Raw genomic sequence first — 72089 nt, forward strand, 5'->3', positions numbered from 1 at the left:
TTTTACTGAATCGAGTTTTAATGAATCACTCACCAAAGTGAATCGGATTTTTTGAGTCATTTGATTCACTGAGTCAGTTGACCAGAGAGTGCAAAAAATGTACATTTTCACTCAAACTTAATTTGTTTCTCTTTTCATGTATATCTTACTGCTAAGATGAGTGATTCTAAAAGAAAACAACTATTTTATAGAGCAAAAAACAGCAAAAAAATTCTAAAGGGAACATTTATTTTGTTTATTTTTATTTTATTAGTATTTTCCTTAAATGTGTCAAATATATATTTTCTCATCTAAATGTCCACTGAGCTGTGAGCCAGGGGGCGGTAATGCGCCTTAACATTGGTTGCCAACCAAGAAGAAGAAGAAGCTGTGAGCCAGGAGGGAGGGGGTTAGTGAGTGAGTGAGTGAGTGAGTGATTCGTTCGCTCTATGATTCAGCACAGGAGGGAGGGGGTGAGCGAGTCCTGAGTGATTCGCTTACGCTTACGATTCAGCACAGGAGGGAGGGGGTGAGCGAGTCCTGAGTGATTCGCTTACGCTTACGATTCAGCACAGGAGGGAGGGGGTTAGTGAGTCCTGAGTGATTCGCTTACCCTACGATTCAGCACAGGAAGGGAGGAGGAGAGTAGCTCAAATGTGCTGTTAGCATGTTAGCAGAGCGATGCTACTGTGAACCGAGGAGCTATTGTCTTGATGTGAGCTTCTACTCAAGGTTTTTTCTTCCAGTTCAGAGCAGAAATGTTTTTGTTAAGATACTGGATGTTGTGTTTTTCTCCACAATTTTAATTATAAGCTAGATATATTGCTGCTAACAGCAACAGGGATGAGTCAGTGAGTCAGTTGGGCTTGTGAATCATGATTCATGAGTCAGTAAAGTGATTCTCGAGTATTGAACGATTCGTTCATGATTCGCGCATCACTACTCCCCACTGCTGTCAGACTCCACAACAAAGACTTTAACTGATCAAACACACACATCCACACGTGCAATAACACTAATGTGCAATAATCTTTTCTGGCATCGTTGTATTTTTACTCAGTTGTATATAGCATTTGTATTCTATTTTTATCTTATTATATATTTTATTCTATTTTATTCTACTGTATATAGTATTTTATTTTATTCTATTCTGTACAGTTGTGTACTGTATTTATTCTTATTTTATTTTATTCTAATTTTTGCTTTATAACTTTTGCACTGTCCACTTCCTGCTGTGACAAAACAAATTTCCCACGTGTGGGACTAATAAAGGTTATCTTATTTTATCTTATCTTATCTTATCTTATCATCAGTGTGGTCACTGGTTTTGCTTGCCGGGTTGAGCTGTGTTTTAGCTCAGTGAGATGAGCAGCCATTCTCAGAACAGGGGGCCTGGGTTAAAATCCCGCTTATGGCAACAATTTTTTTCAGTTCACAGTTAAACTTTTTTTTAACTGTTTTCAATACGAATTTCAGCTTCTCACCTCTTTTCAGTAGAATTTTCAGCTGTTTTCAGCAGAAACCTCTTTTCAGCACAAATTCTGCTGATTAACCTCTTTTCAGAGCAACATTCTCCTTCTTTACCTCTTTTCTGCAGAAATTCTGCTGATACACCTCTTTTCAGCAGAATTTTCAGCTTTTTCACCGCTATTTAGCAGCATTTTTGGCTTTCACCTCTTTTCAGCAAAAATTCCAGATTCTTTAGCTGTTTTCGGCACAAACATCAGTTTCTTCAGCTCTTTTCAGCAGATTGTTCTCCTTCTTCTGCTGTTTTCAGATTCTACTACAAGGCATTCACACAGCATTTTCACAGGAAATGCAAATTTTTCTAGTTAGAATTAGTCGCTTATGGTAACCTATTTAAGATAAGATAAGATAAGATAACCTTTATTAGTCCCACACGTGGGAAATTTGCTTTGTCACAGCAGGAAGTGGACAGTGCAAAAGTTATGAAGCTAAAATTAGAATACAATAAGAATAAATACAGTACACAACTGTACAGAATAGAATAAAATAAAACATTATATACAGTAGAATAAAATAGAATAAAATATACAATAAGATAAAAATAGAATACAAATGCTATATACAACTGAGTAAAAATACAATGATGCCAGAAAAGATTATTGCACATTAGTGTTATTGCATATTTGTGGATATGTGTGTTTGATCAGTTAGTCTTTGTTGTTCATCCTTTGTTGTTAGTCTTTGTTGTGGAGTCTGACAGCAGTGCTGTCACAGTCTCATGCATGGGGTGGGAGATGTTGTCCAACAATGATGACAGCTTAGCCACCATTCTCCTGTCACTCAGCACCTCCACTGGGTCCAGAGGGCGTCCTAGAACAGAGCTGGCCCTTCGGATCAGCCTGTTCAGTCTCTTCCTGTCCCCAGCAGAGATGCTGCCTCCCCAGCAGACCACACCGTAAAAGATATCAGAGGCCACCACAGAGTCATAGAAGGTCTTCAGGAGTGGGCCCTCTACTCCAAACGACCTGAGTCTCCGCAGCAGGTACAGCCTGCTCTGCCCTTTGAGGTAGAGGGCGTCTGAGTTATGAGTCCAGTCCAGTCTCTTGTTCAGATGAACACCAAGGTACCTGTAGCTGTCCACAGCCTCAATGTCCATACCTTGGATGTTCAGTGGTTGCAGTGGAGAATGCTTGTGCCTGCGGAAGTCTACCACCAGCTCCTTGGTTTTACTGGCGTTGATCTGGAGGTAGTTCAGCTGGCACCAGTCCACAAAGTCCTGAGTCAGTCCTCTGTACTCCTTGTCGTCCCCATCAGTGATGAGGCCAACTATTGCAGAGTCATCAGAGAACTTCTGCAGGAAGCACTGGGTGGAATTGTGGGAGAAGTCTGCAGTGTAGATGGTGAAGAGGAACGGAGCCAGAACCGTTCCCTGTGGGGCCCCCATACTGCAGACGACCCTGTCCGACACACAGCCCTGAGTCCTCACATACTGTGGTCGGTCAGTGAGGTAGTCCAAAATCCAGGTAGTGAGGTGATGGTCCACTCCAGAGTTCTCCAGCTTGTCCTTCAGAACCGAGGGAAGAATAGTGTTGAAGGCACTGGAGAAATCAAAGAACATGATTCTCACAGTGCTTCCAGTGGTCTCCAGGTGAGCAAGGGAACGATGTAGGAGGTGAATGACGGCATCATCCGCTCCATTGCGCTTTAACTATCACATCGTTATAATGCAATGGAATCTCATTCCACTGTTACGCTGACGATTCTAAAATCTATTTTTCTGTTTAAAGTCGGTTGGAGTGGGCACGCTCCGTTTTGCGTAACTATTTTTAAACCTCTGAAGAACCGGAACCACTTAAGCTCGCACAATATTTTTTTTGCATATGAAACCGGAGAAGTTGTACTTACATCTTAGACTATCAGCTTGTCCTAGGTCACGGTTTCCTTCCACATAAAGCTTTGCAGAAATCGCAAAAAAGCGCTTGCTGCAACAAAAACATAATATTCCAGAAACAACTATGAAGACACTCTGTTTTCAACAATAGTTTACAACAATAACAACAATTTCCTGTTGTTGTAAACTTTTTTTGCAACGTTTTTATATTTATATAAATCGTTTTTATATTTATATATATTTTGAGGGATAAAGCTCTTAAATTTCTCTAAGTAGAAATATATGTAAAAAAACAAAAAACAAAAACGATTTTCAATTTTTTGTAGTTTATTGCACTTTTTTGCAATTTATGTAGTTACTATGGACTTAATGCATACATATTATTACGGAAATCGGAGATTCCTCACATTCTCACACGAGAAACAATTTACCATATTTTCTGCACTATAAGGTGCACTTAAAATCCTTTAATTTTCTCAAAAATCGACAGTGTACCTTATGTGTGAATTCTGGTTGTGCTTACTGATCTCGAAACGATTTTCTGTGGTACACGGCGCTCACAAATCTGTCAAAAAATGTTTTGGTACGACTTTGGTAAGCTATGAAGCCGCACCACTTGAGCATTACGGCTGCCATAGTCAGGAGCCTCGCAGAGTAATCTGGGTCCTAAACTCCGTCAGATTCAGGTCCCAAAGTCAAACGAACACTGCGGCATCACTGAGACTTAAAAACTGTCTAAATTCTTTCATCTTTAATACAATGATCAGTGTTGCTGCTTTACCAGGTGTAACAATTACGTTTAACATCCAGACATCCACAAAAACAGGATTTATTACATTTAACAGAGTTAGAAGTTACCAGGAAGTTAGCTCGCTAGCTTCCACCTAAACATGATATAGCTCAGTGATGAGAGCTCGGCGTGATATTATCTTGGAAAAAGCATTTAATAAACATTTTCAGCATTTCATCTGTGGCTGTAGAATAAGGTAATTACATGCATTAATATGACAATGTTGACTAATTAAGAGTTTTGCACATGTCCAGATCAATAAATGTCCTGTTACAGAATAACAACCACAGTTTTTTAATCCACAAATTACTGCAGTTTCCACCCAAAGCTATCTAACCACACGCAGACACATGCACCAAAGAGGAACCACTAACATCAGCTTTATTAAGAATACGGCAATCGGAGATTCCTCACATTCTCATACGAGAAACAATTTACTACTCGAATCAAAGGACGTCCACCAGTGGACAAGAGACACAAGAAACTGTTTCTCTAATCAGTGTTAGTTAAAAAAAAAAAAAAAGGTCAAACATATTGATATATTTCCTCAGCTCCATTGTTAGAGAGGTGGAAGCACACATGCCTGCAGCTAAAATGATAATGAACTTTATATGAGCATGCACAACAGCTCAGCTCTTTGTGCAACGCGAACAATGCGATTGTACACGTGAGCTTCAGACATCGATAAAACCCCATCTGAAAATGGGGTTTTATCGATGAAACAAAAATGTTTCAAGAACAAAACACAAGTGCTGATCACCAGTACGTGTACTTGTCTCCTATTCAAAACAAGTACCACATACCAGCCACAGTTGGATAGAATGTGGCCCCTTAAGGATTTTCTCAGACAGAAGTGCTTACAGTATCAATACTGTCCCTCCCTGGCCTGCAGTGCTGTGGTATCATATCTGGCCTCTTTGTGCGTGAGGGGATTTCCAGCCACTGAAACGGTGAGCCAGTTGGGAATGGGCATTTGTCCTCTGGGCCACGTTTCTTTAACTGTGGGAACGGTTCGCCCCGTGTAGGCTTGAATTCACGGTCATAAATGCGTCACGTGCATTGAAATGACATCAGGCCCTTGTGGTGTCCGTCTGAAATGTCAGATTTATCTTCAAAAGTAGGATTCGGAACTGGATTAAGGCCGACGGTGTCTGTCTCTGCTTTGACTGATTAAAAGGCTATTAGCTCAGTGGCGAGAGCTCGAGCTCGGACTGATAAGGCTATAACAGTTGTATTGATGTATAGAAACTTGAAATGCCCCCCCAAAATGGTACTACAGCATGTAAAAATATAAAGTAAGCTCTGGCGGACTTGGTTCTATGGTAGGACTTAAAGGGTTAAATGAGTCTGCAGAGTTCTTTTAAAGTTTTACTTGACTGTGTTGATGACATTAAGTCATGTTTTGCATAAAACGTTTTGCATATAAATGATCAAAAAGCGGAGATCATACTATTCGGCCCCTCTGACCCCTGTTGTTTCCTTGATGTTGACCTTCCCCATTGGAAAAGTTCAGAAATCTGTTTGCTAAAGATTTAGGAGTGTTTCTTGATAGCACTTTCTCATTTGAGAAACAAATAAATTCTGTTATTAAAACCTTCTTTTTCCAGCCTAGTGCCATTGCAAAAACCAAGACTGTGTTGTCATCGGCTGACTTTAAGAGAGTGATACATGCATTTATCTCTTCTAGGCTTGACTACTGCAATAGTGTTTATTTTGGAATTAACCAGGCCCTGCTCTGGCGTCTTCAGAATGCGGCGGCCCGACTCCTGACAGGCACTCGCAAATTTGATCATATCTCCTCAATCCTGGCACATTTACACTGGTTACCAGTACATCGTAGAATGAACTTCAAGATTTTGTTGTTTGTCTTTAAATCTCTGAATGGATTAGCTCCATCTTATCTCTCTGACCTTTTAACTAAAAATAATCCAAGTAGAGCCCTCAGGTCTGCAGATAAGTTGCTTACCCAGAACTAGACGGAAAAACAGAGGTAATGGAGCTTTTGCAATCTCTGCACCCAAACTCTGGAACAGTCGCCCCTTCACATTAGGTCTTCACCAACACTCGACATGTTTAAAACCTGGTTAAAAACAAATCAGAAGGAAAGGACACAATAACGACTGTGTATTTGGATACAATGATCAGTCCTGGAGTCTGTACTGCTCTGAGAGATTAGGTTACTCTGGTACAATAACAGAGAAACATCCCCCTCCTCCTCCTCCTCTGTCTCTAACAGAGTAGCAGTGTATGTGGACTGTCCTGCTGGCACTCTGTCCTTCTACAGAGTCTCCTCTGACACTCCGACCCACCTCCACACCTTCAACACCACATTCACTCAAACTCTTTATCCTGGGTTTTGGGTGGGTTGTGGTTCCTCAGTGTCCCTGTGCTGAGTGGAGTGTAAAGAGTGTCTCCTGTTAGAGAAACACTCTGACTGTTGAACAGATAGTTCAGTCTGTACATGTCTGTCTCTTTCACTCACAAACACGTTTTCACATTCATGGATTCAATCAGTTGATGTTTGAAACTCTTCTAAATGATTCCTTGTAAACTTCTTCCTCTTCAGTCCTTTAAAGACGGAAGCTCCCATTATTCCAGGGGTATATGGTACAATCTCGTGTACAGCTGTATGTGTAGGTTAAATAATTGTACCTCTGACCTGCATTAAGCTCAGACAGGTTTTAGTCAAAGTTGTGGAATTTTGTGGTGTTTTAGTTTTATTGTAAATTTGTAAGAATCTGGATTTTATTTAAGTTTTTCTTTCGCTAACTGTATTTAACAGAAGTGTGGTCATTGAAAGCATCACAGTCAATCCTGCTGTCTCCTGTCTCAGTACAGAGTTTTAACTCTTCCACAGTCTGCATCTGTTTCTCTGACTGCAACTGTGTTTGAACTGGAACGTTCCATCCTCCAACATCTTAACTTTGCTGATCCTCTTTGAATCCTTGATCAGGAAATTGAATATTTGGTCTTTAAGCTTCTGTCTTTGACTCAGTCTGACTTGGCGCTTAATATGTGCAGGTCCTGTTCAGAAAGGGACAGAGGACTCAGGTATTAATGACCTTCCTGTTCCATGTGTAAATGTGCACACTGCTGTTTGTGACATTTGACGCTGCAGGATCTGTTAACAATATGGCAACATCTGTTCTAACAGCAGCTGTCACAGAGTGTTTGACAAACGCCTCTCTGGGTGTTTCCTTTTCTTCAGTTTACTTTCAGTTCCTGAACTTCGTGTCTGTGACTGACGCTCATCGTTTCCGTGTGAAGCTCCGTGTTAAGGTAATGTTAACAGTTTGTAATGTTTTCCTAGTTAACATCAGCTGTGTGCAGCTTATTTCCAGCACAAACAGCACAAATCTGCCGCTTCATAGTTCACGGTATCATACTCACAGCTGGACCAACGAGGCTGAGTGTGTCCGCCATTTCCTGTTAGTATGTGATGATTCTGAATGAAAGCCAGCAGAGTTAGTTGATGGTCAGCAGCTGAGTCGTTGTCATTTCCTGATGACTGAAGGCAGCTTTTCCTGCCTCCATCAGTCTGTGGAGGAGGTGGAGAGGAGCCCCTTCTTTCCCTTCACTGACACACTGAATGTGGCCTGAGCTCGAGTGGCCACATTGCAGAGACTCTGAGCTCTGAGTCTTTCACAGAGGTCACAGCTAATTTTATAGATTATTATTTATCACAGGTGGAGTTTAGACGCAGATTAAACGATAAAAATCTGATTTTATAAAAACTGCATCACAAAGAGTTGTCTCCGTCCAACAGGAAGATGTTTCCACCACAGAAAGTCATGTCACTGTTTCCTCCAACAGACGGTTGGCTGATATCTGCAGCTGCTAACCAGTGTAGAAACACAGAGAGCTGTAATGTCACAGTGAGAGGACCGTTTGGTTTATGAGGACAGGTGCCGCATACAGAGGAGACTCAATACCAACAGAGCTGCTGTAACACTGAATCAGAGTTATTAAACATCTGTCTGTGAATCACTCAGATACTTAAAGATTATATTTCAGTAGAAGTCACGTGTTAACATTATTGATATTTCTGTCTCATTTAAAAGACAGACCATCTGCTGTTATGGCAGCAAAAACCAGTTTAAAACTGTTTATTTCTCCATGAGGTTAGTGTTTAGAAATATGAAAACTCTCATTTTTGTCCTCATGGTCTTATAATATATTTACTTATTTGCTATAAGCAGTAGTATAGATATACTTGACCATTGACTGGGTAATGATCTGAGCTCTACCTTTTATATTATCATTAGCCTGAGTTTTCTTGAGTCTGTGTAGCTAATCAGAGTTCAACATGAGGATGATGGCTCATCGTTTCCCCATCTGTCTGCTCTGTTAGATATAATCTATTCATACTGCAGTTATGTTACAATCCAAACTAGCAGCTGACATTTAACTAGAAAAGCTGTTAAAGAAAAAAGTCTTTATCAAACACATATTAAGAGAACATGAAAAATAAATCTCATAGTTTAGCATTTGTTGTGATGTATTTTCAATAAACTTAGGCAGTGCCATGAAATTCAATACATACGTATATCGACAAAACCATGTTTAATGTCCTGGATGTTTGTAGTTTGAAGAAAAAAAGTCTCCACTATAAGTCAGTCTGAATGTTTTCAGTGATGATCTGTAGAAAATTAACAGTGCAGATTGTTGTGTAAGTTTTAAATAAAGCCTGCAGATGAGCGGTAGCTAATATTCTTTAATCCAAGCACACAAAGAAATTTCTATACAAGATTTTTTTTCAGATCTCAGTACAGGGTGGAGTTTGTGGTTCAGCATGTAGGGCAGGGTGTAGATGGAGGCAGCAGCTCTGTAGGTAGACATTTTTGTTTTTGGACTGATGGAAAGATTCTTGCTGATATTTCTGTTTTACCTGTGTTGTTGTCGCCGGTGTGTCTGCTGCTGCTGACCTGAAATATTTGTAGTTGCATGTTTCACCACAGAGAGCACCACACAGACGTTCCTTTATGGAGTGTTAGTGCTATGATTAATTGTTATATTAAGCATTTCCATAACAGTGGCTTTCACTCATGGGTTACAGCTGATAGTCAGAGCCACAGTCGGCTTTTATTGTGACTAAATCTGCAGTTTGCTTATAGTTCAGTTTTTTAAATTTATTTAATGAAGTATGAATATTTAATCTTTGGGTTTGTTTAAACTAACTTCACAACAATCACTGCTGTGTTTTAGTGTCTCTGCTGAAACTGCACAAAACTCCTTCATTCACCATCCCAACACTAAGAGAATGTTAGACACACAGGGGCACCTTTTTTCAAACTTCAAACGTGTGTTTAAAAACAGGAATATTTCCAGTTTCAGAGTTTAATCTGTCTTTGTCTGCTTTTTATGGACACGTTATAAACATCACAGGAGCGAGAGATTAATGACAAGTATGATTCAGTGCAGAGAGGTGCATCATGGGAATGCCCCAGCAGTCTACACCTTTTTTTTTTTTCCTTTGCTTTTATTGTTTATTTTATTTTATTTTCACTTGCTAAATACAGGACAGACTTCACTGGGGGATAGAAAAGGGAGAAAGAAAGAGGGAAAGAAAAACAGCGGGAAAGAGGAACGGTGATAAAACAAAAACCAACAAAACAAAGAGACAGAATATACATATATATCAATCTCCAAAAGTTGATTCTGTTCATCTGGACGTAGCTTTTTGTCAGAGTAATTTCGTCACTCATCCAAGTGACTTCTTCAGTCTCAGCTGACTGCAGGTTTCCCCAATCTTATAAACAGTACATTTGCATAATGACTGAAACCAGCCCACTGAAGGAACAATGGGCTGTGAGGTCAGTTCCTTAATCATTATTATGCAAATTCCCATGACCATTGATCAACAATCCCTGACCAAAACCCACTGATCAAAGACCACTGATCAATGGCCATGAGTACCATTCACAGAGAGTTGGGGAATGGCTGCAATCACAGCATTGTAAGATGGCGAAAGATGTACCCTTAGGCCCCCTCCTCGATTCAGAGATGGTCTTTCCCTTTTCACGTAAATGGCCTCCTTGACTCCGCCCTCAAACCAGCGTTCCTCCCTGTCCAGGATGTGTACATCCTCATCATTGAAAGAGTGTCCACTGGCCTGTAGGTGTAAATAAACTGCAGAGTCCTGGCCTGACGAGGTAGCTCTTCTGTGTTGGTCCATCCGCTTCGCCAGAGGTTGTTTGGTTTCCCCGATGTATAAATCCTGGCAATCCTCCTGGCACTTAACAGCGTACACTATGTCACTCCTTTTGTGTCGGGGGACCCGATCCTTGGGGTGGACCAAATTTTGGCGGAGCGTGTTTTGGGGTTTAAAAGCCACAGAGACGCGGTGTTTAGAAAAAATGCGTCTCAACTGTTCCGATACTCCTGACACATATGGGATCACTACAGGTTTTCACTTGGGCAGCGGTTGTCCTTCTCTCCTGGATCGGCTGGAGCTTTCTTTAGGTGCCTTTCCAGCTTTGACAAAAGTCCAGCTGGGATAACCACATTTACTCAGGGCCTTCTTGATGTACTGTTCTTCTCCCTCCCTGGATATATGTGAGGATGGGGCCGCTGCCCCATCCCCACATATATCAATCACCTGGATCACCTGTTGAGAAAGAAAAAAGAGAAAACAAGCAAAAAAAAAAGAGCAATATGATAAACAACATCATCACGATGATCTATGTGAATATAACAGCGCATAGCCCCTCCTGATAGCCCTCAATTTCCACGTGTATTTATAATTGAGAGGTGGGCAATGATGCCAGGGGTGTGGTTGAACACCCTGATGGATATCTGGGTGCCGTGTAGCATGCCCATCCCCAAGGTCCTATTTGTATGTGTTATGAGAGTGTGAGTAATGTGAATGTTACTCACACATTAACCAGGTAAATTACATATTTAGGCAGAATTTTGCAAATATCTATTTTTCATTTTTTAGCAGCATAGTGCTTTTTTTTCCAATTATTTTTTAAAAGCCAGGTCAAGGCTCCAAAAGCCCAAAGGCGATATAAGGGTTTCGGCTCACAACAGTTTTTGTTTGCTACATGGATGATTTTAGTTCAGCCTGGTGTCTTTCCTTTTTTATATATATATATGTTTCTTTAAGAGTTAAAAATGTGTAAAATGCACAAAATGTAATTATCTCCATAGCACGTCATGGATTTAAGCAACACACCTTAGTTGTTCACAGAAAGCATAAAAGTAAAAAAAACAATATATACAGTGTTATCTCCCAGTGTTTTCTTTTGCGTGGAAACCGGGCCCAAGTGGCTCTTTGGGTGTTAAAGGTTGCTGACCCCTGCTCTAGCAGATCATTACATGAAGGAACCTTTTAAAAACAAGCGCGTCCATGCTCACAGGTGTACACACGGGTGCTCACAGACACAAACTACACCCTTTTTGGCTCCTACCTCAAAGCACACTGAGCGCTGTCCATCTTACGTGCTGCACAATAATATTTAACATTTAGTATTTACTGTTACCTTCACATAGATCATCGTGATGATGTTTTCAAAATTGTTTATATATTGCTGTTTTTTTTTTTTTTTGCTTGTTTTCTCTTTTTTCTTTCTCAACAGGTGATCCAGGTGATTGATATATGTATTTTTTTGTCTGTTTGTTTTGTTGTCTGTGAAGGTTCTCAGTCATCCAGGTCATCGTAGTCAAAGGAGCTTACAAAGAAAAGCGTCTGGACTTCTTTAAGTTGCTTGAGGACATTTCACCTCTCATCTGAGAAGCTTCTTCAGTTCAAAGGTCAAATGGTGGAGAGTTTTGTTGGTTTTTGTTTTTTGCTCTTTATCACCGTTCCTCTTCCTCAGTGTTTTTATTTCCCTCTTTCTTTCTCCATTTTCTTTTCCCCAGTCAAGTCTGTCCCGTATTTAGCAATTGAAAATAAAATAAAATAAACAATAAAAGCAAAGGTGAATCAAATAGACCAATACAGCAAGGCTGGGATGGTCCATTTGGCAAAGTAAATCCGTTGGGCATCTTTCTTTGCCTTTAGACAATAATTCTAATGGTAAAAGAACCAAACGGGACAGGCAAAAAATGTTTTTTAAAAAAATCAGCGCTGGAATTCTCAAATGGGAGGCATTTTCGAATCATCATATCTCCTAAACGAAACTATTTCAAGGCACAAGTCTTTGGCCAATATATCTTCAGACAATACTTACGCTCACTATTCAAGATTTTTTGTCAGACTTTTTACCGTTTTCCCATGAATTACATTTCTCTGAGGGTAGGAAATCAGTAAGAAAATGGTGATACAAAGGGGAGTAGCAATTTTAATACATAAAATTGTTAATTTTACAGTGCTCGAAACAGTTATAGATCCAGAGGGTAGATTCCTTATTATTAAATTATCAATATTTAACAAAAAGCTATGTATTGTAAGTATATACGGTCCAAATGTTGATGAACCCTCATTCTTCCACGGATTTTTTAGTGCACTCTCTGAACACCTTGATTGCACACTTATTCTTGGGGGAGACCTCAACCTTGGACTAAATGAAGAAATGGATAGGCTCAACACAACAGGAACTCAGCGTAATTCGCAGTCCACAAATATAATAAAACAGTATATGAGCGACTTAATTTCGACAAGACTTCATATTTAGACTTTAATGACACTCCCAGAACATCAGCTTCTGTTCTATGGGAAGCAGGGAAAGCTGTGATGAGAGGTAAAATAATTTCTTTCTCATCACACAAAAAGAAAGAAGAAAACCAAAATATTCAGGAACTAGAAAAAAACCCATCAAATCCTTAGAAGAAGCCGACGCGTGCGACCAAGATCAAGAAATAATGAACAAAATATGCAAAACAAAACTAGAATTAAATAAAATTATTAATAAAAAAAAACACAGTTCCTAGTACAAAGACTTCGCTTGCAGAATTTTGAACACAGTAACAAATCCGGTCGATTTCTAGCTAACCAGTTAAAAATAAAGAAAAAACAACCCTGGAAGAATAAACAACATTTTTAGGGATTTCTATGAAACTCTATATTCACCACAAATAAACCCGTCTAAAAATGAAATTGATCAGTTTCTTGACAACATAACTCTTCCAAAATTACTAGACAGTCAAGCAATGGCACTGGATTCGCCACTGACGCCAGGCGAACTCCAGGAAGCCCTGATAAGTATGCCCAATAATAAGGCTCCAGGTCCAGACGGCTTTCCTGCAGAATTCTACAAAGAATTCTGGACAATTTTGGCACCAGTATTCCACGGAATGTTGCAGGAAATCAAGGAAAATGGCAGACTACCACCAAATATGAACTCTGCCAACATTAGTATCCTGCTAAAACCAGGCAAGGACCCTTTATTTCCCTCAAGCTATCATCCAATATCCCTTATAAATGTAGACCTCAAAATAATCTGCAAAGCCCTCTCAAAAAGATAAGAGAAAATAATCCCCCTCTTAATTCATCCTGACCAAACTGGTTTTATAAAAGGTAGGCACTCATCAACAAATACACGTAGATTATTTAATTTGATAGACTACTCATACAGTAAAAAAACTGAAACCACAATATTATCTCTAGATGCAGAAAAAGCGTTTGACAGAGTTAACTGGAAATTTTTATTTGCAACTTTACACAAATTTGTTTTTGGAAACTCTTTCATAAACTGGATAAGAATATTATACAATTCCCCAACAGCTGGTATCAGAACAAATGACCAGACATCCTCCAGCTTCTGTCTCCTGAGGGGCACCAGACAGGGATGCCCACTCTCCCCTTCACTTTTTGCAATTTTTATCGAACCTCTAGCAGCAGCATTCAGACAGGCTACAACAATTAAGGCAATAAAATGCAAGAATGCAGAACATAAAATCAGTCTCTATGCGGATTATGTGTTGCTTTTTCTCCAAAACTCACAAACCAACGTTTCTGAGGTAGTTACTCTAATAAACTGGTTTTCAAGAGTTTCAGATTATTCAATTAACTGGTCAAAATCTACAGTTCTTCCCATTAACTGCTCCTTCCATAATTCTTCTTATGCCCCATTACAATCTGAAAATATTTAATATTTAGGTATTAATGTCTCTCCTAAGCTTTCAGACTTAACTAAATTAAACCACATCCCACTGCTAAAGAAAGTATTAGGCGATCTGACTATGGAAATCTCTACCCATATCACTCATGGGAAGGGTCGCCAATATAAAAATGATGATCTTGCCAAAAAAAAAAAAATTACTTATTTTTAATGATCCCGAGCAAACCATCAAAAGATTGGTTCAGATCTCTGGATTGGTATATTTCTAAATTCCTTTGCAAAGATAAACCCCCACGTATCAGCTTAAAAACGCTACAAAGAACCAAGGATAAAGGAGGATTAGATCTGCCTAATTTTCAACAATATTTCATGGCCAACAGGCTTCAGTAGATCTCAGGATGGTTAAAATGTACTGTCAAAGAATTGTTTCAGCAGGCAAAGAAAGACACAACTCAAACATGTATATACATGGGTGATCTCAGTGGAGACTCACACTGAGCCATCAGTTCCCTCTTTATTTATACACTGCTCCTTCCTAAAATATGTCGGGGCGGCGCCCTTTGTGAGTAAAACCAACTCCTTACAAGGTGATAAGTATGAAACATATGTTCAAACTGTTAAAAATAGTAACTGGTCAAGCTTATCTCAGCAAACTCAGCAAGGGGGAGGTTTCCTGTGGTATTTCCTCATGCAAGCTTTTAGTGATGGGTCGTTCGCGAACGAAATGGCTCTTAGAGCCGGATCTTTGAAGTGAACGACGCGAGCCGGCTCCTTATCGCGAGCCGTGGTTTTTTTTCTTTCTCCCTCTCTCTCTTCCACTTTTTTTTCCGCTTCACTCTGCACGCGAGCCTTGTGCTTTTCGCTGGGCAGAGGGGGGAGGGGCGGTAGTTACAGTCGCAGTAGCACAGGAACAGAGCGGGAGGGAGAGAGACAGAGAGCCAGGGACAACAACGTCACATTAGAAAGGTATAGTAATCATCCACAACTATTTTCAGTTGCAGATGATAAAGGATTCAGAAAGTTTATTCATGCAGGCCCATATGACAGAGAATATGCATCTTCTTTTTCATATCTTAATTTATATTTAATTGTGCTGTGGTTTGCAGTGTTTTGTGTTGTTTCATTTTAAATTTGTTTAAAAGGAAAAAGCTGAAAATTTAAATAGTTAAAAGTTGAACTGTGACTACTTGGTTTTTGTATTATGTGATTTATTTATTACATTTTATGTGGAGTGACTAAATAAAAGTATATTTACAGTGGCCCCTAGAGACAAAGCAGCAAGTACAAACTTCCAAACACGTACAAACCCTGAAGCACGTACATACTCCAAAACAGAGTATGTACGGTTCTCTAAAAAGAGCCGGAAATCCCATCACTACAAGCTTTGTCATGAAACACAGTGAAATAGGAGTTTTAAATGAAGCTAAACAACTAGGGATTTTTAACTACAATAGAGCAGAATACATATAAAAATCCTTTAACATGTACCTTCTTAGATGAGCCCTGGCTAGATGTTGAACAGGCACTATGCAATAATCTAGAGATTTCAGACCTACCATTTATCAGCTCAAACATCAAAAGACATGAATGCTTTCATCAACATCAGCTCTTCTCTGACAGCATGGTGGGAGTTTCTAAAAATAACGGAGTCTTCATTAATCCCATGCAAACGTACACCTATCTGGAATAACCCTGACATATTACATAACAATAATATGATTAATTTTTCAAAATGGAGTTGTAAATGAATTAAATGCTTGCTTTACTGTGCTTTTATTAACATTACTTCACTTCATGTTCTGACGTGACATGTAAAAACTTGAGTTGATTAAAGAAGTTTTCTAAAGATTGTAAGCTCTTTTGGTCTTCTGTGGAGAGATTTTTCAATTCCATAAGTTTCACTTTAATTTATAATATTATAATTATCCTTTGATGTTTTAGGTTCCATTCTCATTGTCTCAGGTTTGCTTATCATGAATTCATCATAATTCAGTATCTGATGGTATTCCCATTACAAAAGAATTTACCCCAAAAAGTAAAACCTAAGTAAATCCTAAATAATTTAGACAAAACATAGAATATGCAATATGTTGTGAAATAAACTAAATAAGTAAAAAGTAGATTGACCGTGATTCAAGTTATTTGATGTTTAACAGATAAAAGATGGAGGAGTCTGTTCAGGAGCAGCTGCTATACATGCTGGATGATTTGGGAGAAGAGGAGCTGGAACGTTTCCACTGGTACCTGCACATTGGACCTGGAGGTGATTTTACGACCATCAAAAAGAGCCGTCTAGAGAAAGCAAGCAGAATGAGAACAGTGGATCTTATGGTGGAGACATATACTACTGACTACATAATGGAGGTGGCAAGGCTGATCTTAAAGAAGATAAATGAAGGTCAGTCAGAGAAAAAAACAAACACTAAACAGTCATGCACAGTATACAGACACATTGTCACAATTTAGGTAGCGCTTTCTAATAGGGCTTGGTAATAAAGTGGTTATAGTAGGAAAACAAGGCAGCAACAGATCGTAATGATGTGGTATTTTCAAAGTTATTACCACTCAGTTATCAAAGTATTAACCACTTAATATGAAGCAATATCGCTGTAGCTACAGTGGTTACAACTGATCAACATTACACTGAGTTTCATATAATTGGATTACATGTGGTAGCTTCTGTGTAATAAGCAACATCAACAGGTGCAAAATTCAAAACTGCCTCTTTCTAGTTAAAAATGTATTAATATGTAGGTATAAACTTTTAAAGCAAACTTAAAGATTACTGATAACATGGTCATGATAACTGATTAAAATGAGCTTCAGGATATCTATAATGCACTGGAAACACTTCTGCAAAAATTAATTTTAAAAGACAGGGTTCGTACGCTTTTTTCAGGGTCAAATTCAAGCACTTTTTAAGCACTTTCAAGATCCGTTTTTAAGCTTTTCCAGTAACCCCCCCGCTGCACCGCCCTGCCAAAAAAAAAAAGAGAATGCATGTTTCAATTTGCATCACCTCAGTAAGACCATGTGAAAAGACACCTTAGCTCCCCTTTTGTTAGGACATAGAAAAACGCACCACACAAAAATACTGCAAAAGGAACGGTCACCTTATATACTTAGTGTATAAACTCAAAATGCATATTTCACTTAAAAATTAAGATGTGCAAATGTGAGCAAATCAACTTGTTAGAGATATTCTTCTCCTGTTGAAAAAAGAAAAACGAAAAATAAAGAAATAAGTCTAGATATTGATGCTTCTTTCCTGTGTGACAAAAAAAACAGGAGACAGATGTTTGTTTGTTTTTTAAGTTATTTCCCAATAAAACTGTTTTATTGCTAACTACATTGCTGTCTGTATTATTCCTGAAGTCCTAAATGATCACCTTTAAAGTGTTTGTGCTAATAACATCAAGTCAGACAGGCATGGAGAACAGCACTGACTGTTTAAGTAGTTTAATGTGTAGGTGGCGATAAACACATTTTGAATGAAAGCCGGGGAACCTTGGTAGCACAGAAACAAGTGGCTATTCTTTGTGACCATATGGATCACTCATATTACCATTATTTCACCCAAAGGCACCAAATTAATACGCAAAAAAGCTGCAGCAATACACACAAATATAAACAGTACTTGGTGACAACTTTGCTTTTAGCCGTTAACCCTCTGGGGTCCAGGGTATAATTGGCCGTTTTTGCCTACTTTTGATTTGGCCTCTATATTTCACCATTAAAAACTGTTTATCTTGCCAATCTGTTATTATCTCATTTTGACATAATGTGTCAGCACAATTTATCTAAATTCAGACAAAATTTAAAATACAAGTAGAAAGTGATATTTTTGACTGTAAAAACCACAAGCATGTTTAAGGAATCATTTTCATAACTTGAAATGCAAATAGAAATGGGACATTTTTAAAGTTTTGCAAACAACAAAGTTATATAGTACTATTTACCTAAAAATGCAGCCAAGGCTCAGACGTTTTTTATATAACCATTTAAAACTATTTACAGAACAATCAGCTGTGCTGCATCAAATAAGAAGGCACACAAATTATTTATGCAACTCCAAAAAATAGTTAGTGTCCACTATAACACAGATGAGAACAGCACAGGGATAAACCTGCAGGTCTGACAGCAGGTGTGTCACTCAGCGTTTACACTGCAATCTGCCTTTGGTGGCTTTTTTGCAGCAACTGTAACGTTCACTAGTAGAACTGACACACAAAACAAAACGACTACACTACACACTAACTACACAAGACAACACACTAACTTGAGACTCCAAACACGGTAAACGTCACAAATCTCTCACGTATCAAAACTCTCTCTCTCTTTATCGCTCTCTCTCTTCCCTCTCTTCCCAAACAACCAAATACCACATGTTGCTGTATCATTTTTTGATTGGTCGACATGGTACATTTTTCCACCAATAGGCAAGGAGTGTTTTTTTCTTTTTTCACTCACAAGGAAAGCGTGTTTGCTAGCGCTCTCCATAAAAAACGCCGTTTTTACCGTTTCTTCCCGGAGTAAACGCCACTGTTTTATTCAGAATATACCCCCCCAAAAAACATCGGTTTTACGTGACCTATCAACACAATTTAAAAACTGGTATATAGTTTGAAGTCCGCACGTTCGACCCAAGTTGAAATGGAGACTCTGGGTCGACCCCAGAGGGTTAATCAGAAAGCCTTAAGTTAGCTAGTTATGTATCGGGCTAATGTTTAAAGCTTTCACTTGAGTAAATTAACTCATATTACTCCTAAGTAATATTAGCTAAGTTCACAGCATATTCCGTAATAGCGCTGCTATACTGCATCACTCTCAGTGCATTTCAATCATTTCTCCAGCGAGTTTGACAGCTAGCAAAATAATAACCATAATTTTTTTTTTAAAAATAGCATGTGTAACGTACGCGTACTGGAAAATTATTTACTAGGACTTACCTATCATGCGACCAGAGAGCGCAAACTCCGCCATTGTTGTTTTCCATCATTAAAAACATTAAAAGCATTAAAACAGCAACCTACAGGTATGTTAGCGCACTCATCCCCGACTGTCCGAGGGAGGGGCGGGGTCACATATTGAAACAGACGCAAGGCAGCCCAGGCGGGGAAATTTTGCTTTTGCTTTTTGCGACTCATTTTATTTCTCTATCTGATAAGAAAACAATTCAATCAGATAGCTATTTATTGTGAATGAAATACAGTTACATTTTCAAGCACTTTTACGCACCACATCTGAAATTCAAGCACTTTCCAAACCTTGAAAAGAGGACATTAGAATTCAAGCACTTTCCAGGATTTCAAGCACCCGTACGAACCCTGAAAAGAATAAAATATATGAATAGATTCGATTCACCTAGGAGTGTACAGGACCCTCTTTCACAGCGTAGTTTAGACATGGATGACAACACATAATATGGTAAAAATCCTTCAGGTAGGAAAGAAAGTGGAACACGCGTTTAAAATGTTCACTACGCAAAATTAAAATGCCATCAATGGTCTCCTGCTTATGCAATTCAGGTTTGTGAGGGTGGAACACCATCTACCTGTGCTGGTTTCAAAGTAGAGCTCAAGAAGCTGTAGAGAGTGAAGGAACAGATCTCTGTCCAGAAAAGAGCTTACAGTGGTATGCAAAAGTTTGGGCACCCCTTATAATTTCCATGATTTTTCTTTATAAATCATTGGCTGTGTGGATCAGCAATTTCATTTAAATACAATATATCATATAGAAGAAGAAAACAATGGCATTTGAGAAGTGAAATGAAGTTTATAGGATTTATAAAAGCATGCAATAGTTACTTAAACAAAATTAGGTAGGTGCATAAATTTGGGCACCATCATTTTATCAATTTAAATACCTTTAGCACTAATTATTGGAACACAAAATTTGTTGGGTACCAATCATGAGAAAGGGTATTTAAGGTGGCCAGTTACATGTTTTCCCCTCTTTCCATCTTCTCTGAAGAGTGGCAACATGGGAGCCTCAAAATAACTCTCAAATGACCTGAAAACAAAGACTATTCAACATCATGATTTAGGGGAAGGACACTAAAAGCTATCTCAGAGATTGCAGCTGTTGGTTTTCACTGTGAAGAAATGAGGAGGAAATGGAAGACCACAGTCACGGTTCTTTTAGATAAGCATTAAACTAAAATAATTATTTAAGGTTGTTCCAGACTTCCTGATAGTAAATCAGTTATAAATACCATGTTATTACAATTCTGCCTGTTACACAGAAACTGCCACAGGTGTTTCCTTGTAGTCATCAATATTCTTTAAGTTTGCTTTTAACATGGTTATCATTAAATAGAAAGAAGCAGTTTTTATTTTTTTCAACTTTTTTTCTTATTACACAAAAATTCAGATGGGTAATTGACAGGTCAGAAGTTAGAAATACCACATTATTGTATTATTGAATCTGTCTTGTCACCCTACTATAATCACTTTATTTCCAACCTTCAATAAAAAGTTTTAGAACAATTTATTTTATAAAATGTATTCAAAACTGAGGATTTTTTAGTCTTTCAAATTGTCTTGTCTTTCATCCTTAAATTGTGTTTGAGTAAAAAAAAAAACAAAACACTATATTTACATTACTTTGAAGCAATGCAAGTGGTCTTTTTAAAAGACCAGTTCATGATTTAAGGTCCCTTTTCCTTTAACAGGAAGTCCCTCAGCTGAGGCATCTTCATTACTTTCATCAGAAGGTAAGAATTCATCAGTTTGTCGTTGGTAAGGCAGAAACACATGCAGCCTGAATTGATCAATCAGAACTCTAGTTGTTTCCATGTGGTATCTCTGTAACCTCACTGTAGCTCTGTACAGATTGTTCAAAACTCTGCAGCAAGACCTCTGATCAAAACATCTAAGTACTCTCATGTGACACTGTTGCTAATACAGCTGCATTGGCTACCCACTGTATGTCCATTTCAAGATTCTGGTACTGACTTATAGAGCTCTCCATGGACAAGCACTTGCCTTCATCATTAAACCTCTACAGCCCTATGTCCCTAACAGGTCTCTTAGGTCATGTAATCAGGGTCTGCTTGTCATTCATCATACGGTGGCTTGCAAAAGTATTCAGCCCCCTTGAACTTTTCCACATTTTGTCACATTGCAGCCACAAACATGAATCAATTTTATTGGTGGTCCACGTGAAAGACCGATACAAAGTGGTGTACATGTGAGAAGTGGAATGAAAATCATACATGATTCCAAACATTTTTACAAATAAATAACTGAAAAGTGGGGTGACATTTCTTTTAAGACACAACCTTTCTGTCTCTTATGACAAAGAGCCTGTTTCTTAATCAGTTAACAAAAACCCTACACAGTATTTTAAAATAGTGTTCTCCAGATCAGAGCTGTAATCAATATAGAACATGGGGTTCTGTTAGGTGCATTTAAACGGGTGGATTCAGTGGCAGAAACACACACGGGCACAGAATAGCGGTGAAGCAGATTTATTAACAGTAGTCAGGGAATATTTACAAGGGGATGGGGCTATATACAATGGCCGGGTAAATGTGCGAATAAACAGAGCCGAGGGGATGAAAACGAGCCGAGGTATGCAGGAAGATTGGTGGCGAACCAGAGCTACCTGAGAACGAGGGACAAAACAGAATTAGGGGATAAACGTCGAGAGGCGAGAATGAAACTGAAGTGGACGGGGAGAGTTGGAGAGCTTACTTGAAACACCAGAATACAGGAATGACAGCGATCGCAGGCCAGCGCCAGGTAAGTCTCTGTCACAGATCCAAAGATGGGCCAGCACACAAAGAAACAGGCAGGCGAGCAGGCGGCAAGACAGGCTGGTGCAGAGAAAAAGCAGGCAGGAGATGAATCTTAAAAACATGTAGCTCAGTCGCACGGAACCAACAGATTAAACTTGCAACAGCTCTGTTACCACTTGTGGGAACGACAATAATCCGACACCAGACGTCCGTCACTCAGCTCCATAAATGCTCCCACTGATGACGTCCGATGCGCCACAGGTGTGCCGGAATGCCGTCAAACACCGCCCCGCCTACCTGTGCCGAAAAGGGAAACAAACCCCAGAAACACCAACACGCATGCCACCAACTCCTAATAGGTTCAAAGCAAGGAAAAATTGTGTGTTTATCAGTGAAACTTTTAATTTGTGTTAATTTTATCATTATCAGTTTATGAAATCTGCACCTTAAGGGACTTAATGAATGGTTGCTTCTAAAAAATTAAAACTGATTGAGTCATTTCACATCATATGAAAATATTTTTAATACAAATTTGGCCCTACAAAAATGGAAACTCAGTAACCAAGATAATGGAGATTCTCTAAACACGAGCAAATATCACAGTCAAATTGTTGATTGGGATTTACACATTGGATGTATCCTCAGTGTTTTGGTACAATTATACAAGAATATTTCATAAGAACTGAACAACTGATGAAACAACTTACTTATGTGACCACATATGAAGTGTTATAACTTACCACAAAAGGTGAACTGTGCCACTGACCCTTGGTAGATCTGCACATGATAAACAAAAAATGCATTATAAATACTAACACAGCTATTAATAATTAAACTGGCGGGGTGCATTTAAGATGTTAATGTCACAAAATAAAATAGACTGGTAGAAAGAAGTACAAGGTAATGGTAATGGGGGATGCCATGAAAATATATCTTTTCAACATGATTCAGTGTGACAAAGCAGGGGCATGATTTAAAAAAAGTCTTTTAACCTAAAAATGTTTTAATGGCCATGAAGGACTCTTCAATAGATCTTTCAACTCACCTGTGTTTACTTTCTCCACCTGAAACTACTTGCAGTCTAAATTTTTTTCCTTCAGTCTTCAGCCTTGGAAGAAAAAATAAAAATATTGAAAACCTTATCAGCACACTAAATATACAACACCTTGCTATATTTCAATCTGGGTATTACTTTTAATTGTTTTAGATAGAAGTTGCCACTGCTAGCTAAGTCACTGTTGAACGATGCTAATGAGAAGAAGAAAAAAAAACTGCCGAACAATGAGGCTGCTTTTGTAAAAACGCCAACTTTCTTGCTTTGGCAAGGGGTCGTTAAAATATCACTAAGACCCTTTCTTTATGTGTTATTCTTATTAAAACTATGTTTTTAATCGGTTAAAACTGTAAAACTGATGACAAAATCTATGTCTCAAAAATAGCGCGAACAACAGCGAACAACTATTCACCACCTGGGTCTGTGCTTTTTAACACAACAGCGCATTCGAAAAGAAGTTATTGGCTGCAACATATTAATATACTTGCTTTTTTACGGAAAAAATAAACATAACGAAGGTCCCGTTTTACTTACAAGTTTCTCCAAATGTGCTCTCCAGTTGCTCGAGAAGGGCAGCCATATTGAACAGAATTTTCTGTCAACGTCGTTCAGGTTAGAGAGAAAACGTCATGACGTAGTACACGTGCGGAGCTCGGGAAAAAAAAATTTACTCAAAAATCATAATTAAGAAAGCAGTATTTACTCTTAACTTCTAAGCCATGTATAATTATAACTGTTTGAATCGTTAACAGAACAGAAAAGTTTTAAGTTGTTTCAAGTTTACAGTGTGGGCAGTGTAGTCCATGCTGCAGGGAGAATGTGTGGGACTGCCCCTCCCGTTATGCAGTGTTGGTCAAGTTACTTGAAAAAAGTAATCAGTAACTAATTACTGATTACTTCCCCCAACAAGTAATCCTGTTACTTTACTGATTACTTATTTTCAAAAGTAATTAATTACTAAGTTACTTTTTAAAAACACGATTTACAACCTGAATAGGTAATAAAGCAATAGATCTTTCAGCACAATTCTACTTTTTTTGCATAATCCATCACATAAAATGTAATCAAATGGAAAAGTCTTTTTTTGAAACTTGTTTTATTAGTTTTAATCTTTTAACTTCATGCATCAAGCAAAAATTAAATTATATGCAACATTCTCTGACTGAAAGAAATTTGTTTAACATTTTAACTTATTTTCTGCACATTCCAGCACATAAAATAATTTTTTTTGTGTTTACACGCAGTCTTTCAAATAAATGCAAGTGAAGCACAGCAGAAAATAAATAAAATCAAAGGCTCAGGGGTCCTTTTGCTCTATTTTCACTTGTATAGCAGGCAGAGGTTTGCCCTGGTACAGGTGTGCCACAGCGGTCAGAGGAAGAATCCGCAAGTTTCTCTGTGAATTTCCCATTCCCTCGTAGCGTACTCGGTGCTTGCTCAGAAGTTAAGGGGTTTTTTTGCCGTAAAAAGAAGTTTTCTTCCCGCACTCTGTACAGGGGACGCTAATGTTTGTGTCACTTTTTACGGAATTATACTCAAAGTAAGATCAGTACTTCCACGCTTTAAACGCTGCACACTCATACTCTCTCCCACACTCTATATATTATCCATTGTTGATCTGCACACAGCTGTTGCCACGAATGTCGCACTCGCTTACGTGATTGTCATGAGACACTCTCGCAAAAAAAAAATCACGGTTTTAGTATTGCAGTAACGCAGCATGCTTATGGGAAAATAACAGTAATCTAATTACCTTTTTTGCAATAGTAATCCTCTACTTTACTCATTACTTGAAAAAAGTAATCAGATTACCCCTCTCCCGGTGGTTGCCCGGGGCGGCATCGTGGTGGGGGGCAGCATCACGGGCATTGGCAAACCAAAAAAATTAAAAATTGCCCGTACTCATGCTACCCCGACATCATGCCAGCGCATACTGGAGATGGCATAGGCACCAATCGGTTTTCTATCGCCCATTTGCTGGGAGTAAGGGCGCCCTTCGTTTGCGAGGTGCGCCTGCTGCTTACGGCAGAGGGAGGAGAGGGCGGGGCAGTGGGGGATTCACTGGCTGGCTGGAGCAGCATCTAATAACCAACTCGCAAAACTAAATAAAAACAAACCAACAAACACGAAAACATCAGACATCAGATAAGATAAGATAACCTTTATTAGTCCCACACGTGGGAAATTTGTTTTGTCACAGCAGGAAGTGGACAGTGCAAAAGTTATGAAGCAAAAATTAGAATAAAATAAAATAAGAATAAATACAGTACACAACTGTACAGAATAGAATAAAATAAAATACTATATACAGTAGAATAAAATAGAATAAAATATACAATGAGATAAAAATAGAGTACAAATGCTATATACAATTGAGTAAAAATACAACGATCATGATAATTTGCAAATTTGCACCGATGTTTTTTCGAAATTCTATATGCGAAAAGTGAGTGCGAGAGCCCTCGGTGCGCCTGCTGCTATGCTGAAGTCAAAGTAAACTTTATTGTCATCTGCGCTAAATACAGTCCAGTATATAGAGAGACAGTTACAGCAGTGCAAGTAAAACAAACAATAAATATAAAACGATTAAGTAGCACTGCCACTGTGTGTGTGAGGGAGGGAGAAAAAGGAGAGTCGAAAAGTATGAGTTGTCACTGACCAGAAACAGCAGATGGAAGCATGTAAAAATAATAATAACCAATGCAGCAAAAAGGAGTGCCTGATGAGCCCAGTTTGTCACTAAGCTGTTAAGACTTGACTGTACGCTGTGTTCATGTTTTCCTCCAAAACAATAAAGTTCCGTTTGAGCAGCCTTTCAATGCTTCTCTCTGTCTCTGCTTGATTTTATGTGGAGTGAATAAATAAAAGTTTATTTACAGTGGCCCCTAGAGACAAAGCACGTACACACTCCAAAACACGTACAAACTCCAAAACACATACAAATTCCGGAGCATCCATAAATATTTATATATAAACATACATAAAAAAAACCTAAGTGACAAAATGATACTCTTAGGGCTGCACGATTTTGGATAAAATGAGAATCACGATTTTTTTTTACTTGGAATTGAGATCACGATTCTCTCACGATTTTCTTTTCCAGTATAAATATTTATTGCACTTATTAACTGCACATGAACTTCGTAACAGTTGAAACTGAACATAAAAACAACAAATGAACATAAAAACAATAAATGTCTTATATTTTGTCGTTGCCGCAAAATGTTGTACTGCTTGAAATTTCATCTCCACCACAGTTGTTCGACACTGCGTGTATAGAGCATGTAGTGCAACAATAGAAAAATAGTTGCGGGATGGCACTGTGTAGCGTTTGTCTAGGGTGTTGATCATTTTCCTAAATCCCTTGTTTTGCACAATGTTGATGGGAGCCAGATCTTTAGCCAGGGGATAAGCGATAGCCTCCGTAATTTTCTTTGTGCCTGCGGGAGTTTGATGGGTATGGGGAAGCGCTGTATAAGGTTCCAGTTATTGATGTTTGGGTGGTTGACCGGGACGGATTTTCTCCTGTCAATTTCTCATCATCTCTCACGTGCTCTCCGTTGTTTTTTCCCTGCCAATTTTAGCAGCCAGCTGGCTTCTGTATCACGTGGTATAAGGCTCCGCCCTTGTCATTTCTTGAGCAGGAAAAGTGAGCGCTTGTTTATATGTAGATTATGTCCCCAATCAAAATGCGGTACAATCGTCATCTTTTTTATTTTTTATTTTTTAATCGTTGTCGTTTGGAAATGAGATCGCACATAAGAATGAATTGAGATCGCGATATTTTTTTTTTTTTGCCTGTCCCGTTTGGTTCTTTTGCCATCAGAATTATTGTCTAAAGGCGAAGAAAGATGCCCAACGAATTTACTTTACCAAATTGACCATCCCAGCCTCGCCGTAATGGTCTATTTGATTCACCTTTTATTGTTTATTTTATTTATTTTTTTATTTTCACTTGCTAAATACAGGACAGACTTGAATGAGGAAAAGAAAAGGGAGAAAGGAAGAGGGGGAAAAACAGCAGAGAAGAGGGACGGGGATAAAGGGCAAAAAATAAAAACCAACAAAATAAGCAGACAAAAAATACATATATCAATCACCTGGATCACCCGCTGAGAAAGAAAAAACAAAACAAGCAGATGAAAACGAGAGTAATAAACAACATCACAATGATATATGGGAATATAACAGTAAATACTAAATATTAAACATTATTGTGCAGCACGCAAGATCAACAGCGCACAGTGTGCTTTGAGGCAGGAGCCAAAAAGAGTGTAGTTTGTTTGTGTGAGCACCCGTGTGCACACCTGTGAGCATGGACGCGCTTGTTTTTAAAAGGTTCCTTCATGTAATGATCTGCTAGAGGGTGTGGGGGGCCACTGCCCCGTCCTCCAGGGCATGAAGCAGGTATGGAGGAGATCAAAACTCCAGACATCCAGAGGCCCCCAGAACACAAGAGACCAAGGAAGACCAACAGAGGGGCAGCCGCGCCACTATCCCAGAAAGAGCTGAGGAGAGTCCCAGATGAGGGGTCAATCAGCAGAAGCCGGGGGGGGGGTGCAGTGACGTGCCCATGAGCTCCGCCGGAAGCCAGCTGTGTCAGAGTGACCGAGCCCCAGGCCGAGAGGCCAAGGGCACCCCACCCCCGAAGGGGCCCGAGCGAGCACCAGGTTCCAGGCCCCGATAACCAGCCACCAAGAAGTGAGCCGGTGTGTACCTGGACGCCCATCCCTGAACACAAAGACCCACCAACGCACCAATGTCTGAGGACGTCTGCCACTGGCAGGGGAAGTGGTGGGGGGAGATAGGCCTCCATACCTTGGAGGGCCTGAGATGTCCCCAGAGAGGTCTGATACCCAACCTGACATATAGACAGTCAAACAAGAAGAATCAACAGTCTCAAAAATCATATGTCACTACAATCCAACTGTATACAGACATAGACATTCAAACACATCAGTTGACTTTATTGTTTGTCCATGCGGCTCTCAGCTAACTTCAAAGCTGTAGCCTGGTCAACACCCTTCTTTATGACTCCTATCAACCCCCCAAATCGTCTCACTGTAGGCATCTTGTGGGGGTTATAGTCAACTGGTGAAGTATCTGCATTTGCAACTCTTCCCCTGTCCTGTTGTCACCTCAGAAAAAGCTTCGTAAAGGAAAATGGATCAAGGTGTTTTGATCTTCTTGGCTCAAAACCTCAACCAGCTTAGAGAAGTTTTCATGATGTAAATGTAGACAAAAGGCTTCTCTGTTTGCATCCTTTTTGCAGAGGACACAAAGAATAGGTGACGTTGCACAAATTTCATGCTAAATCTCCAACTTGGACTAAACCATTGCCCTTCATATACATAGGTAACTGGCCTGTTTCCAGTTCATTTAGCAGTTCAGTGTCCTGCAGCAAGTCAGATACTTGGAGTCAGACTAGCAGGTCTGTCGTACCAGAGCAGTTCACCTTTCCAGCTACTGGTGAACCAACCGTACATTCAGGTTCAGAAGTTGAAAAGTTGGCAGTGTTCCAAGTACGTTTTACTCCTGGATGTGTTGCTAAGGCAACCAAACAAACTGTCTCGCTCTCAGTGATGCTATATGACCAGAGTCCAGAAGAATGTGTAGCCAGTTGCATCACAAGCATAACCATTGGTCTCGTTCTTTATGTGAGCAGTTGTGTTCATAAACTGCCACCAGTAGTTGTTGAAAACCCCATGCGGGTACTGGGTGTGATTTGCTCTGTCCCAGTGCGCTTCCTGTCACCCCACGCTGGGTCCACAGGCACAAGAAGGCACACAGCATATTCCCAGCCATTCTGATGAGTACCTGTGGCTCAGTTGGTTTCTTCACCGGATTGAGACGAGGGGCCCTGGAGGCTTCCCCCCCCCCTTTGTACCCGGTCTTCCTGCCACTTACCCCGAGCTGGCCTGGATCACCTTCTTGCAGTGTGCTTGATGTATCCAAGTGTTTCTTTCAGCAATCTTCACTGCTGTGGGCGTCGTCGGCAGCACCCGATAGGGACCTTCCCACTGTGGACTGGACCAGCTCTTCCTCTCCATGGTAGTGATGGGATTTCCGGCTCTTTTTAGAGAACCGGCTCTTTCGGCTCGGCTCACTAAAAAGAGCCGGCTCTTTCGGCTCCGAACCGGCTCTTCAGGTTGTTTTGTTGCTTTAATTAATTTATTATTACAATAATATAAAATTATGCACAAAAGGAATTACTAATGTAAAAAAAAGTGGTTTTATTTATATATGTTGATATATAAATATATACAGTGGCTCCTAGAGACACGTACAAACTCCAAAGAGCACGTACAAACTCTAAAACACATTTCTAGCGTTAACTGAACTTCCAAAACAGAGCTACCTAGATCACTTAAATTAAACAATTGAAAGCATATGTGTATTGTTTGTGCATTTATACACAAGCACTCATATATATTAAAATAATTAAAAAAAAAAAAAGTTCATTTACCTCTTACTACCACACACCGGTCGTTGGTGTGTGGTAGTAAGCTCAACACTGCGCCTAGCAGTGGAGCTTTTGTTTCTGGAGCACTTCTGTTGTCTTTTGTACATGTTTTGGAATCTTTACGTGCTTCTGAGGCTACATCCATGCGTACACGGGGATTTTTGAAAACAGAGATTTTCTGTTTTCGTTTTAAAAAATAATCCCGTCCACATGTAAATGCAGAAATGAAGGAAAAGGCTGCTAGGAGCATGCCAAAGCAACAGGTGCCGATATATTCCTAAACGTGTAGAAATGTTGGCCAATCAGAAGTCTAGAAGCCTCGGTGGGAAATAGTAAACAAAGATGGGGCATAGAAGCAGAACCGAGTCGTATGTGTGGAGGGACAGTAACTGTGTGCATATGTAAGCATTTAAACACTGCAGAGAGTACAATTAACAGTAACAGTATTGTAGAAATTCATTTCACCGAAACAAAACGTGGCGCACAGTGTGACGTCAAAAATGGCGCACACCTTTGACGCTGCGTTTTCTCCGTTTTCCTCATCCAGGAGTAAATGCAAAAACAGAGTTTTCGAAAATATCCACCCTGAAAGGCATTTTTAGAAATCTCCGTTTTCAGTGACCGAAAACGCCATTTACGTGTGGACGAAAGGTGCAAACGCATAGAAAAATCTCTGTTTTCAAAAATACCCGGGTACGTGTCGATGTAGCCTGAGTTTTTCTGTGTTTTGGAGTTTTTACGTGCTTCTGAGTTTTTACGTGTTTTGGAGTATGTACGTGCTTCAGGGTTTGTACGTGTTTGGAAGTTTGTACGTGCTGCTTTGTCTCTAGGGGCAACCGTAAATATACTTTTATTTAGTCACTCCACGTAAAATGTAATAAATAAATCATATAATACAAAAACCAAGTAGTCACAGTTCAACGTTTAACTATTTAAATTTTCAGCTTTTTCCTTTTAAACAAATTTAAAATGAAACAACACAAAACACTGCAAACCACAACACAATTAAATATAAATTAAAATATGAAAAAGAAGATGCATATTCTCTGTCATATGGGCCTGCATGAATAAACTTTCTGAATCCTTTATCATCTGCAACTGAAAATACTTGTGGATGATTACTATACCTTTTTAATGTGACGTTGTTTTCCCTGGCTCTCTTTCTCTCTCTCTCTCCCTCCCGCTCTGTTCCTGTGCTACTGCGACTGTAACTACCGCCCCTTCCCCCTCTGCCCAGCGCAAAGCACAAGGCTCGCGTGCAGTGTTGCCAACTCCTCAGTAAGGAAAATCGCTATTGGCTGTCCTAAAAGTCGCTAGAAGTCGCTAAATGACGTCATCACCTAATTTGCATAATTGGTCACACTAATATAATTGTAACCTATGTTGTTGGAGAGAGAAATAACATCGTGGAAGAGACAAAGTGAGTAAAAAACGTCCTAAATGCATTTAGAGTTTATTTAGAACTACAAATTAAATTTCTTTTAGCAATTATTGTTTTTTTAATGTCACAATTCCAACCCTGCTCCTTTACCCGGGCTTGGACCGGCAAAAGTGACCCAAAATAGGCACTCTGGTGGAGTTACTTTGTGTTTGTGTGTGTTTATAAGTAGTTTTAAACCTTGTGATCCACAAAACAGCATAAGAGTAAAAGATTAAAAGAAGAACTGACTGTGTTACAGCACCCGCTGCTTGTTGAGAGTAAAAGCGATACGCGCTTTCACGTCTTTTTTTAGCGACTTTTTATAGAAAAAAAGTCGCTAGGGGGTCTGAAAACTCGCTAAATATAGCGACAAAGTCGCTAAGTTGGCAACACTGCTCGCGTGCGGAGTGAAGCGGGAAAAAGTGCGAGAGAGAGGGTGAGAGAAAGAAAACAAAAAACCCACGGCTCGCGATAAGGAGCCGCCTCGCGTCATTCACGTCAAAGATCCGGCTCTAAGAGCCATTTCGTTCGCGACTGACCCATCACTACTCCATGGCCTTATCAACATCCAATCTCCAGACTTCAGACTCTGCTCCTGCGGAGAACAGAATCATCTGGCAGATCATTTGTTCTCACGACTTCTTTACTTTTAAACATTTTAAGCATCTAATCTGCTAATATGCTCTCTCTTCTGCTCTTCTATCATCACTACAGAAGACTAGAACACTAAATGCTCTAACATATATAATCTCAAAGAGTCAGACCATTCTCTGTTGGAGTAATCCTCATTTACATTCATATACATCTTAACTAATTCTTTACAGTTTAACCATGTCCTGCGTCTCTTCCTAAGTCTTAACTTTACTGTTCCATTAGTTCTCTCTACCAACCCTGCACTTTGTGGGTGATATGAACAATGATGTTTTAATGTTATCCCTAGATGCTGTGCCATTAATCCAATCACTTCATTTTCAAAGTGTGGACCATTATCACTATAAATGGTCTCTGGAATCCCGTGTTCCGGGATGAGTCACACTGTATTCATTTCTCCCCTGTAACATTCACATTTTCTCCAACATCACAGTGTAATTTCATCATCAACATATAGCCTGTAACCACAGTTTTCTTCACAAAAAATCTCAATAATCCTGAAAAACATCATTAAGTTGTGTCCTGCTATAAATCACATGATTAACCATCTGCTGTAAAAAGAAACGTAAACGTTAGCGCAGCGCAGGTGTATACACTCTTTCTCACAGTAATCTCTGTGAGCAACACAAAGTAGTGAATGACACACCCATGGTGAATTCACAGACACAGAAAAATTCAAACTAAAAAGGTTAAATTTGGTCACATAATCATGTGACCCAAGTTTCCTCCTGTGGTCTCCTTCTGTTCCTGCATCAGAAGACACACACACACAGATACATCCACACCTTTGTCAGGTGGGGGTTAACTTTACACAATGGTGTTATGTCAGTCAGTCTTGTCAGGTTATGTCAGTCAGTTCCCCATTTATTTTAAATTCTCACTCATTCACTCAGCGATTCTTTCTTTTGCTGATAGTGGAAATTATAGTCGCATTTCGTTTCCACCCTCAGCAAAACCGACGACACTTCAAAGAGAAAAAAAGAATTTTGGACTGGATTTCCTCGTTGAATCCTTTTGGACAGGAACTTGTTTTCTAATTGTTCGAATAAATTACTTTCTCCTGAGCCCATTTTAATTTTGGAGAACTCCCTTTGCAACCGTTTGCAACAAGATGTTGTGTAGTTCTTCCTATTCAACGTTCAGATCTGCTTAGATGACAGAAAAATCATCAAACAAAACTTTCAGTGCACCATGAAAGTAACAAAATAAAAAGAAAAGAAAAAAAATAAAGGAAGGCAAAGGAAAGAAAGACCTTGTTAAGTCACGACACGTGTTCTTCATTTCAGGGGATAAATCATACCAAACCTAATTTGCAGGCTCAACTTAGTAACAAAGGACAAATCAACAGCCAGTTTAATCTCAAACATTCATCCAGTCAGCCACACACAACATACAGCATAACCCTGTTGTCTCATCACATAATAAGGTTCTTCTCATGTAACCAAATGTGTGCCATGGTAAAACTTCTTCACACACCAGAAACTCACAATCAGCTCACTCATTTAAGACCCCTCATCAGCATTCTGTTTTCCTCTATGATGCAGTCATCTGTCCTCCTATAATATTCAGTCCACTAGTCTATGTATCACTTTCATCTTACTAGTGACTTGGACAAGATGACAAACAGAATCTCATGCTTAAGATGCTGTCTGGTCTTCATGAGTTTCATTTGTTGTATATGCATGTAGGGTTAGTATGGTTGATGTATTTTCTGTATGTTTTTGTGTTCCTCGCTCATCACAATTTTCATTATTCTCATCACTGCTTAAAACAACACACATCTCTCTCTCTCTGTTTTTTTTTCCCTTTTTTCCAAAACAGAAAGTAGCATTACAGCTGTTTCAGCCTGAGAAACATAAACACTCTTCGTGCTATCATTCACCACACAACTATTTTATTTCTTTTTGTCCACTGGGCAGGTGACCAGCAGAATCACTTCTGCCCCAGCTGGATACCTTTTCACACACACCGTGACGTCAAACACACTCACACTCAATTCTGCTTAGAGCACAATTTCACTTCATTCGTCAACGATCCACACACCATGTGCTGCCCAATAAATACTTTGCAGTGTATTTCATCCCTGTTTAAGGCAGACTTACTCAATTTATTCTCCATTACAAGACAACAATCAGCCACACTCACGCCGACCAAGTCTGGTCTGCACACACGCAAAATAGGCCTTGCGTCTGCACGCACAGCTAGCACTCTCTGTTGAAAGCTCTCAAACGCCCCATATGGCGGAGAATTCAACCGTCGGACAATCTCCAACGCCCCAAATGGCGGAGATTCCGAACTCTCCTCACGGCGGAGTCACCGAGTCTCTAAGCCCCACACGGCGGAGAAGCCTGCGTCTCTCTCACACGGCTAGCGCGCTCCCGTACCTGCGTTCAACGCACAGTCACGTAGCCGCTCTCTAAGGCCTTCTGTACTCACTGTTCTCTGGATCCTGTCAATCGCCATCCATTCCGAGGGGTGTTCAGACGCAAACTCTCCAGCCTGGTGACAAAGTAAAGTACCAGGGCTTTTCGTCAAGCGTCCCAGATGCTGGCTGCTAGCAGACTGCGGTGGCGTCATCTCCCTCTCCTTGGTGGTGCGATGTGTTAGGTTCCGGCTCGGAAGGACCAAATAAATGTTGGGTCTGTGTTTCCACAAGCCCCGCTGGTTTAATGTAGAGATGGTAAACATAAAAATGACAACATTTAACAATTCACTCTAACAGAGGTTATACACACACAATACGGTAATATTATGTTGAAGCACAGTACGTATCACTCCGCGAGGCTCCTGCCTACAATAGCCGTAATCCTCCGACAATCCATCAAGCGGTGCAGGTGCGTAGCTTAGCAAAGTTGTACCACATAAAATCGTTTCGAGGTCAGTAAACACAACCAGAATTCAGAATCCAGAATTCACATAGGATTATAAGGGGCACTGTCGATTTTCAGAAAAATCAAAAGATTGTTTTTAAGTATGCCGTAATTTTCAAAAAACACAGTAATAACGACGGCCCGCTAGCATGCTCTACCAAAATACCGCTTTCTTGTATATCTGACGGACAAAAGCTAAACCAGTTCCACACCACTGAAGTTGCAGCATTTTTACTAACCAATTCTAGTTCATCCGTTACATTCAACGATCTGCTTTCGCCCTTCTCATTCTCCATTGCCACCATGCTTTTTCCGCCATGTGCGTATGAATACAAAGGCACTGCGCATGCGTTACCCATATTCTATCCCGATATTTAATTTTCTTATCGTTTCCCAACATTATACCGGTATTACCGTGAACAGTATGATATGACCCAGCCTTACTCGAAAGCAACTTCTTCCCTTCTTTTCATATTTAAATCAAAGGTAAAAAAAAAAGACTGGTAAATGATCACTTATATTTGTTAAGGTTGGCTGTGTGGCAGGCAGGCAAGCAGGAGTGGTGGACCCAAAATGCAGGACTCAGACTCAAGGGATGAACTCAAAATACTCAGCTTTATTTGCTGGCACGGGAAACCGAACATACAAAGCAAGGCAAACTAAACTAAACTGGGAAACAACATAAACTCACAGGAAACACAGGGAGATCCACACAGCATGAGGGACAACACGACACTGACTCAAAGAAACACAGGGTTTAAGTACACTGGGAAGTAACGAGGGGAATGAGACACAGAAGGAGGGCACAGCTGGGAGAAATCAGAACTAAGAGACAAGGAAGCAAAGCAGGACACATTCACATAAGACCCGGACCTTCAAAGTAAAACAGGAAGTAACACAGACTGAACTTACAGACACAGACTCACAAGCAAGCACTACAGAGGGAACAGCGAGGTGGGAACAGGTCAGACACAGACACTGACTGGACACGGGGATATAGCCGACAGGGGAGACAGCAACTAATATAACAAACTCAAAACCTCTGGGTCGACCCAGGCATCCTAACAATATTGTTTATGATGAGGTCACTCATAATGTTACTCTCCAAGCTATTAATAAAAATATGATCAATTAGTGTTTCTGATTTATCCGTTATTCTACTCGGCTTTATAATTAAAGGATAAAATCCTTTTCCAAATAATAATTCAAAAAAATCCGATGCGGCCTTATCATTTGCCTCTTTACAAAGATCAATATAGTAATCACCACACAAACATAGCATCTTATTTCCCTTAGCCTTACTCAAAAAGTCTTCTACTACCTCTGTAAATAACTCAATCCTGTATATACACGTAACAATTATATTACTTCTTTTTTCTATGGCCAATTCCACTGTCATATACTCCATTAAATTGTTGATAGCCACAGACATATATTCAACTTTTTTACATTTCATATCACAATTAACAAAGAGTGACACCCCTCCTGCCTTCTTCTTATTTCTATTTACAAAGTATAAATTGTACCCTTCGATACAGAAATGACTAACCATGTTTCAGATAAAGCAATCATTTGGAATTTGCCTCTATACAAAGGAACTATACAAAAAGTATTTAATCGAAGCAAAACTTGTATAAAGACTTCTGCAATTAATATGAATTAATGAAAATGTATTAGCTATTTCAACCTTATCCCTGAATTGCTCCTCTGTATAAGATTCACATGTGACATTTATGGTATTAAGCACATTCCTTTCAGGGTCAATACCTGCTTCAAAATCATATGGTTTATGATCTGAGTCGTCGAGCATCATGCATAATTATTCTAAGAATATCTATTGGCCTCAAAAAGAAAGAAAACGATCCTTAACAATTGCACGTTTATTTATCAACATATTTTGTATGTTTAGTTTCCATAGCCGTGATAATCACTTCCTCAAGTCGAGCCTGCTGTTCTAGATAGCCCACCTTCCTTTACAAAAACTGGATTGTCTTGTCTTTCTCCTTAATCAGGTTTTTTAGTTCTTTGATTTGGTCCATCATCGACATTAGGATTCCTTGTTGCTTGTTTACTTTTTCAATTTCAGATGTCAGCGAATTAAGTGAATGCTTAATCTCCTCCAAAGCTTCTTCCACTTTCTTCACCTTTGCCATTTTGTCTCTTGTAAAAGTCAATCTTTGTTTATTTGTTTGCCCAAACAAGATCTATAACTGGAATTATTTGGAGTTTAACACCAAAGATTACGGCACCACCGCGAGGACGCCAATCCGGCTGTGATTACGTCCGCCATCTTCACCTCCACTATAAATCCAATTGGATTTATATTTTTAGTCCCACCACTACCCTTTTCACTTTGGGCTTACACATTACTCTGCCCTTAGTTATTACAATTTCTATTCACTTCTGTCTATCTTTCACTGTGTGTATTTCACATTGTCTTCCTCCCTTTGTCCCCCATCAGTTGCGGCACATTGCCGCCCATCCTTGAGCCTGGTTCTTCCAAAAGTTTTTTTCCTTTCCCATTCTCAACATCACCTGTGCTCATAATAGGTCATTTGATTCTTGGGGATTTCTCTGTATTAGAGAAAAGATAAGGTAGTCTTTTCCTTATAATATAAAGCACTGAAAGGGAAATATAGATGATTTGGTACTATATAAATAAAACTGATTTAAAATTCTATTAAATCTTTAGGACTGTTCAAAACAGTACTTGGCTAAAAAAAAGGGGGGGGGGAGCAAAACATGAACTTCATAGCATTCCATGATTTTTCTGAACTATGAAATCCTGGTTCCCTTTTATATTAAGAAAGAGCTGTTAAAATTTCAGGTTTTTTTCTTTAATAGTTTCAGGTATTTGTGTTCAAACACTGAACATTAAACATTTCACTGTGGCAAAGACATGCTCGAACTCAATGAACTATTTTTCAGAAAATCCTAATGGATTTCCTATACTTACAGTTTGCTAGTGCACAAACTTTGTACGAAAATATTTTTCTACAAATAGGAGATAATCGAGCAGAAGACCCAGTTTGATTTGACATTTAAATACCTTATGAAATTAAGGCAAAAGTAATCATAAAGATGCAAGTTCTTGACTGTATAAACCACAATAGACTAATCATCTTGTTTGCTGTTTCTAATTTAGAGGCTCTTCAAAATTGTCAGCATAGATTTAAATCTAAGTTGAAGAAGAAGTTCCAGTGTGTGTTTGAGGGCATCGCTAAAGCAGGAAACCCAACCCTTCTGAATCAGATCTACACAGAGCTCCACATCACAGAGGGAGGGACTGCAGAGGCCAATGATGAACATGAGGTCAGACAGATTGAAACAGCATCCAGGAAACCCCACAGACCAGAAAAAACAATCAGACAAGAAGACATCTTTAAAGCCTCACCTGGAAGAGATGAACCAATCAGAACAGTGCTGACAAAGGGAGTGGCTGGCATTGGGAAAACAGTCTTAACACAGAAATACACCCTGGACTGGGCTGAAGACAAAGCCAACCAGGACATCCAGTTCATATTTCCATTCACTTTCAGAGAGCTGAATGTGCTGAAAGAGGAAAAGTTCAGCTTGGTGGAACTTGTTCATCACTTCTTTACTGAAACCAAAGAAGCAGGAATCTGCAGCTTTGAAGACTTCCAGGTTGTGTTCATCTTTGATGGTCTGGATGAGTGTCGACTTCCTCTGGACTTCCACAAAACTACAATCCTAACTGACCCTAGAAAGTCCACCTCAGTGGATGTGCTGCTGATAAACCTCATCAGGGGGAAACTGCTTCCCTCTGCTCACCTCTGGATAACCACACGACCTGCTGCAGCCAATCAGATCCCTCCCGACTGTGTTGGCATGGTGACAGAGGTCAGAGGGTTCACTGACCCACAGAAGGAGGAGTACTTCAGTAAGAGATTCAGAGATGAGGAGCAGGCCAGCAGGATCATCTCCCACATCAAGACATCACGAAGCCTCCACATCATGTGCCACATCCCAGTCTTCTGCTGGATCACTGCTACAGTTCTGGAGAATGTGCTGGAAACCAGAGAGGGAGGACAGCTGCCCAAGACCCTGACTGAGATGTACATCCACTTCCTGGTGGTTCAGGCCAAAGTGAAGAAGGTCAAGTATGATGGAGGAGCTGAGACAGATCCACACTGGAGTCCAGAGAGCAGGAAGATGATTGAGTCTCTGGGAAAACTGGCTTTTGATCAGCTGCAGAAAGGAAACCTGATCTTCTATGAATCAGACCTGACAGAGTGTGACATCGATATCAGAGCAGCCTCGGTGTACTCAGGAGTGTTCACACAGATCTTTAAAGAGGAGAGAGGACTGTACCAGGACAAGGTGTTCTGCTTCATCCATCTGAGTGTTCAGGAGTTTCTGGCTGCTCTTCATGTCCATCTGACCTTCATCAACTCTGGACTCAATCTGCTGGAGGAACAACAAACAACCTACTGGTGGCCTACATTTTTTAGAAGACAGGAATCTCTCTACCAGAGTGCTCTGGACAAGGCCTTACAAAGTCCAAATGGACAGCTTGACTTGTTCCTTCGCTTTCTCCTGGGTCTTTCCATACAGACCAATCAGACTCTCCTACGAGGCTTGACGACAAAGACAGCATGTAGCTCAGAGACCAAGCAAGAAACAGTCCAGTACATCAAGGAGAAGCTCAGTGAGAATCTGTCTGCAGAAAAAAGCATCAATCTGTTGCACTGTCTTAATGAACTGAATGATCGTTCTCTAGTGGAGGAGATCCAACAGTCCCTGAGATCAGGAAGTCTTTCCACAGATAAACTGTCTTCTGCTCAGTGGTCAACTCTGGTCTTCATCTTACTGTCATCAGAAGAAGATCTGGATGTGTTCGACTTGAAGAAATACTCAGAGGAAGCTCTTCTGAGGCTGCTGCCAGTGGTCAAAGCCTCTAAAACAATTCTGTAAGTCATATGTTTTGTGCCTTAAGTATTAAGTATTAATTTTATTTGACCAGAAAACAGGTCTGCAATTAAGTGACTGCAGGTTTCCCCAACCAAATAAACTAGCTTTGCTCAATAACTGAAATGAATGAACAATGGACTGGGAGGTCAGTTCCTCGATCATTAATATGCAAATTCTCACGACCATTGATCAATGGCCATGACTACCATTCACAGAGAGTTGGGGAATGGCTGCAATCAGGCCCCCTTCTCGATTCAGAGATGATCTTTTTTCACGTAAATGGCCTCTTTGACTCCCTGCTCAACCAGCAATCCTCCCTGTCCAGGATCTCTACATCCTCAAAATTGAAAGAGTGTCCACTGACCTGATGAGTTGTGCCCTCCACTTAACCAGAGGTTGCTTGGCTTCCACAATGTAAAATGATCAATGTATAAGTCATGGCAATTGTCCTGGCACTTAATAGCATACACTAAATTACTCTGTGTCCGGAGACACAAATTTTGGGGTTTAAAAGCCACAGAGATGGTGGTGTTGAGAAAAAAAAGCATCTCAACTGTTCCGATAATCCTGACACATGCAAGATTACTAAAGGATTTTGCTTAGGCAGTAGTGATTTGTCGGTCGCGGATCTTTGACGTGAACGACCCGAGCCGGCTCCTTATCGCGAGCCGTGTTTTTTTTTTTTTTCCTTTCTCTCACCCTCTCTCTCGCACTTTTTTCCGCTTCACTCCGCACGCAAGCCTTGTGCTTTGCGCTGGGAAGAGGGGGAAGGGGCGATAGTTAACTCAGTAGCACAGGAACAGAGCGGGAGGGAGAGAGAGAGAGAGAGAGAGAGACAGGGACAACAACGTCACATTAGAAAGGTATAGTAATCATCCACAAGTATTTTGTTTTTGTTTTTTGTTTTTTTGTTGTTTTTTTTTTTTGCCTGTCCCGTTTGGCTCTTTTGCCATCAGAATTATTGTCTAAAGGCAAAGAAAGATGCCCAACGGATTTACTTTACCAAACGGACCATCCCAGCCTTGCCGTAATGGTCTATTTGATTCACCTTTTATTGTTTATTTTATTTTTCATTTGCTGAATACGGGACAGACTTTACTGGGGGAAAGAAAGGGGAGAAAGAAAGAGGGAAAGGAAAACAGCTGAGAAGAGGGACGGGGAAAAAGGGCAAAAAACAAAAACCAACAGAATAAGCACACAAAAAATACATATATCGATCGATCGATCACCTGGATCACCTGTTGAGAAAGAAAAAAGAAAACAAGCAGAAGAAAACGAGGGTAATAGAATAAACAACATCACAGTGATATATGGGAATATGGCAGTAAATATTAAATGTTAAACATTATTGTGCAGCACGTAAGATCGACAGCGCACAGTGTGCTTTGAGGTAGGAGCCAAAAAGGGTGTAGTTTGTGTGTGTGAGCACCTGTGTGTACACCTGTGAGCATGAGCGCGCTTGTTTTTTTAAAAGGTTCCTTCATGTAATGATCTGCTAGAGGGTGTGGGGGGCCACTGCCCCGTCCTCCAGGGCATGAAGCAGGTATGGAGGAGATCAAAACTCCAGACATCCAGAGGCCCCCAGAACACAAGAGACCAGGGAAGACCAACAGAGGGGCAGCCGCGTCACTATCCCAGAAAGATCTGAGGAGAGTCCCAGATGAGGGGTCACTCAGCAGCCGCGGAGCAGAAGCCAGAGGGGGTTCCAGTGACGTGCCCATGAGCTCCGCCGGAAGCCAGCTGTGCCTGAGTGACCGAGCCCCAGGCCGAGAGGCCGAGGGCACCCCACCTCCGAAGTGGCCCGAACGAGCCCCAGGCTCCAGGCCCGGATAAGCAGCCGCCAAGGAGTGAGCCGGTGTGTACCTGGGCGCCCATCCCCAGAGACAAAGAACCACCAACGCACCGATGTCTGAGGGCGTCTGCCACTGGCAGGGAAGTGGTGGGGGGAGACAGGCCTCCAAACCTTGTAGGGCCTGAGATGTCCCCAGAGAGGTGGTGTCTGATACCCAACCTGACATATAGACACAGACAAACAGGCACGCACAGATACAAACATCCATTCCCACCCTCATGCTCTCAAATGCAATTACTCCACACTCAACCAACGTGGAGACAGACGTAAAGAGACACTGTACACAATCACACTCCCCAAGCGTACTCTAAGAACCGGGTCTAGGTACCCTTGCCCCTGGAGGGGGAAACTGCACCCAGACCCAGGTGGTGTTACCCTTTTCCCTGAGGTGGGGAGAAGCAGACCGCCCCGACTCCGCAGCGGCAGGGAGGCCCCACATACCAGACCCCAGTCGGACGGCCAATTCCTCCTCCTACCCCCCCCCACTCCAACAGGCCGCAGAGAACGGGGGTGTGAGAAGACTCCAAACCTCCCTCCTCCCGCTCATATGTAGTGTTGGTGTACGTTTGTTCTAAGGTGCATTTAAAACCCAGGAGGACATGGAGCTACCTGCCAGAGAGCAGCAGGTAAGCGCATAGCCCACCTGATAGCCCTCAATGTCTACGTGTATTTAAAATTGAGAGGTGGACAACGACGCCAGGGGTGAGGTGTACACCCTGATGGTAGTTTGGATTCCATGTAGCGTGCCCACCCCCAAGATCCTATATGTATGTGTTATGAGAGTGTGAGTAATGTGAATGTCTAAGTTGTGGGATAAAATTGAGGCAGAGGCAGCCAGAAGGGGACAGAGGGGGGGGGATGCCTCCTCTGCACCCTGGTGACACACCCCTACCCCAAGGCCCTGCATGTGTGGGTGATTGTGGTGTAGCGGGAAGAGGGAGGCAGCTGGAGATGGGGAGGGAAGGAAGGGAGGGGCAGTGACCCCTCCCTGGGGCCAGCTCCCCGCTGACCCCAGTAGGCACCCCCATACTCCACGACCTGCCAGGGAAAGGGGGCCCAGGCCCATCCGGACCGGGGCCCAGTGCAGCAGTGCAGCCCGGCCCCACAGAGCCCGGGACAGTCCACCTGACCCCACCACAGAGAAAAACTGCACCCACCCCATCATCCACTCATCTTCCAGACTACACAAGACAATAGACGCCCAGGCTGAGATCTTCCTCCACCTCTCCTGTATCTCCCCCTCCTGCAGAGAGAGTTCCTAAAGAGAGGATAGCTCCTGCAAGGTGTCACAACCTCCCCCACCAGTCGAAGAGCCCCCCAGGTGGCTCGATGCACCAGTGGCACCCTGCGCCAGAGCTGGGCCCCCATACACCCACCCGCCCACAACCCCGGCAACACACCAACCAGGCCCGGCTAGGGTCCCAGCCCAGAGACAGAGCGCCCCCAGAACCTCACGCCCATCCCGGACCCACCCAGGGGCAGCCAGGCTACCAGGTCAGTAACCCACGTCCGTCAGCACAGACCCTCCTCTAGCCCCGCTGCACGCAGCCACGAGGAAACGTTACCTAAGAGCCAACAGAGCCCCTAATAGGCAATGACCGCTACCCCTGGTTGAGCCCCCCAAGGAAGATGCTCCTGGGGAACCCCCCGATGCCCTAAGCCCGTCCCAACCCCCACACCAATCACAACAGTGAAGGCGGGACCAAACTATGACCCCCCACACCCACTAGGTGATGGAGCTGATCAAAGTAGCCCAGAGCAATTGATCTGATGTGGTGGCAGAGGCTGTATCAAGACTAATGTAATCTAGTAGATAATTTCTATATTGGTTAGAATTAAGATTATTTTTATTTTTCCAGTTCATGAGGACTGTTTTCTTGGCTATGCATAGGGCAGTGAAAACCATATGGGCTATATTCTTTTCTGTAGTGACATTATCTAAGCTGCCCAACAAACACACTAAAGGGGAAGTTGGTATGTTACACTTCAGACACTTTGACAAGTCTTCACATATCTCGCGCCAAAACTTCTGAACAGGTGGACAGAACCAAAGAGCGTGGATATACAGTGGCTTGCAAAAGTATTCGGCCCCCTTGAACTTTTCCACATTTTGTCACATTACAGCCACAAACATGAATTAATTTTATTGGAATTCCATGTGAAAGACCAATACAAAGTGGTGTACACGTGAGAAGTGGAACGAAAATCATACATGATTCCAAACATTTTTTACAAATAAATAACTGAAAAGTGGGGTGTGCGTAATTATTCAGCCCCCTGAGTCAATACTTTTTAGAACCACCTTTTGCTGCAATTACAGCTGCCAGTCTTTTAGGGTATGTCTCTACCAGCTTTGCACATCTAAAGACTGAAATTCTTGCCCATTCTTCTTTGCAAAACAGCTCCAGCTCAGTCAGATTAGATGGACAGCATTTGTGAACAGCAGTTTTCAGATCTTAAACTCCGCTGCACGTCCATATATCAAACGATCACTATGGCATCACTGAGAGTTGAAAAACTGTCTAAAGTCTTCCATCTTTAATAACATGATCAGCGTTCTGCTCTACCAGGTGTAACAATTGAGTTTAACATCCAGGCATCCATGAAAACAGAATTTATGACATTTAACGGCGTTAGAAGTTAGTAGGAAGTTAGCTGGCTAGCTTCCATCTATATGCAATATAGCATGTCCTGATTGCAGGTTTTTGGAAACAAATTAAAACGTACAGCTCTGTTATCAATTCCAACATAAATAAAGACAGAAAACTAAATTGCAGTGACGTTTGTAGGGTTACTGAAGTTTGGCTAGCTGGCATATAATGACGTGCTACGTGACCGCTAGCGACACAGCTATGATAGCATAATATAAACAAGCTAACTTTTTTTCCACTCGATAGAAGTTAACGTGAGTGTTCTCGGTGGTCAGGAACAAATGTAATCGCATGGCAGGATGCTGTAAAAGGACCAAACTTCAGCCAGGAGAACAAGTGAGATAATCCATCCACAATATGAGGTTAGTCATTCATATATTGCTGCATGGGCTGGGCTGTAGTTACATCCTAAGGTTTTAAAAACTGAGCTTAAATAAATGATTAGCGGTAATAAAAGCCGAGGGAGGTCAACAGTGATCACTGACTGTTTTAGGCTTTGACAAATATCCAGCTGGGATAACCACATTTACTCAAGGCCTTCTTGACGTGATGTTCTTCGGCTTCCCTGGCTGCTCTGTCTGTGTGGATGGTGTTCACTATGTGATGTAGCATCCTGATGACACCCAGTTTGTGGATGATGTGAGCCAAACCTTAAATACTGATCCATATGTGTAAGTTAACGGTACACATAAACTTTTGAATGTCCCCCATTACTGATGGAAAACTCAGTCTAATCTGCCATTTTTTATATCCTTCCTGTTGAGTTTGATGTGTTGGTCCACCAAGTTAATATGATCAGTGAATTGTAGTACATGAACCAGTGATCTGATGGTGTTCCGTGGTACGATAACAAAGCCCTCTTTTCAACTTCTTATATTTACAATGGGCAAACCTGTTGTGTTGGTGCTCTCTTCTTAACCTCCTAAGACCCGAACTCTTCCACGGCATGCATTTTTAATTTCTCTTTGATATTTGGTCATATTGGGGCCCGATGAATGTAAAAACAAAGAATTACCAGATTTTTTTTAACCTTATTTTTGTTTTTAAGAAAAATAAGAGCCAAATATGAGGATATTCGTTTAAAATTTTGATAGAACAGTAGCAGTATAATGTTCTCGTAAGTGGATATCAGGCCCTTGTAGAGCAAAATTCAGTATTTTGGTCTAAATAACCCAAAATGTGATGTCCACATATGTGGACGCCAGGTCCTAGGAGGTTAAGGAAGTACAGGAGAACATCAATGGTTTAAAAGATTTAATTTGGTTCAGCACTTGAAATTACAAGTTACTGAGCTGGACTTTGATGGGAAATCACTGGTCTGCTTCACAAAAAGGATAACCCTCAGAGCAGACGATAGAGTATTATACTACAACAAAAACAAGTATTATTATGACTATCAGCTCCTCTTCCTGGAAAAGAAGATAAGAAAGAAAAACACCCCCCTAGCCTTGATTATTTATATCATCTAGCAATCTGAGCCTACTGATTATACTTATTATCCAAATTCGGGACATTCTGTTTGGACTCCCTTGGCCCAGAAAATATTGTTTAGACATGTTGTGGAAGAGAGACAGAGATTAATAACAACCATGATTCAATGCAGAGAGTTATATTAACACATAGTGAGTGAGAAAAGTGACTGGAAAGGAAAAACTCAATGCATCATGGGAATCCTCTGGTAGCCTACGTTTATTGCAGAATAACTAAGGGAGGATTTAGGGTCACCTGATCCAGTCCTAACTATACGCTTTACCAAAAAGGAAGCTTTTAAGTCTAATCTTAAAAATAGAGATAGTGTCTGTCTCCCGAATCCAAACTGGAAGCTGGTTCCACAGAAGAGGGGCCTGAAAACTGATTGCTCTTCCTCCCATTCTACTTTTAAATACTCTAGGAACAATTGAACTATCATCAGTTTTTATATTACAAAAAAGGGCCATAAGCATAATCCATCAAACTGGTTACAGAAATTATACAAATCCACTATTCTTGAAATCAAAAATTCTAAAAATCACAGATGTGGTTTATTTTCTCACAGCACAAATTATGTATAAAGGAATAAATAACCTGCTTTCTGACAATATTCTAAAACTGTTTTCTAAAAGGGAATGCGGATACAATTTGAGGGGGGAATTAAATTTAAAACATCCTTGTATCCGTACAACATTAAAAAGTTTTTGCATCTCTGTGTGTGGAGTGAAGCTGTGGAACAGACTAAGTAAAGATATGAAGCAATGTCCGAGCATGGCACAGTTTAAAAAGCGGTTTAAGAATATGATTTTTACAGGGTACAGGGAGGAGGTAGAGATTTGATAGGGTATTCTTGTCCAATATTTTCATTTGTGTGCGGGTGCACGGGTAGGTTGGTATGGGTATATATATATCTGAAGGTTGTGTATCCTTTGAGGTGTTACTGGGGTTATGTGTATATGTGTGTATGTGTATATACATATGTATGGATAGATAGAAACATATATGTATATAAATAAAATAATAGTAATAAAAAAATACAAATAACATATAATGTAATTGCATGGAGGTATTTCTGTAGTCTACTGATTACTACCGGTAGATAGTGGGAAAGGGGTGGGATTAAATAAGCTTATGCTTTTTCCTGCTCCTTTTTGAAAATGAAAGTTATGTGTAGTTGTGGTTGCTCGTTTTCCTTTTGTTTTGTTTTGTTTATTTGTCTCTTTTAATTCTATGTTGTTGTACTTTTCAACATGTTCAAAATAAAGATTCAATCAATCAATCAGAAACAACAAGTAAGCCTGCAGTGTGAGAGCTAATTGCTCCAATGGCGTGATTTCTAGTCCCTGTCAGGACTCTTGCTGCAGCATTTTGGATTGATTGAAGGCTTTTCAGGGAGTTTTCTCGACATCCCAATAATAATGAATTGCAGTAGTCCAGCCTGAAAGTAATAAATGCATGAACTAATTTTTCAGCGTCACACTGAGACAGGATATTTCTAATTTTAGAGATGCTGCAGAAATGGAAGAAAGCAGTCCTACATATATGTTTAATATGTGCATTGAAGGAGATATCTTGGTCAAAAATGACTCCAAGGTTGCTCACAGTGTTACTGGAGGCCAAGATAATGCCATCCAGAGTTTGAATCTGGTTAGATACCATATTTCTAAGATTTTCAGGGCGAAATAATAACCTCAGTTTTATCTTTTAGCCAGAGCCCATCCAGGACTTTATGTCTTTAAGACATTCCTGCACTTTAACTAATTGGTGTGTGTTATCTGACTTCATGGATAGATAGAGCTGGGTGTCATCTGCATAGCAGTGAAAATGTATGCTGTCTTCTAATGATACTGCCTAAGGGAAGCATGTATAATGTAAACAGAATTGGTCCTAGCACTGAACCCTGTGGAACTCCATTATTGACCTTAGTGTGTGAAGAGGACTCTCCATTTACAAATTGGAGTCTATTAGATAGATATGATACAAACCACTGCAGCACAGTACCTGTAATACCTACAGCATGCTCTAATCGCTCTAATAGGATTTTATGGTCAACAGTATGGAACGCTCCACTGAGGTCTAGCAGGACAAGCACAGAGATGAGTCCACTGTCGGAGGACTTAAGAAGATCATTTGTAACCTAAGCTGTTTCTGTGCTGTGATGAGCACTGAAACTCATCAAACAAGCCATTTCTCTGCAGATGATCTGTTAGCTGTTTGACAACTACTCTGTAAAAGAATTTTTCAAATGAAAGGAAGGTTGGACATACACATACAGCAACATTACTGAGAATATAAGGATCTTGGAAAGAAAAGCATCTGGACTTCTTTAAGTTGCTTGAAGACATTTCACCTCTCATCCAAGAAGCTTCTTCAGTTCTAAGGTTAAATGGTATAGAGTCCCAGATTTAAACACAGTGGGAGTAACCCCCCAAAAAGGTACAAAGGACCCCCTGATGATCCTCTAACTAATCACATGAGCCAAGGTGTGAAAATGGGTGTGGGTCACAATCAGCCATGGTTTCGGGTGAGCTCATTGTGAAACCTGGCCCCACCCTATCATGCAATTTGAGGTCAGATAACACAGGATGTGGGGGTTACTCCCACTGTGTTTAAATAATAACAATAATAATAATAATGATAATAATAATAATAATAGTAATAATACTCATAACATGAGTCACAGATGAGTGGTCAACAGTCCTGTTTGTCTGATACTAACAGACTAAACGAACGTAACTAAATGTACCAACTCATTACTGGTTTTCTCTTAGAGCTTTAACTGTGAAGTTACTAAGCTATTTTAAAAATGTCTATTTATTTGCACCCCAAATCTTAAGTTATTTTGCAAATGATGAATTGTAATACGCTCTAACATTTTTGGATTTGAACACAGAAGCCTTTTTCATTTATTAATTTATTTATTCCATTTTGTTTTTCGAATTTTTCAGACTGAGTGGCTGTTTCCTATCAGAGAGAAGCTGTGCAGCTCTGTCCTCAGTTCTCAGCTCTCATTTCTCTAGTCTGAGAGAGCTAGACCTGAGTAACAACAACTTGCAGGATTCAGGAGTGACGATTCTGTCTGCTGCTCTGCAGATTTCACATTGTACACTGGAAAGTCTAAGGTCAGATTAAATAATATTTACTTTTCATCAAATGACACAATTAACCAATGAAAACCATTAGATAAAAAAGCCAGTTTCATCTCTTTGTTGTTGTATCTTGTGGGTTTATTTGTTTTTTTTGTTTTTTTTTTGTTTTTCTGAATCACAATATGTTGCAATATTTCTGGCGTGTTTAAAATAAGGAAATAGTAATTCCAGTAAGTCCTGAAAAAACATTAAATATTGCCAAATCTAGTAATTCAGTTCTATTTATATAGTGGTGAGTCACAACAAAAGTTGCCTCAAGGTGCTTTATATTATAAGATAGAAACCGTGCAGAAATACTAACTGTTGCTGAATGCTTGTCAACAGTGGGTTGTCTGACCGTTGAGATTGTCTCTGTCTTATTATAGGGTCTTTACCTTACAATAAAAAGCTCCTTGAAATAATTATTGTTGTGAGTAACACAAAGAAAACAGAGAAAACCCCAACAATCATTTGACCCCCTTCTTTTCCCTTTTCTCTCCATCATTGTAGCAATCAGACTTTTTGTCTGAAGGCCAAAAATTGGCCCAGCAGATTTTTAGTCCCAAGTGGACCATTACGGCTTTTGCCATTCCGACCCATTCTATAGTCCTATTTTATTACATGGCACTGCAGACCACGCCCCACCACATACCCCCATCAACCGATTGAGGCCAGGGAGCCATCTGGCTGAACCTACTAACCCCCCCACCTCCACCCCCACCCCCGAGCTGACGACAGGGCAGTGTCTCTTCCGGAAGCCACCCACGCCTCCAGCGGTGGCGGCAATGCAGATGATAAAGAGGCCGACCACCTAGCGAGCCAGCACGACCCCGCAGACACGGTCGGGAGCCCCGGCTCACGGGCGGCTGACCGGCATGTGTCGCTCCAGAGTGACTCGCTCCTCGCCCTCGGACCCAGGTATCACAGACTCCCCTGGCAATGGCACCTCTGCCATCTCCGGCTGGGGCAGACTCTCGCGTTCCTTGTCCCCCACCTCCCGCTGCCGAGGTGCCTCCGTGGGTAGCTCCTTCACCGCTTCCCCACTGTCAGTACATTCCAGTGGGGGGTGGCGGCTTGGCCGCCCAAGCCTGGAGCAGCACCGCCATCTCCGCCATTCTTCTTAGGTGGCGCTCAGTCTCGTCCCACAGTTCTTCCTGCCGGTTGCTCACCTCTGCCGCCTATTCCCGCCGGGTGTCTGCCAATTCGGTCACTATCTGGGCCGGCTCCTCCTTTCCCTTGTTCGGGTGTGGACCCGCCATGCCACTTCCTTGGTTTCGGCACCACTGTGGCAAGGATGATGCATGACGGGTCCAGAGGTGTGATTTGATAGCCAACTTTATTCACACAGCGCAACTACAGTTCTCAGTTGCAGGCCGCACATACTCCTTGCCACCACATACACACCAACAACCCTGAATCCCAGTGTCTTTAACTAAGTGGGCGTGATTGGGGATGCCATGCAGGTGCGTATGGATATCAGAAGGAAATATATCAGAAAGAAAAATACAAAAAATATAAATAGAGTACAAACAAAATACAAAATAAATAAGATAATACACTATATACAATGGGTAGCATACACACTATGCGACTATGGATATAATATATAGAGGAGAGTGGTGTTTGGTGTTGTCTGGTTATGAGTGTGCATATTAACTTATATGAGCCAACTTGTAGGCACTTGTGCACATGTATCCTATATTTCTGTGTGTGCTGTCAGGCTTTTCGCTGAGATGGGTGACATTCTCAGTTAGAGACTTGACCAAGAGCCATAGTAAGTTGTTTTCAGCAGTGAGTGTTTCCACCGGTTGTTGGCTGAATTCCAGAGATTCCCTCGGGGACTTAAAATTCAGATGTAAAATCTCTAACAGGAAAAACCTTGAGTAGGAGCTGGACAATCGCTTATCAATTTAATCCAGGGTGTCGGTAAATGCTTTGTCGGCCGTCAATCTTGTACCAGAGGAGTACGAGTTCTTTTTCGAGAGTTGCATCTTATTCTTGGCTAAGGGAAGATGGGTTCTGGGCCTTATTCATAACTACTGCATCGAAGCACCAGCTGATCAATTCTTGGAGAACATCCAAATTTTCCTTGCTGTCATCCTGGGTGTTGGAAATGATTACGCAGATTTGGTTAGTTATTCGTCTTTTTTTAAATTAAATATATATATATATATATATATATATATACAGTTAAGCCCATAATTATTCATACCCCTGCCGAATTTTGACTTAAAGTTACTTTTGTTCAACAAGCAAGTTCTTGTTTGAGCAGAAATGACACAGGTGTCTCCCCAAAGATAATAAGACGATGTACAAGAGGCATCATTGTGGAAAAAAATATTTCTCAGGTTTTATTTATATTTTAGCAAAAAGTATCATGTCCAGAATTATTCATACCCTTCTCAATAATCAATAGAAAAAAGCCTTTATTGGCTATTACAGCAATCAAACGCTTCCTATAATTGCAGACCAGCTTTTTGCATGTCTCCACAGGCATTTTTGCCCATTCATCTTTAGCAATGAGCTCCAAATCTTTCAGGTTGGAGGGTCTTCTTGCCATCACCCTGATCTTTAGCTCCCTCCACAGATTCTCAATTGGATTCAAGTCAGGACTCTGGCTAGGCCACTGCAAAACGTTAATGTTGTTGTCTGCTAACCATTTCTTCACCACGTTTGCTGTATGTTTTGGGTCATTGTCGTGCTAAAATGTCCACTGGTTCCCAAGGCCAAGTTTTTCTGCAGACTGCCTGATGTTGTTGTTGAGAATCTTCATGTATTGCTCTTTTTTCATGGTGCTGTTTACTGTGATTAGGTTCCATGGTCCATTGGCTAAAAAACACCCCCAAAGCATTAGGTTACGTGATTACGTGAAGTACCCTCAGAAGGTCTGCTAGATGATGTTAATGCAGCACTACGGATGATTACCGACACTAACAAGCTGATCTACACTACGGCAGCAGTGATCAGTGAGATGCTTGGCTACAAGTTGAACAAGGGGCAGTACCCTCCCTGGAGAAGGAGGCTAGAGGGCAAGATCAAAGTAGCACGGAGGGAGGTTAGCCAACTAACGGAGTTGCAGAAAGGTGCGACAAAGAAGGTGCATAAGAAATACAGTAAGCTGTCCATACCTGAGGCCTTGGAAACTGCCAAGGAGATGCTCTGTTCCCACTGCTGTTCTGCATAGGCCTGAACCCCCTCAGTGAGCCAGAGTCTCACTGAGGGGTTCTCTGGCTACGGACTGGCTACGGACACCGACTACGGAACGGAGCGGTTGTCAGCCACCTCCTGTACATGGATGACATCATGTACAGTTGTATGCCAAGAGTCACTACCAGGCTATACAGCTATACCCGTGATCAGGTACCCTGCTGGGGTAATAGGCTGGCCAAAGGAGGAGATATACTGTGCCGAGTATAACCTGGAAGTCCCGAGGTCAAAATGGGAGATGCCCCCAAGGGTGATGGAGAATGACCGAGTTTTTTTTTCTTACCAAGACTTTGGCATCTGATGTCACCCACAGCATTTCCTTACCTTTCTCTCTTTTTCATCTACTTACCTCAACCTTCCCAGTCATCCTGGGCAAGCACTTTAAAAACAATGGGAAGGAAAAGGCCCTTTTTACAAAAAGAAACCTCCAGTAAAACCAGGCTCAGGGAGGGGCAGCCATCTGCCACAACTGGTTGGGGTACCGAGAGGAAGGCAGAACAAAGACTTCCTGTGAAAGAAATTTCAGTGTTTTTGTGTTTGTGTTTTTTATTTTTCAGACTGGGTGTCTGTAACCTCTCACAGAAAAGCTGTGAAGCTCTGTCCTCAGTTCTCCGCTCTCAGTCTTCTAGGCTAAGAGAGTTGGATCTGAGTGACAACAACCTGAGGGATTTAGGAGTGAAGCTTCTGTCTACTGGAGTAGAGAGTCCACATTGTACACTGGAAACTCTCAGGTCAGGAGTAAGGTTTTCCAACACAACATTATAAAATCTGTATTACATTACTGAATAAATGGTTAAAATTGTTTTCAAATTGTTTTGTGTATCTGCAGTCTGTCAAGCTGTCTGATCACAGAGGAAGGCTCTACTTCTCTGGCCTCAGCTCTGAGCTCCAACCCCTCCCATCTGAGAGAGCTGGACCTGAGCTACAATGATCCTGGAGATGCCGGAATGAAGCTGCTGTCGGCTGGACTGAAGGATCCACGGTGGAGACTGGACACTCTCAGGTATGGAGGGAATGTCTGATAGAGGAGGAAGAGCTGGAAACATTTCCTCTGTCCTTCTCTCACTTCCTGAGATGAACAATCATAGCTGAAGAAACATTTTCAGGAACAGAAACATTGGTCGAGCTGGATAATGAATAGATATTAATGTAGGGAGTCTCGCTTTTGCAGGAACATTTATCTTAAGTTTGATGATGATAACTTGAGCTTTTGCTCACCATTTATTCACCATATGGATAGGTCTTTGTTTGTTTAATGGTGCACCCATTTAAAGTATGAAGGACTGAATGCTGTTCTGCTTGATATGTTGAAAAGAAGCTAATTTCAACTGTAAGACCAGGGAAAGGACCTCCCTATTACCGCTGGCCACCTATTTTTCTTTTTTTTCCCTTTTTTTTGGTGGGGGGGGGGACATGGACATGGACATGGACACAGCAGTCTGCTTAGAATCAGAGATAAGGAAAGCAAAGGGGAATAAAGAAATAGTGGGGGCAGTTTTTTATAGGCTGTAGAGTAAATGTTTCCCTCATTCACGCAAGCATTTTTTCCTCTATACTTCTATCTCTATGTAAGTGCCTCTATCTAACATTCACAAGCATTCATATGCCAGTGGTGCATCGGTGACCGCAACAGGCGAGGATCAACTCAGGGGATCAAACTATATTGAACAGAAAATCCGTACCTCACACAACTTAACTGATAACCAACAGAAAGCACTGGCAGAACTTATAAACAATAAATCAATAATCAATTGTCAATATCAATATTGTTTTTAAGTAGTCCTTTTTTTCAGTTTCATTTTGAGGTGGCATGATTTTAACCCCATTCCTTTCCAGAAAAACAGAAGAGGAATATAAAGATAATGAAGGTGACAGTTTGAATCAGTGATATTTCATTCAATACAGTGATGTACTGTGGTGCACTGACAGATCCAGGATCAGTCCAAATCATCAGTAGTTGGTTTTACATATGGATTGAAGTGTATTTGTGAAAATGTTGGACTGTTCCTTTATCAGTGTGTAACAGTGTGTGTGTGAGAGCCATGTAATGTCCATGTGTGCATGCTGACTGTGCTGCTCTGACCCCCCTCCTCCTTTCAGGGTGGAGCCTGCTGGAGTCCAATGGTTGAGACCAGGTCTGAGGAAGTGTAAGTGTGTTTTTAATGTGGTTCATGAAAAAAAAGCAGCACACTTTCAACCATCTTCATCATGTCAGGAGTCATCATCAAAGTGTTAATCAATGAACAGATGATGGATCAATAACTGCAGCTGGATTGTGTTTGTTCTCTCCATCAGATTCCTGTCAACTCACAATCGACACAAACACAGTGAACACAAAGCTCCAACTGTCTGACAACAACAGGAAGGTGACACATGTGAAGGAGGTTCAGTCATATCCTGATCATCCAGACAGATTTGATGTTTGGGAACAGCTACTGTGTAGAAATGGTCTGACTGGTCGCTGTTACTGGGAGGTCGAGTGGAGAGGAAACGTTTATATATCAGTGAGTTACAGAAGAATCAAAAGGAAAGGAGACAGTAAAGATTGTGTGTTTGGATGGAATGATCATTCCTGGAGTCTGGAGTGCTATGATGATGGTCCTTGTTCTGGCTGGCACAATTACAGAGCAAAATTCATTTCCTCCTCCTCCTCCTCTGTCTCTAACAGAGCAGCAGTGTATGTGGACTGTCCTGCTGGCTCTCTGTCCTTCTACAGAGTCTCCTCTGACACTCTGATCCACCTCCACACCTTCAACACCACATTCACTGAACCTCTTTATCCTGGATTTTTAGTCAGTTATGGTTCGTCATTGTCTGTGCTGAGCTGAGTGTAAAGAGTGTCCTCCTGTTAGAGAAACACTCTGACTGTTGAACAGATAGTTCAGTCTGTACATGTCTGTCTCTTTCACTCACAAACACGTTTTCAGATTCATGGATTCAATCAGTTGATGTTTGAAACTCTTCTAAATGATTCCTTGTAAACTTCTTCCTCTTCAGTCCTTTAAAGATGGAAGCTCCCATTATTCCAGGATCCACGTGTTGTTTTCTGTCTGTTTCCACTTAAAGCTTCACAGTGAATCTCAGTATGTTGTGTTTCTCTGAAGCACAGTCCACAACCAGCTCCTCTGCATTTTCAACAAGTCTGACCTCATTAAAATGAATCCAAATGTTTGATTTCTCTTTCTTAATGGGATGTTTCCAAACTCTCCACATGCTCTTACTGTTTCACTCATTGTTGGAAGCTCATCATGTGAAAATGTTTCAGCCATATAAGCTGAAAATATTGGCTCAACAGTTTTGAATGCAGTTCTAAGCAGAAGCTTCTTGTATTGAGGGATCATAATGCATGTAGCTGATCTAATAAACAGCTGTGGTTGAGGTCCCGGGACAACGAGACACAGTAAGTGTTTGATTCAGTCAGAGCAGTTTGGACTTATTTAACCACCTTTGGTGTTTATGATGGTGTCGTCTGTGGAAGGATGTGTAGAGCAAACACAAAACCAGCCAAGAACAACACTATGAAGCTCATTTAAGAGAAAAAAGAAATGTAAAGCTGTGGAGACAGATATAAACACAGTTGATGGTTTGAATCCCATCAGGTCCTGGACCCCTGCTCTCTGTCCAACCACAGACTGAACACATCAGCAGGACCACCAAAGTCCTCAGATTAATCCAGGGTCTGTCCTCAGCCTTTGAGAGCTTCAGTTACTCACAGTTAGACACAGTAACAAATATATCATCATCCATCTTCTACACTCTATCACTGATCACTAAAACTAGCTGATGTCTGTCCTGATGTCCAGGTAGGACAGACTGCAGTGAGTTTAATAAGCTGTGATACACTTAGAGGGACAGCTTCATCTGTCAAACAGGATCTATGATCTATGATGGTTTGATTACTGCATTTAACAGAGTTCATGGTTGAAACAACAAGAAGACTCTGCAGGTGCACCTGGAGGTCTGTCATTAGATTTACTGCAGAAACTGGATCAAACTGGATCCAACTGGAGCTCTTGTTGGGATCCAGGGTGCAGCAGGTCTGTGTTGAGCAGAATGAATAAAGCCTATAAGATGTCTCTGTATGAGGAGGCGGGATCACAGGAGGGTAACAGAAACTCTGCAGCAGCATCATCAGCTCACATGGAAACTTTGATGATTCACTTCTGTGGTGTTTTTACAGAAACACGTCACAAAATTAGCTCCACCTGTTTTGTGTGCGAGCTTTGAGTTTCTTGTCTTCATTCTGGATTCTTGTGTTGGTGTTTTTACACACAGCAGATGTTTCCTGGTTGGTTACTTGATGACCACATGAAGCTTTCTGAAGCTTGGATTGAAAACGCTTCATTACTCAAAGCTTTCCAACACAGGCCTCTGTGGCGCCATCTGGTGGACAAACATATGAAGTGCAGCGTGAAGCTACAAATTAAAATGAACTGCTTCAGCTGCGTTTATATATAACATACTATAACCTATATAACTATATGTATAGTGTATTATGTAAGTTTTAGAGCTGGGGGTAGAAATGTTGATGGCCTGGTTTTTATTTATGTTCCCCATGGTTCACCAGCTCTCACACAACATCAGCACCAATGATCCACGGCCTTATAAACCTCTGAATCAGGTCCTGAAGCAGTGACGTCCTGAGTGAAGACCTCACTGATCACATGACTCTGGTCACCTGGACTCAGTGTTTCTGAAGCAGTGTTCTGGGTTTTTAAAAATCCGCGGCTGCTGCCTGATGTTGGGCCCACAGAGGAAGACGACTCACTCACTCTTCTTCACTTCCTCCTTAAACATGTGGAAGGAGAGCAAAGTGCTGCCAGACTCTTATTTCTGACAGGAACAGGAGAAACCACAGCAAACTGTTCCAGTTCTTCATCTTCATCACAATCTATTTATTTCTGATGGTGTCTTCAGTCTGAGGGTTTGAAGTTTCCATGTCTGTGTGATGTGTGGTGTGAAGGCTGCTGGTTAAACTGGGACTCACTGTTTAAAGCACTGGGTGCTCATAGAGAGATGCTCCATGAGTCCCAGTACAGACTACAAACATGGTGGAAACTTAGCTTTGATATCCACACACTCTGCACGTCTGTGAGTAACTGTGATGAAGATGTGCAGAGATCTGTGTACAAACAGGAGAAAGACTGTAAAGACTCTGTGCTTCTAACAGCCTCTGTTAACATATGTGAGGCTGTTTGTTGTTGTTGCCATGGAGCTTTTCACTGTTTGGGTCTGCGTCATGTGGAGAAATGTGAGATATTTTGCATACTGGTATCATGTTAACCTTTATTACAGAAGCAGTTATAACCACTTTAAACTGTTGAGTTGAATCTGTAATCTTAAATGCTTTTGAATACTTTTTATAATCTTAACTGTAAATGAGGCCCAGACTTCAGGGAAAGATTAGGTTGCAGGCTGACAGGAAATTGCATGCTTTGCAGGAAGTGAAACTAAAGCAGAGTCTAAGTGCAAGTAATTGTGAGGAGCTGTTTGGATGATGCTACTTGGTTATTCATTATTATCGTTTATTCATTTATATCTTTTGATTAAGCTTTAGTAGTGGTTCTTGATTAAAACATTTATTCAATAGATTACATATACATAGTTTCAGTTAGGTTATTACACATATGAGAGTGGCTTCTGTCTCTGTCTGGTGAGTGGTCATGAGTTAGTCGGCGAGGTGAGGCAGAGTGCATTTGAGGTCAAGACACCGACACACACACACACCCACACACCAGAGTGAGGCTCAGGTTTAGGTAAGAGTTCAAACAGTAGTTTGCAAAGCTGGCAATTGCAAAATTATGCCTGCATAAGGGACAGTTAGTTGCAGAATGTGTGCCTGATGTTCCAGACGATAAGCCGACAGGAAGCACCTGCTGTGGAGACGGAGGCGATGTGCTTTTTAACTGTGTTACAAGTTGTCAACAGAACATTTGTGGTTTTAACTTATGATGTCTTTATGTCAAAGCTGCTCATGATGTTGAGCTGCTGATGGAATAAAAACAGTGAAAATCTGCCTCAATATATAAGCATGTAGTCCAGACTTACATGTAGCCTATTGTTAGCAGAGGTCCACACACAGTGTTTGACAGTGTAAACTGTGTGAAAGGTGTTGTGGAAATTTTAATTACCAAAGCCTGCAGACGGGATGAGCTGTAGCAACACCTTTATTTCAGCTATCTTATGCATAAGGAGGGACGTCAGTCAGGGGGCACTGAAAGTCGTCTCTAACAATGAACAGTTCAGGTCCTTTTTATACACAGTCACAGAACAAAAGGCTTTTACAGTTGCAGTTCACACCTTGGCTCTAAACAGACAGACTCTCCATCACCTGTGTGAATCTCCCCCACTGCTCTGTCCAATAAAGCTGAAAAAGGCCCCAAATCAAAGAAATCTGCTGCAGCCTCTGAAATGTCTTCTGTTTCCTTCCCGACGGCTTTTTCACCGTCAGCCCATCAGACAGTCCAGCAGCATTTATGATGATGTCATGATGTTGAAGAGACTGCTATGGTGGCCTCCCATGACCCCCAGCCTCATCTACACTGAGATGCAGACATTTGAAAACATTCAGCAGACAACTGAATAATAGTCCAACACAACAGTCTGTGTACAGACACACACTGAGCTTTCATAGAGTCAAAGGAGTCAATCAAACACAGCTAGTTGAGTCATTTCTTGTGTGAGTCTAAAGTGAATCTAGTATTTGAAAGTCCACTTCCTGTATTTGTTGTTGAAGACTTCTTCAGCTTCTTCTCAAGGACATCAGCTGCTTGTTTGGCAGCAGAGGCAGTTAAGAAGCTTCCTGAAAAACACTGAACAGTGAGTTCACTGTGGCATATGACAAATTCAGCTTTCTATGTGCAAATGTGTCTGTGTCAACCTTTCAAATGCTGTTGAATCCAAAACATCAGCGGCTCCTTGGCTGCTCACTTCATGCACTTCTGTCTTTGTGACAGTCCAATGACATCACAGCTGTTTCCACCCCCAGTGTCTCAGGACTGGACACCTTTAAACATGTGGAGGATCAAACAGCCGTCCAGCTAAACATACATGAAACTATCAAAGCTGACAATCATTCCAATAACATCTAATGGTACATATATATAGACACAGGACTACAAGGAAATGGCTCTCAGCATCTGGCTGTGGGAACAAATGATCCCTGTTTGTGTTCAAATTGTGTGCATGTTTTAGACGTGTGTCACATGTAGAAACACAAAAATCCCACAATGACACAAAGATGTGTTTGACACAACTGTGCAGCTGTAAGTTGTTTCTAATGATTCATTGAAGCTCTTCTAACATTCTGGAGACAATCAGTCCATGAATCTGTTCAACACCACAACAATTTGACTTCAATGTGAACGTTTGCCATTAAATAACCTTCTTCATCCAGCTGACAGCATCCTTCATTCTATGATATGAACAGTTCCTCCTGTTGATGACAAACCTCTGACATGATCTGCTTGAGGAGCTTTTTCATGTGAAGCTCTCTGAGCTCAGGGCTAAGTTGCTGTGTTTCATCTTTAAGAGCTGCTGCCTCCTCGCCGTTCTTCTTCTCCTAATGACACCATTTCTGCTTCAGATCTTTCACTGGGCCTAAAACAGATGAAGAGTAGATCTACTGCTGTTCACTGTTTGTGTCAATATGGAGAAATATGAAAGACAAACACAGCACATACAGAGAAATGTAGACAGAATGTGCAGCCAGTGCAGTAAATGGTCTAAATATCAGCTCTTTAGAAAATGATCCTGATGAACATGAAACTAACATCCAATGAGAAACACAGCTTCCTTGTTTCATGTCCAATAACAATAAATGAAGAGCTAATAAAGAGCTATTCTATTGTAAAATGCTGAGATGATTATTAGACAGAACCCAGCGGCTCACCAAAAGCCTGCATTGCAAATCTATATGAAAGTAATCTATGCTCATATATGGCAAAATCCTTTAAGTGTCACTGTGTTTTTCATCTGTGCTCTTGTTGGTTGGACAAGTTTGTAAATGACAAAGAGCTCAGTGGACTTTGCATCCATCAAATCCTGTTAGATGTTTGTTTTTCCTTCACAGCTTTGTGATGAAGGCTAAAGAACAGAGATATGAACTATTGCCAATATGAATCCTGATGCATGACGTGGGCACAGACCCACCAAAGCAACACTCAGCTCACCTCATTCCAGGCGCTTGTCTGCTGGAGACCATGAGCCTTGTTAGTCACACATTAGCACCGTGGTAGGAAACAGCCTCCATCATTTCATTAGATCTGAATTTGGACTGTTTCCCTCTGGATGAGAACCAAGTCTGTCAAATCTATTGATCCAACACAAACTATCAAACACATTGGCTCACAGTCAGATTGGCTTTGTATGGATGGTGTAACAGGGGCTGGGAAAGGATGCTGAAAGCTGAATATAATACAGAACAATAACAGGACATATAATCATGTAGAAACATGATCTTCAACAGGCACACTTCTATTATTCATGATCACAAAGAACTTGTGCAGCCCTGATATCAGCCCTAATATATGAGTGTGTTTGCCCAAAGATTGAAACAGCATCAACATGACAGCTGTAAGAAATCTTCTCTCAGCCTTGTTTGGCAGAAGATCCCTGCAACAAAGATTGTAGCTGAAAGATGACGTGTGTAAAGTTTGTCTTTGGGAGGGTTGAGGCTGTTTTTAGACCTTTGATAGTTTCAATCCAGTTCTGAAAGACAGAAATAAAAACAACATCATTAAGATCAGATCATGGAGCTGTTTCCTGCCTTGTTTCTAGCTTCACATTACAAGACTTTAATGGTAAATGGCCTGTATTTATATAGCGCTTTAATAGTCCCTAAGGACCCCAAAGCGCTTTACATATCCAGTCATCCACCCATTCACACACTGGTGATGGCAAGCTTTACTACAATAAAGATGTGAGAAGTGAGTGAAACATGAAATAAAAACAGTGTTTCATCTTTATTCCTCTGAAGCAGCTGCATTATAACCAATCTGCTCCTTTGTGGCCTTTAAAACAGCTTAAATAACTGTTGTTATATTTGTTTCTGCTCCTGTTGGACAGACGACTCTTGAAAAGACATTTTTGAATTTCAATGTGACTTTAACTGGATAAATATGGGATATATAAACGTCCCTCTGCAACAAACTGATTCCAGCTTCTACCTCATGATAGGAATGTTTTTGTGGCTCAAGATGACCTGATATCTTTCATGATGGAGACATTTGACACATGTTTCACATATTATAGACCAACAAGTTATTCATAGCAGTTTAAATACGGGGAGTCACTTTTGGGCCCAGCAGATAAAACAGAGCCAATATTTCCTTCTTTATTTAAGTGACGTGTGTCACAGATGTGACCTAGTAAAGTGTAGCTGAACATTAGTAACGTTATTAACACTCTCAGCTCGTCCTTGTTCCAGACCTGAAGATCCTCTTCTTTCATTCAGCAGCAGCTTCAGGTCTCTGATGGTCCAGGCTTGTTGTTGGGAAACAGCCCTGCTGGGATGATGGTGTCCTCACAGAAACAGTCAGTGATGCTGTTGATCTCCATCACAGAGCACGTCCCAGTCTGCAGTCTCAGTCCTGCAGGGCCTCGCTGGCTTCCTGACTCCACCCAGTCAACAACAGGAAGTGTTTGCAGGAACAAAGTGAGGCTGTGGTCAAACAGGAGTTTTTATCTCCTGGCTCTGACTCTCACTGCGGCCCCGCTGCTGTGTCAACATGTGTTTGTGCTAAACAATGATGGAAAGTGTTATAAATGACTTGTTGGCCTCTGATCTGTCACAAACAGCTGAAACGTGTCTCTCATGAGTCACATGAAGGTTTCTGACAGAAAGGACAAAAAGTAGCTGCAGTCAGTTTGTGTCATAGGTACTTCCGGCGCCGCTCCGAGCTGGCAGCCAGTATCAGCAGCTCCGACCTGACCGAGTCCTTTTTTGTCTTTAATATATGTTTCTCTGTTGTTTTTGTGTTTATTGTTTTTATTTTTCTATTGTGGACTGCTGTCCCCCACAGTGGAGCTCAGAATTCTATGGACAATGGTATTCTTTATTACATTTTTTACGGCGTCTTTGTCCCGAGAGCGCGTGGAGGTCCGACCTCCCATTGTTTACAGCAGGGATCAGCTGTTAGCCCTCGGAGCCTCCGCTGCCATGCCTACCACCGAGCAAGCTAACATCCCCCGCGAGGTGAGGAGGAAGAGACGTGGTACTCGGGTCGGGACCGGGCGTCGCAGTAAAGTTAGGAGGTATCGGCCAGCGATTCCATCTATTATTATGGGAAATGTGAGATCTCTCCCCAATAAAGCAGACGAGCTGGCGGCTCTTACCCGACATCAGAGGAGCTACAGGGAGTGCAGCCTGATGTGCTTCACACAGTGTTGCCAACTCCTCAGTAAGGAAAATCGCTATTGGTTGTCCTAAAAGTCGCTAGAAGTCGCTAAATGACGTCATCACCTAATTTGCATAATTGGTCATGCTAATATAATTGTAACCTATGTTGTTGGAGAGAGAAATAACATCGTGGAAGAGACATAAAGTGAGTAAAAAACGTCCTAAATGCATTTAGAGTTTATTTAGAACTACAAATTAAATTTCTTTTAGCAATTATTGTTTTTTTTTAATGTCACAATTCCAACCCTGCTCCTTTACCCGGGCTTGGACTGGCAAAAGTGATCCGAAATAGGCACTCTGGTGGAGTTACTTTGTGTGTGTGTGTTTATAAGTAGTTTTAAACCTTGTGATCTACAAAACAGCATAAGAGTAAAAGAGTAAAAGAAGAACTGACTGTGTTACAGCACCCGCTGCTTGTTGAGAGTAAAAGCGATACGCACTTTCACGTCTTTTTTTAGCGACTTTTTTAAGAAAAAAAGTCGCTAGGGGGTCTGAAAACTCGCTAAATATAGCGACAAAGTCGCTAAGTTGGCAACACTGGCTTCACAGAGTCGTGGCTAACTGCGCTAACTCCGGACTCACACGTAAACATGGATGGTTTTCATCTGATCCGGGCCGACAGAACAGCGGAGAGTGGTAAGAAGAGAGGAGGGGGTCTGGCTGTGTTTGTGAACGATAGATGGTGTAACTCTGGACATTTATCTATCAAAGAGACGCTATGCTGTAAGGACATTGAGCTGCTAGCGGTTAGCATGAGACTGTACTATCTACCGCGAGAGTTTACACACGTGATTATGATAGCTGTGTATGTCCCGCCCTCTGCTAACGCTGCAGCAGCCTGTGAGGTCCTGCACACTGTAACCAGCAGACTCCAAACACAGCACCCTCAGGCCCTTTTCCTGATCTCTGGGGACTTTAATCACATCTCCCTGTCCTCCACTCTCCCCACCTTCACCCAGTATGTTACCTGCCACACCAGAGACAATAAAACACTGGACTTATTGTATGCCAACACCAAGGAGGCATACAGCTCATCACCTCTTCCTCCCCTGGGGGGCTCAAATCACAATCTGGTTCATCTCCAGCCTGTGTATAAATCTCTGGTACACAGAGAATCAGTTGTGAAAAGCACAGTAAGGAAATGGTCGGCAGAGACTGAAGAGGCCCTGAGGGACTGTTTCCGTTCTACTGTGTGGGACAACCTCTGCAGCCCCCTGGAGGATGACCTCAACAGCATCACAGACTGCATTACGGATTACATGAATTTCTGTGTGGACAACACCGTACCCATCAAAAAGGTACGGTGTTTTTCTAACAACAAGCCATGGATAAATCCTGAAATTAAGGCTCTCCTCAAGGAGAAGAAGAGAGTCTTTAGATCTGGAGACAAACAGGAGCTGAGAGTTGTTCAGAAGAAGCTGAAATGGAAGATAAGGCAAGGAAAGGAAAACTACAGGAGGAAGATGGAAGAGCAGCTGCAACAGGACAACATCAGAGGGGTTTGGAACAGCCTGAAGACAATCTCAGGACAAAAACCAACCCCCCAGGCTGCAGGAGACTTGGGGTGGGTGAATGACCTAAATAAATATTTTAATAGGTTTGATCAAACACCCACCCCTCCCACAGCATCGTCCCCCCTGCTGCAATCTCCTTCATCTCCAGGGTCTGCCTGTCCTTCATCTCAGGACTTCACACCTCTCAGCTTCACACCTCCCAGCTCCCAGTCATTACACCCACCCCCGGCTTCTGTGGACTCCAACATACACCCCCCTCCCCCAAAACCCACTCTTTCTATCTCAGCACTTCAAGTGAGGAACGAGCTTCGCAAGTTCAAGGTGCGGAAGGCTGCAGGTCCAGATGGCGTCAGCTCCAGGCTCCTGAGATGCTGCGCAGATGAACTGTGTGACATCCTAGTTTATCTGTTCAACCTGAGCCTGTCACTGGGGAAAGTACCACAGCTGTGGAAGACATCCTGTGTGGTACCGGTACCAAAGACCTCCCATCCCAAGCACCTCAGCAGCTACAGGCTGGTAGCCCTGACATCGCATCTGATGAAGACCCTCGAGAGGTTGGTTCTAAACCATCTGCGCTCCCTGGTGAGGTCTTCATTGGATCCGCTGCAGTTTGCTTACCAGCCTGGCATTGGGGTGGAGGACGCCATCATCTACCTCCTGCACCGAGCTCTGACTCACCTGGAGAAGCCTGGAAGCACTGTGAGGATCATGTTCTTTGATTTCTCCAGTGCTTTCAACACCATCCAGCCACGACTTCTGAGAGACAAGCTGGAGCTATCAGGAGTGGACCACCACATGTCCCAGTGGATACTGGACTACCTCACAGAACGTCCACAGTATGTGAGGTCACAGGGCTGTGTCTCTGACACGCTGGTCTGCAGTACGGGGGCCCCACAGGGAACTGTGCTGGCACCGTTCCTCTTCACCCTCTACACTGCAGACTTCTCCATCAACTCCCCACGCTGCCACCTACAGAAGTTCTCTGACGACTCTGCCATAGTCGGCCTCATCACAGGTGAGGACGACACAGAGTACAGACAGTGGACTCTGGACTTTGTGGACTGGTGTCAGCAGAACCACCTGCTGATCAATGCCGGGAAAACCAAGGCGTTGGTGGTGGACTTCCGGAGACGCAGACCCACCACACTGACACCGGTGAACATCCAGGGAGTGGACATTGAGATAGTGGACTCTTATAGGTACCTGGGTGTTCACCTGAATAATAAACTGGACTGGAGCCACAACACTGATGCTCTTTACAGGAAGGGTCAGAGCAGACTCTACCTGCTGAGGCGGCTGAGGTCATTTGGAGTCCAAGGAGCGCTTTTAAAGACCTTCTATGACTCTGTGGTGGCATCTGTCATTTTTTACAGTGTGGTATGTTGGAGCAGCAGTTTATCGGCAGCTGAGAGGAAGAGGTTGGACAAACTCATCAGGAAGGCCAGCTCTGTTCTGGGATGCACCCTGGACCCAGTGCAGGTGGTGGGAGACAGAAGGACTCTGGCCAAAATAACATCTCTGATGGACAGAGTCTCCCACCCCATGCATGTAAACGTTGCTGAACTGCAGAGCTGCTTCAGTGACAGACTGCTGCATCCTGGATGCATGAAGGAGCGTTTCCGCAGGTCCTTCCTCCCTGCAGCTGTCAGACTGTACAATCAGAACTGCTCCCAACAAACACAGATGTTTACATCAGCGCTGTAACAACTTTTACTGTTATAACTGCACATTACTTTTATCAGCTTATATATACACTAACTTATTGAAAGTTACATGTTTACTTTTTAATGCACGGGTACAATACACAATCTGCACTTTTCTAATTATTCTAAATATTCTTAACTATTTAAACATCTTTCAGTATCCTGCTATGTTTGCACACTATGTGTACGCTAATTTAAACAACTGTACTGTACTCTGCTCTGGTAACTATTGTCCATGATGTAAATATGTAAAAATTGTGCTTCGGTTCTGTGTGTCCTGTTCTGTTTGTATATGCGTGTTTTTTTGCTGCTGATACAACCAAATTTCCCCTTGTGGGACAATTAAAGGATTATTCTATTCTATTCTTATATTTATTCATCTGGGAGAAAAATCTGAGGGACATTAAAATGTGTTTTTCAACAGAGACAAGAACATAAATATAACGTCACAGGTAAATGAACATATTTCAAGTAAACAGCTGGACTGATCAGGTCCAAACACAGAGTGATCAACAAACAGCTGTCATATCTTTATATATAAGCTCTTTATAAATCCTGTTCACTGCAGTCTGTTTCCTAATAATGTCAAACTGTTAGAAACACAGAAACATGGTCTTTGTTCACATAAACCTGTCTGGGATCCTTTGTTGTTCTTTTGATGCAGAGTTACATTATAAATATAAAGAGTTATTTCAGAGTCTCATCAGTTTTCCTGCATGTCTTTATTGAACACATCAGCAGGGCTGAAGCTCTCATGTTAAACACACACTGATCTATGGACACGTTCATGTGTTTCTAACAGAACCAGGCTGTTATCAGCCTGCACTAACATGATGTCACACACACTGAATGTAACAGTGACATCATCACACAATCAGCTGTGATTGTTTCACTGTCATCAAACTAGTCAACAGGAAGTAGAATCAATAGAAACCAATCATTTACTGACAGCATGTCTGATGGAAATCAGTGCAGATTATGTATGAAGTATAACTGCACACAGTAACTGTGTTACAATAAGGACTTAACAGCGCCCTCTGCTGGAGTGTTTCAGTACTGCGTTAACTAGAATACACCACCTCCTCCTCCTCCTCACACCACCTGCTACAGCTCTACTCTTCTATGACTACAGTCATCCACAGCGCTGATGTGAGGTCACATGGTTCATATGTAAGGAGCACAGAGACGTGCTAGCAGCTGACCTCAGGTCAGTTTAATGACTGTGAGCAGCAGCTGTGTTCTTGTCACTGTGACAGGGAGACACTCTCAGACACAGCGCTCATGTCAGCTTGTTCTCATGCAGGAGGATCAGGAGCTCCATGTTTGTCTTCATGTTTGAATCATGATGTGTTTGTGCCATCAGAGTCTGTCATGAGTACTCAGGGTTTCACAGCAGCTCTTCTGGATGCTGACGAGGACTCCAACCTCATGTTTCACCTCTCTGAGCTTCTGATGTCTGTGAACACTCGTGTTTCTTCTCTGGGCTCATCTGGACAAAAACACCTTTCTGTGTTTGGCTCCAGCCTCATTCTGACTGACAGGAAGTGTGTTATCCATGAGCTTCTTTGTTTCCTGCTGTGTTTCCTGTCTGTGGACAAACACGAGTGTTTCAGCTGAGGACTTGGTTCCTTCCACCTGTCCATACAGGACATCACGCTGTCTTTTCTCTTTATTTTTTTTTTTTATTTTTTTTTTTTTATTTAATGAAAATGTATTTATTTTTTTTATCATCAACAATTTTTATTTATTTCACTTTAAACTTCAATAACAGACCCCAAGAATAGCCACACAAATAAATAGTTTTAAAAAACAAAAACAAACAAACAAACAAACAAAAAACCAAACAAACATAAAAAAAAAAAAACCCAAAACAAAACAAAACAAAACAAAACAAACAAAAACAAAGGAAAGTTATCCTATTCTTTCTTCGCACACCAATCCCCACACCACCACTCTGTCATTACTCCTCTGTTCTTCAAGTTACAGAAAGCCAGCTTGTAAAGGGGGACCAAATACAATCATATTGATGCAATTTGTCTAATAAACCGTAAGTCACTTTTTCGTAAGACGCCAACTTAGCCATTGTCTTTAACCACTCTTCATAAGGAGGGGGGTTCTTTTTCCGCCAATGTCTTAGCAGGACCCGTTTGGCCGTAGTAAGAGCCAGAATAATCCATCTTTTTGTATAACTGGAAAAATCTCCATCAGAAAGTTCTGTGGTTATACCAAGTATGGACAGTTTTGATGAGATACCAAATCTCCTTTTTAAAACACTGAAGATTACCTCCATTATATTTTCCCACCAATCCCGAAGTGCCGAACAGCTCCATAAGATATGTAAAATCGAAGCATTTTGACCATCACATCTCCAACATTCGTCCGTAGGGGCCAGGTTCCATTTATACAATTGTTGCGGTGTTCGATGCCACCTATGGATTATCTTAAGTTGAATAAATCTACTGCCTGTTTCTTTATACATAGTATTAACATTTAGAAAACATGAATCCCATTCAACTGAAGATATGTCCAATGCCATGTCCTGGGCCCAGTAGCCCTTAACTTTCAGGAGAGGGTCAGCTGACCGTTCTTGCAATAAGTGATAAATCTTAGAGGTAATGCCTTTACCCAAGGGTGATCTTGAGAGCAGGACTTCCACAGGGCTGCCCACAGGACAACTCAAAGGGGTTCCCAGCCACTTCGATAATGAACTATGTATTTGGACATATCTCCAGAATTGATTACGCTTCAACTTATATAACTCGACAATTTTATCAAAGCTTAAAAAACATTTAGTCCCACAGTCAAATAAATCTGATACATTAAGGATGCCTGCTTTACGCCACTGTAACCAGTCAACCGATGTCCCTCCAATTAAAATTCTTTTATTCCCCCATAAGGTTGCCGAAGGTGATTTAATAAAGTCCCAGCGACCTGCCCTATGTAATTTACACCACAATGTCTTCGCATTTGCAATTATAGGATGGATAGTTTTATGACTGGTATCAAACAGCTCCCTCCAAGGAGAAATACCGCCATTAACTTCCGTCTCTATATGGGACCAGATGGGTTTAACTGGTGCAGTAGGTAACCAAGCTCTAAGTTGTTTCACGTTCATCACCCAATAATACCATTGGAAATTAGGCAATGAAAAACCTCCTTGTTTTGCACTCGCTTGAAGTTTCTTAATACTTAAACGATGCGGTGAGCTACCCCAGAGAAACTGCGGGATCAAAAAGTCTAGATCTTTGAAATACTTATCTGGAATGTGTAATGGAATATTAGATAAAATATAAAAGATCATGGGTGCAGTCATCATCTTAATACAACTAATTTTACCCCATATTGTGAGACGCACTCTGGACCATCTACCAAATTCCATTTTTATTCTTTCAAACATTGGCTCCATATTTGCTCGAACCATCTTAGTGTAATCCGAGGTAATTTGTATCCCCAAATACCTCAAACCATTCACGGACCACCGAAACTCCCACTGTTTAAATAAAGTATGGGGACAGTGTCCTGACATAGGCATTGCCTCTGATTTATCCCAGTTGACGCGATACCCTGAAAGCAGTGTAAAGTTTTCTATACATTCTAATAGGGCTGGAATTGACTTCCCAGGCTGTGTCATAAGTAACAACATATCATCTGCATATAATAGAAGCTTATGTTGACTATTACCCATCGAAATTCCAAATATATTTACATTATTTCTCAGTTTTTGTGCCAGAGGCTCTATAGCAATTACAAAAAGACCAGGGCTGAGGGGACAACCCTGTCTTGTGGATCTCTGTAAAAGGAATAGGTCTGATATAAGTCCATTCGTCAATACTCGCGCTGAAGGCGAATCATATAATAGCTTTATCCACCTAATAAAATTATCACCAAAACCAAACTTTTCTAATGTCTTAAACAGATAATCCCACTCAACACAATCAAAAGCTTTAGCAGCATCCAGCGATAGGGCCACTGTTGGATATACTGAATCATATACATAATTTTGCAAATTAACCAACCGCCTAATATTATCTGAACCATAACGGTTTGGAACAAAACCAGATTGGTCTGCATGAATTATTTTCGCTATTACTACTTTTAATCGACCCGCTAAGACCTTTGCCAAGATTTTTTGGTCAGAATTCAGCAAAGATATAGGGCGGTAACCACTTGGGTCTAAAGGGTCTTTCCCAGTTTTAAGAATAAATGTTATAAGTCCAGAGTACATTGACTGAGGTAATGATCCTACTTTGAACGCTTCATTATAAACATCGAGCAACAGGGGACTTAACATATCCTCAAATGCTCTATAGAAATCCAATGGTAACCCATCTAATCCTGGAGCTTTATTAAGTGGCATACTGTTAATTGCACGGGTAATCTCCTCCACTGTAATTGGAGCATCTATAATCTGCTGGTCAGTAGTAGAAAGCTGTGGCAGGTTTAAATCAGTAAAAAATGCTTCGAATTTCTGTTCATCTAAACTACCTTGTGTAGAATAAAGATTATTGTAAAAGGCCCTGAATCCATCATTTATATGTCTAATAGAAGTTGAAATAACCCCATCTGATTGTCGTATGCCTGGGATATGGTTCATACTGTCTTTCTGTTTAAGACGGTATGCTAATAAACGACTCTGCTTTTCTCCCATTTCCCAATATGCTTGATTAATGCGAAATAAAGCGTATTCTGCCTTTCTGTTGTACAGTACATTCAACTTATATTTGACTTTAACAATTTTATTCAACGTAACTCTGTCTTTTGTATGGGAATGTACTGCCTCAAGTGCCTTTAATTTGGCTTCTAACGTAATGATATTCTTGTTAGCTGTCTTCTTTTTAAAGGAAGCGTAAGAAATTATCCTCCCCCTTAAGTATGCCTTCATAGCATCCCACCAAGTAGCCAATGTAGTGTCCTCTTGATTATTTGTCTGTTTGTAAAATTGTATTTCATCTCTTATCAATTTAATAAAACCAGAGTCTTTAATTAAGGACACATTTAAACGCCATCTGCGGCTTTGAGGAATCTCTAAGATATTTCCAAGACATAGAAAAATTGGCGCATGGTCCGAGATTACTATATTACCAATACTTGAATCTATAGAGTTATTCACTAAGGCTTCAGAAATAAGAAAGTAGTCGATCCTAGTATAAACATTATGAGGCAGAGAGTAAAAGGAATATTCCCTGCCTTCTGGATGCATTGTCCGCCAAATATCATTCAGACCTAAATCTGAGGTCATCTGCCTTATGGCAACTGCAGATTTACTCTCTGTGCCTCTCCTAGGAAGTGATCTATCTAGGTCTTGATCCAGTATTTGATTAAAATCTCCTCCTACCACTATTTGTGCACCTTCTAATTCCAAAAGATACTGTGACAAGTTATGAAAAAAGGTGGGTATGTCCGCATTAGGTGCATAAATATTACATAAAATTATTGGTGTGTCCAGTAGTTGTCCATAAACCAATATAAATCTACCTTCCTTATCTGTTATTACTTTTGTTTCAGTAAAGCTAACTGCTTTATGAATCAGAACCGACACTCCCCTACTTTTACCAGTTCCAGGACTGGAAAAGACTTTACCTACCCAGGAACATTTAAGTTTTAAGGCTTCTGACTTGCACATGTGCGTTTCTTGAATAAAGGCTATATCAACTCTTGATAACTTTAAATATGTTAATATTTTCTTCCTCTTAATCCCATTATTCAACCCCTTAACATTCCAGCTGGCTATTTTGAAATCTGTCTGTCTATCCATGTTACAATGTGGAATTCCATATAATACTCCAATTCATAAATGTATCCATTGTAGAGGGTGGTTTTATGTGAAGATAAACCAATTTATAAATACAAGGATTCAAAATAAATAGAAACAAACTGAAAACAGCTCCAGCTAAACTCCAGCCAGAAAAAAGGAAAAAACAAAAAGCAAGACTAATTCTTGCTAACACTGGAGAACCCAGGGTTGGTGGTCACCGGTGCCCGGCTAGCAACCCAGCACATAACTAGTAGTGTATAGGGATATTTAAATTAGTCGAGTAAAAAAAAAAAAAAAGAAAATCCCTGCACCAAACCCATCTAACAACACGTTAAACACACTTACATATGGTAAAGTACTTCATCATCCCCGATCACAAAGCAGAACAAAAAAAAAAAAAAAAAAAAAAAAAAAAGGCATAAAGTGTCACTTATCTGGGAACATATTCTTAATAAATTTTGCAGCCTCCTCCGGTGAAGAAAATCTGTGCCTTGCTCCATTGCGTTTTATTTCTAGAGTGGCGGGAAAGAGCAGCGAGTATTCCACTCCTTTTTCTCTCAACTCCAACTTGATATGTTTGAAAGACATGCGCCGGTCCATGGTTCGTCGGGAGTAATCCGGAAAAAACATTATCTTCGTCCCACGCCATAGAATCTGGCCTTTCTCTCTGGCCGCCCGAAGGATGTCTTCCTTATCCCGGTAACGGAGTAAGTTAACCATAACAGGCCGCGGTCGTTCTCCCTCTCTCCTACTCCGTTTCGGCGGACCCATAGGAACACGATGCGCTCGCTGTATTTCTAGCGTACGGGGCTCCAAAGTTAAATCCAACATTATGGGGATCTCCCGCTGTAAGAACTTGATCATATCCTCTCCTTCTATTAACTCGGGTATGCCAATTATCGTGATATTACAGCGCCGTCCTCTATTGTCCAGATCTTCAATATGGTTCCTAAGTTCTCAATTTCTTCTTGAATAGTGGGTAATTGTTGCTCTGACGCACGGGTTGCCTCCTCAAGAGTTGCAACCCGACTTTCCACTTCTTCCATGCGGGCACTCAACGCATTAATTTTACCTTCGATCTCCTGAACAGTCGTTTTTATCTGTTTCGTGTCTTTTTCAATATTATTTGTCGATGTCCGAATGATTCT

The 72089-nt window shown here is 41.2% G+C and overlaps 1 protein-coding gene across 1 annotated transcript; it reads left to right on the forward strand.

The window, feature by feature from the left end:
* The first annotated feature begins 15068 nt into the window (after nucleotides 1–15068).
* On the forward strand, nucleotides 15069–55241 carry LOC112844896 (NACHT, LRR and PYD domains-containing protein 3). The gene is made up of 8 exons (XM_025904499.1): nucleotides 15069–15097; nucleotides 16288–16529; nucleotides 20805–20846; nucleotides 37476–39261; nucleotides 48184–48357; nucleotides 52128–52301; nucleotides 52400–52532; nucleotides 55170–55241. The coding sequence occupies exons 2-8, from the start codon at nucleotides 16295–16297 to the stop codon at nucleotides 55239–55241; spliced, it is 2616 nt and encodes an 871-aa protein (XP_025760284.1). The 5' UTR covers nucleotides 15069–15097; nucleotides 16288–16294.
* The last annotated feature ends 16848 nt before the right edge of the window (nucleotides 55242–72089 follow it).

Source organism: Oreochromis niloticus, unplaced genomic scaffold, assembly GCF_001858045.2.
Source record: "Oreochromis niloticus isolate F11D_XX unplaced genomic scaffold, O_niloticus_UMD_NMBU tig00002015_pilon, whole genome shotgun sequence".
Classification (NCBI taxonomy): Eukaryota; Metazoa; Chordata; class Actinopteri; order Cichliformes; family Cichlidae; genus Oreochromis; species Oreochromis niloticus.

Bases quoted from the DNA above. Each gene is read 5' to 3' on its own strand.
- LOC112844896 (XM_025904499.1), top strand. From the start codon at position 16,295: ATGGAGGAGTCTGTTCAGGAGCAGCTGCTATACATGCTGGATGATTTG. The intron at 20,847-37,475 runs GTAAGAATTCAT...TTTCTAATTTAG, and splicing joins TTCATTACTTTCATCAGAAG to AGGCTCTTCAAAATTGTCAG. The intron at 52,302-52,399 runs GTCAGGAGTAAG...GTGTATCTGCAG, and splicing joins TGTACACTGGAAACTCTCAG to TCTGTCAAGCTGTCTGATCA.